The 66,163-nt window shown below is 39.1% G+C and overlaps 5 protein-coding genes and 1 pseudogene across 5 annotated transcripts; 5 read left to right on the forward strand and 1 right to left on the reverse strand.

The window, feature by feature from the left end:
• Positions 1-6,086: 6,086 nt before the first annotated feature.
• On the forward strand, positions 6,087-11,149 carry LOC104452617. Its single transcript, XM_039317414.1, has 4 exons — positions 6,087-8,882; positions 9,484-9,588; positions 9,830-10,588; positions 10,703-11,149. The coding sequence occupies exons 1-4, from the start codon at positions 8,829-8,831 to the stop codon at positions 11,147-11,149; spliced, it is 1,365 nt and encodes a 454-aa protein (XP_039173348.1). The 5' UTR covers positions 6,087-8,828.
• LOC120295825 (disease resistance protein At4g27190-like) lies at positions 6,744-8,120 on the forward strand. Its single transcript, XM_039317413.1, has one exon. The coding sequence runs from the start codon at positions 6,744-6,746 to the stop codon at positions 8,118-8,120; it is 1,377 nt and encodes a 458-aa protein (XP_039173347.1).
• Positions 11,150-13,522: 2,373 nt separating the features above from the next.
• On the reverse strand, positions 13,523-18,030 carry LOC104454912 (annotated as a pseudogene).
• Positions 18,031-29,024: 10,994 nt separating this feature from the next.
• Positions 29,025-34,491, forward strand: LOC104454977 (disease resistance protein At4g27190-like). The gene is made up of 4 exons (XM_039317415.1): positions 29,025-29,811; positions 29,864-30,303; positions 30,415-31,833; positions 33,826-34,491. Exons 1-4 carry the CDS (start codon positions 29,025-29,027, stop codon positions 34,489-34,491), a joined length of 3,312 nt encoding a protein of 1,103 aa, XP_039173349.1.
• A 5,756-nt stretch (positions 34,492-40,247) lies between these two features.
• LOC108960965 lies at positions 40,248-41,972 on the forward strand. The gene is made up of 2 exons (XM_039317297.1): positions 40,248-40,779; positions 40,893-41,972. Exons 1-2 carry the CDS (start codon positions 40,291-40,293, stop codon positions 41,631-41,633), a joined length of 1,230 nt encoding a protein of 409 aa, XP_039173231.1. The 5' UTR covers positions 40,248-40,290; the 3' UTR covers positions 41,634-41,972.
• A 4,360-nt stretch (positions 41,973-46,332) lies between these two features.
• LOC108960967 lies at positions 46,333-47,753 on the forward strand. Its single transcript, XM_039317298.1, has 2 exons — positions 46,333-46,786; positions 47,262-47,753. Exons 1-2 carry the CDS (start codon positions 46,607-46,609, stop codon positions 47,505-47,507), a joined length of 426 nt encoding a protein of 141 aa, XP_039173232.1. The 5' UTR covers positions 46,333-46,606; the 3' UTR covers positions 47,508-47,753.
• Positions 47,754-66,163: the final 18,410 nt, after the last annotated feature.

Raw genomic sequence — 66,163 nt, forward strand, 5'->3', positions numbered from 1 at the left:
CTGCATTCACTCCATCTGAGAAAGCACATGCAAGTACACAGACGGACAACTCAGCAGATTTTCGTCGTATTCTTGATATTCTTCTGGAAATGCGGGGACAAATTTATGCTCTGGACTGTGAGATTCAAACCATAAAGAATGCTGGACAAGCATCTTCGGTTACCCTGGAGGACAAAATGAAAGACCTCGCTCTACAACTTCAAGCCAATGCCAAAGGAGAGGAGGTAGCTCAACTAAGGGAAGACTTGAAGAGGCTAGAAGGCATAGTCCAGTCCATGGGAGATTTCCAGATCGTACGCATTCCCAAGCAGACCTGACTCCTTTCTCACCTTTTTAATGATGACAAAAAGGGGGAGAACCAATTTGAACCAACTTTTAAACTTTGACTTTAAATTTGTTTTTTTGGTTATGTTTGTTTTTGAGTTTGACTTGAGTGAACTTGGGTGAGAACTTGAATTTGACTGAATTGGTCAGTGGATTTTGATGCTTGACTGTTGCATTTATATCAAGCGTTGTTATATGGTATTACTCATGAAAGACTAACCAATTTTCTGTGGATGCAGAGTCTGGTTGTTTTATTAATCTTTATGAGATAGCCATATTGCTTGAGAAATGTTTTTGCAGGTCAAAGTTGTTCAAATCTACAGGAAAGTTTTGTCACCATCAAAAAGGGGGAGATTGTTGGAGAAATCTTTCCAGAATATTTTGAAGCTGACAAAACGTTTCTATCAGCCTAGTCTGGATATTTGCGGACCGACGCTTAAAGTCTCGAAGACTTTATGATCACCGAACTCAAGACTCAAGACTCAAGACTCAAGACTATTCTCACCGACGCCTTTCTAATCCAAAGTGAAAGGAAATCCAAAGCCGAAGTATATGGTTGAGGATTCGATCCTATCCTCTGGAGAAGATCCTTTGGTTGGATAAATATAACGGATTCTTTTATTCGTATCTAGATCGATTGAAGATCCGATGGTCGACGAAATATTCTTGGAATGTTCTATTCTTGGAAACCAAGATCCTGATTGTATGGGCGAATAAGATTGATGGGCTATCGTCAGGTTCCTTTAATAGCTCGAATGATCTTCTTGATTGATTCCGTCCAACGGGTAGATTGGAGGAATTCCTTTGGTAAGTGCCAACAGTTATGATGGCATAAAGGAGTATAAAAGGAAGACGTTCTAGTTGTTTTAGTAACGTGATCCATAGAGAAATTCCAGAGTCTGAAGCTCCTTGATTATTAGTTGATACATTTTGAGCGAAATTGTATACACAGAGAGTGTCTATACTTGGTGATACCTTGAGTGAGTGTGGTAGATCATCTACACCTAGAAATCAAGGAAGATCAACACTGTAACATCTCTTTGTTCATAGTGGAATCCAGCCAATTGGCTGTCAGTGCAGAAGAGTGGATGTAGGCTTGAATCAAGCCGAACCACTATAAACCGCGTGTTCAATTCTCTCTTTCCTTTACTCAGTCTTACGATTAATTATTAATTGTTGCAAATCCTTCAACTGTCTAAATATTATGCAATCATCAATAAAAATCTTTTATATACCTAGTCACCCCCCCTCTAGGTACTCGTACTAGCTATATCAAAAGGTACTCGTGATGACATTTTTCCGAAGTTAGCATTCTATTGCTAGGCCCATTGCGGATTTGTCACTTGCGAGATGCTTGTACAAGGAAAATAATACACTCTTGATGAGAAAAGCATTTTGGCCAAGATAGGCGGTTAACATATAGTACGACAGGAGAAAGCATTATTGCACTAAGTGGGACTCCATTATTGTCCAACTTTCGTAAAGCTCATACGTAAATAACTCGTGAAGTGTCTGGGATTGGAATGCATTATCCCGATCAAAATCTGGACTCCGGCTGCTGGGGACTTGCTGGAGCCAGGCATAACTCTCATAATTTTTAGCTGGTGGGGACTGAAGTCAATTTCAGTACAAAAGAAATGGTGGAATGGGTCCACTTGTTAATCAAGCGCAATCAGATGGAGGCACTTGCTCTTTCGGAGATTCCGTAGATGTTGCGTAAAGATGATCAGATGACTCGTTGAAACACGAATACAAATACATTAAAAAAGATATAACTAGAATCAAATTATTCATTTATTTGGATATTCATGCTATCGACATATGTATGGCGCTCGACATTTTATCATTTACTAATGTGCACATATATTATCACTGACAATGCCCTCTACAATTGTGTTAGTGATTAATGATCACGTGTCTAAATATGACGGATTTTGCACTTGAATCTCAGCTTCTCCTACTTAGAACAACTTCAGAGGCCATGCCCGTCTTTTAGTAGATGAAGCCTTACACGACATATGTAAGCGTGGGCGGACTGCTCGCATCGACAAAAGTACAAAATGGAGCCAAGGTAAGTTAAAGAGTTATCAAGCTTTTGATGAAATATAATATCATATTGATGAAAGATCACGGGATCCTTGATAACAAGTACCCGGAATTTTATCAAATTTCATAGGGAAGTTGAAGAGTTATATATGATGATTGCTGGCCGGCCTTCACCTTAGTTTGCGAAGATGGCGGTCTCTTCAGTCTCAACTTCTATTTCCGATTTTCCTTGGCGTTGATCTGACGGGCAAAGACAGTATATCTAAGACAACAAGATACAGAACATTTATTGACATTTTAGATCGTGGCAAAGTTCTTGACAAGGTATACCTCTTCAGATACAATAAATTCTCCACCCCTCAGCATCATCAATCCTTCCCTCCACATCTTCCTCTTCACTCATATCTCTCAAAGATCCTGTTTGCATCGATCTGGTGGGCCAACACAATTTGATACGATGAGATAATTACTCCCTTAGTTCTGGTTTTTACGCAATATGTTTAAGACATTTAAGACATTTAAGACATTTCTGACATTTAAGAAATTTTTAGTTGGCGACAAAGTTATTGTAGAGAACTCTAGATACTACAATAAGTCCATCACCAAGCAACTTATTACACGTTTCTATCCAGCCTTCTATGGTCACTTGAGGAACAGATCTCATGTCATCCCTTGTCGAGCTCGAATACTGTGCTGTTATTTTTGCGTAAAGTATCTTCCCATATAAACACTAAGAAATTTTCAGTGATAATCATTTTTATGGCATGACAATTTGTTTAGAAGCTAAGTTGTGTCTATAACCGAAAAAACTTATAAAGAAATTTTTTAACCAATGAAGAAAATCAGATTCTCCTGAGGATAGGTAGAGCCTAATTCACCCGACCCCAGTACTCGAAGCATCATGGGAAATTGCCCCGCACTGCGTGTACAGAAGATAATATTGCACTTTGATTTTCCACAATTCAACTCAAGTTCAAATGGTATATTTTCTTGAAAGTCGTGTTAAAATGTTTTTTTGAGTTCTCCATTGGACTTGTTTTGGCAATACTTCTCTACGGACATGGGGAACTCATCAAATTGATTGTTCAAGAGCTTCGAGTTAAGCTAAAGGGTCAAACATTTGTTCATTACCGAGCCTGGGGTCGATCAAGAAGAAGGCATAGTGAAAACTCTTAGATGCCAAATTTGAAGGAGTACGTTTTGTTGTAATTTACAGATCTGGTGGCAGTGTTAAGATGACTTTGCCGGTGTTATCTTTAGCTAGTTACCTGCCAGCTTCAACTCTCATGCAACTTGAAGAGGGTAGTTGCCAATGAAGAGTGCATATCTTGATACAAACAATTTCCAATTCTTATGCAACTTCTGATAGAAGTTAACTGAAGTAAGGACACCACAAGTGATATAACTTTCGAACGACGATTACTTGAGTGATTTTTTTCGATTAATTGAGTGCTATGGCTTATAAAAAATTGTTCACTTGAGTGCCTTGACTTCTAAACTTTTAATGGATCTCCCCCCCAAAAAAAAGGTTCACCATGAGTGTTATGATACGTTGAATTTCTAGCAGTTGTGGTGAACGTCTCTGAAAAAATTATGACACTCTATTGAACATTTTTTAGAAGTCATGGCATTCAAGTAACCAAAAAAAAAATAATAATAACTATAGCACTTAAGTAATAATAATAAATAAATAAAAACTTGGGAACTCAAGTGAATGATTTACGAAAATCATGATATTTGTAATGGCATTTCTCCGATTTAAGGCCATTGTGGACTTATTAAATGCAAGATGCTTTTACAGAAAAATAACACATTTCGACAAGAAAAACATTTCGTCCAAAACCAGTGATCTCCACATGGTACCACCAGAGAAAGCATTATTGCACTTAGCGCCTAGCGGACTCTATTTTACTTTTAATTTTAGCGTCAATATTTTAGGGTTATTTATTAATAGTATATTCACATCGTGCATTCGATCACGATGCATTACGGAGGCAGAGAGAACTCAACTTTTCAGTGAACGTTTCCAATTGAAGAAAATATTTTAATTTTGATCCATTTTGACGAAAACTCTCAAAATCAAAAAGCAAGGAAAAAATTATGCATGCATCTATCTGTCCACTATCTGGACATACATAGCTTCACATTCAAAATTTCACACCAACCTTCGGCATTTCTTCGTTCACTCTCCATTACTCAATTTTCAACAGTTCACACGAACTTTCAAATATATAATAAAGCACAAAACTCAAGAAAAGAAGCCTAGCTTTTATGTTGACAAAGACTAGCTGATCAACTTGGCTTACTTCGAGGGGCGATGAAGGATAGCCACGTAATGAATTATGTAATCAGGTATTACTATTTGGGCATTGAGGGCGTGTTTATACCCGTTTTCTTTCTATGAAGTAGGGGAAATGTACACCAATCAAGCCCTCAAGCCTTTCAATAGATTTGTGTTTACAAGAGACTCGCCTTTGGGTGATTGGTACAGACTCTCAGAAAATGTCATTTCAACTTTAGAAAAGTTCTGTTGAGTGTTGAGGTCATTGGTTCCTTCCTAAGATAAGTTGGTGTGGTAAATAAAGGGGAAATGTCAAAAAAGTCATGGGCGATTCCCCTAAGGGAGTCTAGGAAATGTTGTTGCTAGGTTCAGAAAAATTAGATGATGCGGAAAAGCAAGCATTGCTCGACTATATCGTTTGTCTTTCGCTGGGTGAATAATGATATTGCATCTAATTATTTTTCCGTGTCTTACATAAATACAAACAATGTCTTGTAACAAAATCCCACGGTAAGAAATCAAAAGGCTTCATTTGATGCTTCGCAAGAAGTGCTTTCTTCCAAAAGTTTTAGGAGTGACGTAAAACCTATTACATATTTCAAACAAATATATTAGCTACTCCAATAACTAACTGTAAAAAGTAATGTATTTGTGGTGGAGTAGACTTGCGATGTTAATCTTCAGGTGTCCTCGTGTACAACATATATGTGTATTTAAAACTCAATCGACTCTTCAATAACTCAATTGATTTGGATTTGCAATAGATATTACTCAAGTATGGAAATGATTAATCGGGAAATTGTGATCTTAAGAGTAGGATAATCTTAGGAAATGGTTATATTATTTCATCATAGTTCAGCTCGTGGATTGCCTGAATCAAAACAGATGCATATTTACGAAGTCTCTCTCAATCACTAGAGGTCTATGCTTTGTCCCGTAAAAGTGTACACTTTTTTTTTTCTTTTTTTTTGGCACAAATCAATTCCAATACTTGAAAGAACTTTTTCCAGTGTAAGGCTGCATATGAACTCACTCCCTCTAAGCATAAAGCACTGGTGACAGCTGGACAGCCTGCCCGCACTGTTAGACGGGATGGCCCCTTCCGGAAATTAAAAATTAGTGTCACTGTACATGGGCCTAGGGGTGGGTTTATGTGTGCGTAACATAGTACCGCTGCCTCTATTAAAGCCAGGTGCTGCTCTTTCTGATCGTTGCAACTCTAAATGATCACTTCCTCCCTCTAGATTTCCATCTTCATTTACGCCTATTGCTAGAAGCTGTCTCTCTTCACCTAATCTTTCGTGGCTGTGGATTCATCCTACTGAATCTTTCCAGTTCGGTCATTTCGTTTCGTTTCCGGGTTCCATCAGTTCCGCCTTTCTCGGCATATACAATTTCTCAACTTCCATTTCTCCTACAAGAGAACCACAAAAGTAGAAGTCGAAAAGGGGGAAATGACGGATATTGTTGTGTCGGTAGCTGCCAAAGTGGCAGAGTACCTGGTGGCTCCGGTCGGTCGTCGCTGCGGCTACGTGATATTCACCGACAGCTACGTTGGCCAACTTAGGGAAGAACTTGAGAAGCTCCATGAAGTGAGAGTTGGGGTGCAGCGTTCCGTCAATGATGCTGAAAACAACATGATGGATATAAGACTCGAAGTTAACAGATGGAAGAATGATGCAGAGAACTCTGCCGACGAGGCGCGCGGCGTGCTGAATAACGATAGAAGGGCCAATAAAACTTGCTTCTGCGGGTGCCTTCCCAACCCGAAGGAGCGTTATTGTCTCGGTAGGGACGCGAGGAAGACAGCCCAGGCCATCCAGGCACTCATTCCGCAGGGTAATTTCGAGAGGGTCTACTACGAGAGGGCTCCACCGGGGCATGTACCGAGTGCTTCCGACGTGAATTTGTTGGCCGGTGATGGGGGCGACACTATCACTGATTCGCGAGCTTCCATCTTTCAGGACATATTGAAAGCTCTGGATGATGAGAAGCAAAAGTGATTGGGGTCTACGGGCCTGGCGGTGTGGGGAAAACTACTCTGCTGGAGGAAGTCGAGAAGAAACTCAAGAAAGAGGGAAGACCGTTCCACATGATCGTCAAAGCGAAAGTATCACAGACTCCGGACTTGAATAAAATCCAAGATGATATTGCTTACTTCTTCGGTCTAAAACTGAAGGACGAGCCAAGTGAAGTAGGAAGAAGAGATCTTCTGTGTAAGAGATTACAGAAGGATCCGAGTGAGAAGATTCTCGTAATATTGGACGATCTGTGGAAAGAGCTTGATCTGAGGGAGGTCGGAATTCCTTCGGGAGACGAGAGCAAGGGATGCAAGTTGCTGCTAACATCGAGATTTAAAAATGTTCTGGAGCAAATGAAGCGCAACACCCCCATATTTCATCTTGAAGGTTTAAAGGACAACGAAGCATTCAGGCTATTTGAAAAGACGGTCGGTGACAGGCTCAAAGACGATGAGGAATTGAAAGCAATAGCGCCTAAGGTGGTCAAGAAGCTTGCAGGTTTGCCTCTTCTGATTATCTCGGTTGCGTGTAGCTTGAAAGATAGGGATGTGGACGCATGGAGAATTGCTTTGAAAAAAATAGACCTGTCAAAAATGGAAACTATAGTGAAATTGAGTTACGATCATTTGAAGAGTGAGGACACCAAGACCTTATTCTTGCTTTGCGGTCTTATTGGTGGGACCATTCAAGTCGAAATCCTGCTGGGTTTAGGCATGGGTTTAGGCTTTTTTGAGGAATTCGGGAGGACGATACAAGATTCAAGGGCTGGATTGAATGCTATGCTCAATGAACTCCGCTCCGTTTGTTTGTTGTTGGATGGTGGCGATGAAAAGAACAATGTAACCATACATGATCTTTACAGCGAGGTGGTCACCTCAACTCCATTTGGAGGTCAGAATTCCTTAATGATGAACAGCAATTATGGCTCATGGCCAAAGGAAAAGCTTGAGAAATGTAGGGCAATATGCCAAGTTAATGTAGGTAGAGATAGGCTCGATAAACTAATGAAGTGTCAGTTTGCCGACTTGAAGATACTCATGTTGTCTCAACCACCAATCCGGTACTGGATTCCAGAACACCTACGTGATATGGGAGATCACTTGGGACTACTAGATTTCACATGCATGAAGGAGCTTCGAGTCCTATATCTTTGCTCTATGCGTATCACCAGTTTACATTCCTCAATTAGAATCCTTGGGAACCTCCTGTCTTTATACTTAGAAAGTTGCAATGTGGAGGATGTGGCAATTCTCGGTAATCTCAAAGCATTACAGATTCTCAGCTTCGCAAGGTCCACAATTTCGAGGCTGCCTAAAAAAATCCAAGAACTAACGAATTTGAGATTGTTAAACCTAAGCTACTGCAAGCTTAAGATTATTAAGCCCGATGTCCTAAAATGCTTAATCAACTTAGAAGAGTTACTTATGATGGAAAGCTTTAATCAATAGACGGGCAAAAATGAAAAGCCATTAGAATTGCGTAATGCTGGGCTTGCCGAGTTGAGAAGCATGACAAAGCTAAATTCTCTGGAAATATCGATTCGTGATCCCATCGTACTCTTGGAGGTTGATGACCTACCATTTGAGAACTTGACTAGATTTTGGATCAACATAGGAAATATTGACAGAAGGGAATTTAAAGGTTTGAAAACCATGAAGATCAAATTGGACGCACACGATAGTATTCTTTCAAAAACATGGATCCAAAAAACTCTCCAGAAAACTCAATATTTGTGTTTGGACGGATTGGGAGAGTTCGAGAAAGCTCACAAGTTGTGCATTCAAGGATTTCCGGAATTGAAGCATCTCGACATTCAGAACAGCCCATCAATGAAGTATGTTGCCAGTTCGTCCAATAGTGCTTTTACAATTTTAGAGTCTTTGTTCCTTAACAATCTTATCAATCTGGAGAAGATATGCCATCACCACATCACTGCAGATTGCTTCAGCAAACTAAAAGATGTGATAGTCAATAATTGCAATCGATTGAAATACTTGTGATGTCTTTCACAAACGCAAAATTTTGTACAGTTAGAAAAGATTGAAGTATGGAATTGTGGCTCAGTGCGAGCCATCGCAAGAAAAGACATAGTCTCTACCAATTACAGAGTTGAGTTGCCTTACCTACATCATTTGCATTTGGTTGGCTTACCAAATATGACGACTTTTTGCACAAGAGCTGAGATGACTTCAGAAGGTGCTCCAATTCAGGTAACTTCTCCATTTTCTCCCCATGTCAATTTGTCTTATCGAGAGGGTATAAGTTTTGTTCACATACTACACATTTTCATTCACCTTCAACGATTGGTAGAGGGAAGCCTCTTTCTACGACTGCTTTTTATTTCTTTTCTTTTTTCAATTTTAGATAATTACACTAATTAATTGGGCTCAAGGGTTTCTAATATGACTAGTTTATTACTCATATAACATTTCTAATGAGTAGAAGAAATAGTGTATTGAACGAATGAGCCTTCAAAGAATGAACAAAATAAAATAACTTCAAAATAAATAAAGCAACTTCCAAAGATTAAATTAACGGAAAGCAAACGAAGAGCCACGTAACAAAGAAGTCCACATAATTCATGTCCCAACTTCACGCACATGCCAACATAACCGTGTCAACGTCAGCTATTTTAGGGATATTTTGGGGACATTTCATTCTCCACTTTTTTCAAGCTCGACGGAAGATTTTAATCTTTCGCTCTCCATTCAATCGAGTTTTAAATATTTTTTATTGATTGATTAAGTTTTCAAGGGTTTTAAAGGCAATAATCCCATTCGTACACTTTGGGTCCATTCATATTCTTTCAAGGCTAGGGCTGTGGATGGAGGAGGAGGAGGAGATGAAAGGACAGAGTCAGTAATCACTACTTCAGATTTACAGAATACTTATTCAGATTCCTTCTTCGATGGAAAGGTAAACATCCCTTCTCTTGAGATTTTACCCATAATAGCCATAGATACTCGGTATGCTAGGACAAGTAACAATATCCTTTTGAAGATTCTTATTTGGTTTATTTGTTAAAATGTGTTCACAATTTGTAACTACATTTGTTAGTGAATATTAATTCTTCCATTGCATTAGATTGGTGGTTAGGATTAGGCCAAATTATCAAATTTTTCACTTCCCTGATCCAACACATGACTCTTATGAGCAGATTAGTTTACCAAACTTGGAGCACTTAGGGCTTCACTCGGTGGGATCCTTCAAATGGATATGGCACGATGAACTTTCCAGAAGTTCCTTTTGCAAATTGGCCACCATCACCATTCAAAATTGCTCTGACCTACTCCACATCTTCCCTTCAACAATCATAGGGGGATTGACTAGCCTGCAAAGTGTCAAGGTCTTTAATTGTCCATCCTTGAAATCATTGTTTGATTTTGGGTCCCTAGATTCAAATACAGAACAAACCGTGGTATTGCTCCTTAAATTGGTAAGCATCAACATTGGAAGTTGTCCCTCCTTGGAATCATTGTTTAATTGTGGGTCCCTTGATTCAAATGACAAAGTTGTATTGCTCCCCAAATTGGAGGAAGTAAGTGTGAGTGGAGCAAAAAGGCTGAGTTATCTCTTTTCCAAATATACGGCCACAACTCTGGTGAAACTTCGGAAGCTAAATATTACTAAATGCAAACAGATGAAGCAAGTGATTCTCGAGAAAGAAGCTAGTCGATCAGAGGCAAAAGTGATGAGTTTGTCTTGCTTAAGTGAATTAACACTTAAGGAGCTTGATAACCTAATTAGTTTCGGTTCAGGAAGTTGTTCATATTATTTTTCCTCCTTACAAGATCTAAGAATTGTGGGGTGCTGTAACTTTAGAGTGTTCATCTCGAGTCCCACAAGTGTCAAGACGCAGCTAGGCGGGACAGCCAAAGAAAATGATAAATCGCCACAACCGCTATTCAATGAGATGGTTCGTTCTATCCTTTACTGTGATCATTTGTATTATTGCATTATCATGTTTTATAATGAAGAATGTAATAAATTTGTTCTACTTATCCTCCTTTCTCGCATTATCCTCATGCAGGTTACATTTCCTAATATAACAAGTTTGGAAATTAATGGTCTTCAGTGCAAAGAGTTATGGAACAATCAAATTCCCATTGATTCCTTTCAGAAGTTGGAATCTCTTGAATTGAATAACTGTGACAATCTCCGACATATTGCCACTTCTTATATGTGGAAGAAACTGCAGCGCTGTCTCAAGAAACTAAAAGTATTTTCATGCCGTTCGATCGAGATCATATATGACAGTGATGGGACAGATACAAAGAGTGGTGAATTGAGGAGGCTAGCATTGCGTGATCTTGAAAACTTGAGGTGCATTTGGCAATCCAACAGTCTCCCAAACATCCCATTCCCAAATTTGATAGACATAGAGGCCGTGAGGTGCCCCCGTTTGGAAATGCTTTTCCCTACCTTCACTAGCAAATCGAAGAGCTGGTGGTGGAGTCATGTGAAGATATGGAACTAATTGCTGGCTATGAAAAATGGGAAGAATTGACCAGCACCACAATCACCTTCTCCGAGTTAACTGCTCTTATACTTTTTGAGTTGCCAAAATTCAGGAGCTTCTTACCTGAGAAATACTCTCTGAAGTTCCGGTGCTCCGAGGACTTCCCATCCTTGCATGTCATGAGTATAAAAAGCTGTGGAGCAGAGCCGGACCAAGTCCTTGGTAACTGGGAAGACTACTAACTACAACGACCATTTCGCTGGTTTTCATAAGACCTGAGGTATTCCTTCACTATTTCATTGCTTTGGTTTGGCTCTCTATTCCTGGGACCCACACGCACTGTACATCACATGGCACACTGAGAAGGGACAAAGGACAGAGAGCATTGATCAAAGGCAGGCTCTCGGTGATTTCAATTGAATCCTTTCCTCTCACTTCGCTGCTTGTCGTCACCGCTTCCCGATCACCACTTGTTTCGCTGCCGCGAAGAAGTTCTGTAATGCCGGAGTGCTCAAACTTCAATCATGGTTGCCTGCTTCGATGATTTCATTCCTTGACGTTGCTTCTGTTCTTGCTCATGTCCGATGTCAATCGCTATAGCTAATTGTTCTTCGATCAATGCTCTGTTTTTCGTTGCTATTGCTACTATCTGTGTGCAAATCGACTGTGATTGAGGCTATATAAACGATTTGAACTAGTGCTTCTCCGCTGAAATGTGTACCATCTATTTGATGAAATTGCTGAACTAAATTTGTGTGTATTTTGATTCAGTTCTTGACTAGATTCTTGATCTATTCTAGTCATACAAGTGTATTTGAGTTTTGTTGCTTCATAAGAAAAACCATATGTATTCAATTTCGAATTTGTTTTAAATTTGCTGGAACCTTGTCAATGCATGCTGATTTGCAACTGTTGAGTTGCAGCCCTGAATTGATGCGATTCTGCTCAAGTAAGCTTGTGTTATGGTGACTTTCATGTTCGCTTGGGAAAGAAATTATGTGAATGAATGAAATTCTACTGGAAATCAATCTGTAGATGCTGACTCTGTCTTGATATCCCTGATTTGATCGGTTGTTGATTCCATCTTGAGACTAGTTTGGTTCTGGGATCACATATTTTCATGCTAGGAAAGTAATATGGTGAATCTCATGCCAATTTTGTGAGAATTATAGTCATATGGCTTGTAGGAAGATATGACATCAATTTCATGTCTATTAGTCATCAAATGATCACGATTTGCGATCATGTATGCTCTGTTATAATTCTGAACATGTGCTGGAATCTTTGGAATGAGCATGAATCACATGGATTTTGTCTTTGCTTTAGTTGCCTTTTTGATTGCTTGTGGATAAATGATATCGCGTGTGCATGATTAAATTGATGAGATGTGTGCTTGATATTGCCATGACATTTTTGGCCTTATAACTGATTTAGAGAACTCCGATGTTAATTGAAGTTTAATTGCATGATTCTTGCAATTCCTCTACTAGTACACATATTCTTAAGGTGATATGGTAGATTAAGCCAGATGAGGAAATCTCTCAACAAAGCTGGTCAATGAGGCCCCTAGAAATATTGCATGTATGACACTTGCCACCAAAGTACATGTATTGTCTTCCTCTCCTTCAACGCTCAGCATTCAAGGCTTATTTACAAGAGCTATTGCTTAAATCTAATTGATCCTTTTTTGTGTGTGTTTGTGCCAACATACCGTGCACAACACCAATTGCAACCTATGTCCTTTTTTCTTGGAGTGTTCACTAGTCACTCCTATTTAGAATGATGTTTCAAAGATACGATTTTTGTTTCCCTCCCTCCCCCATATAATTCGCAAAAGCATGTCATTAGCAATACCAGCAACTTGCCCTTGAAATCCATCAGGACCCTGCCCATATGTTCCACCAGGATTAGGTCCCTAGTTCCGATTGTCTCTCCTATAAACAATTCTACAATGGAGGTGCGAGCTCCATCTATTTCCTTGCAGCAAGTCTCTCTGTTGATGATAGTAATTATTTTTAATGACCCTGCTGATTGGAGGTCCCCTGATCTGAAAAAGTAGAATCTTTTCCCTCTAAGAAGTTTATGCTATAAATCTCAAATGGAAAACACTTAGCCAAGAAGAACTTGATGAACCATATGAATTTATCTTAATGTCCACACTATAACATCAACTCATATAAAGCATTTTATACAACAATGGCATCGTGTGTCCTTTCCACAACTTGCTTTAATTAGTAGAGAGTATCCATCTGAATCACAACTTTGTCCTGCTCATAAATGCTCATTCTACTCATATTTCTCAATTTCAGCTGCTCAAAACACTGCGATTTAACTCAAAATCACTTGAAAATTTTGTTATATATCATTACATTTGCACACTCTCAAAATCGAATGCCACTAATTTTACATAGTCAATCATGTTGTGAGAGCATCAGGAAGAGTGGTGGGTGATCCGAGGATTTTGCCACCCACATCGGGAAACGTTTCGAAACTGGCCAAAGGACCAACTTTACCGTCTCTGCTCACATGGATGGGATACTGCATCAGGTGGCCTCTCATTTCCTTGGGATTATGTTGGTCCTCATCCACATAAGCTTTCCAATTCCGTTTGGCTATTTTGTTCACCCTCTTCACGCATTCGGTGCTTTGAGGTTCCCTAAAGCTGTCCTCTAAATCTCCGGGTGCTCGCCCAAAGCGACATCCTATAACCATAAACCTACGCAGCATAAGTTAACATTATTAGTCACAAGCTTAAGGTTTTGATATATGTCGCTACCCTCGCAAGGGTGTCTACCTAGTACCTCCATTTAGATAAGAGGCTAATCCGATGTACTAACCTGGCCATGCGGATGCCTCTTTTTCCCAGCCCTAGTGTGATGCGGTTGATAGGCCCCCATCGCGATTTCAGTGTCTCTTGAGCCATCTAGAGATCTTTGGTTGATATTTGCCGATCCCATGATCACATACTCATCATCTACTATCATCCCTTTGGCATGCACATATATCATGAACCTGCGAATCTTTTGAACCGAAGCCTGCATGGATAGAAACGACAGCATGTTTCAAAGCAGAAAGTCTTTTTACCACTCATTCAAAAACCATAGCTCTTAATGACTATTTTTGTTTTGCTTTTTTTAACAGATAAGTCAAAGGAAGAATCCATGAAAAGAGTATAGACATATACCAAGGCATTATTTTCAGATTGTTGATTCATTGCTTGGGATGAAGACTGTGTAGAGGACAAGGGCTCCCGCTTGCCAAGGCAATAGAAATTTAAGTAATCTGACGGATGGTACTTGTGTGACAACCCGGCTTTTTCGAGAGCCTGGGCTATAATTTTGTACATCATCGTCATGGTTTGTCCCTGTCCACATTATCAATACACAAATGTGAGAGTAGTGAATGTTTATCTCTTGGAGAAAAATACTAAATGACCTGAACAAGGTCGGGTCTCAAATTTTCCCCTTTGAGTAGCTAGGTTTGTTCTGCTTGGATCACTTCCTTTTCTGCTTAACTCTGTTCAATGTGTTATTTAGTTTCAATTTGCTAGAACGTTATATTTATTGATATACCGTTATCGAAATGCAAGTGTCATCGCTATTTCTTTGCTAGATGAAAGAGTTTATCCTTGATCTGACACACTCGCGTAAGAGAATTTCCTACACCGCAGCACTAGTAGGGACACCCTCCGGCCACATCGGTATCACTATATACACACAGAAGCGCTCGTGTTCACTGATCTTACTTGCGATCTTCAATGCCAGCTCCATCGGCACTAGATTGTTTGCACCTGCTTGTCAAAACCAAATCAAGCGTTGTTTCCCATGAAAACTTGAACTCAAGAAATTAGGGCTGAAACAAAACTAGAAAATGGGGAAAAATCTAAATTTAAAAGGTTTGACCTCGAAATATAACATATTGAATCAGAAGTCAATTTTAATGTCTTATACAGTGAGGTCTAGCTCTTATTAGCTGATACACAATCCCCAGAGGAAGCAAAGTCTGAATACTCTTTACAAGAGGTGCTATTGCTCACTAAACTCAAGTCAGTCAGAATGAATAGAAATGTGCATCTTAGACCTGCATTTTTGTATGATGGCCAATGGTAGGAAGAGCCAAGAAAATATTGGTTTTCAATGTAGATGAAGTGTTGCGCCGATCTAATCGCTTTCACATATGCCGTGTGAATACTCTTGTCTACTTTCAAGTTCTTTCCGCATATAAGATTCTAGATTGAAAGAAGCAACATTATCATTGTGGACTTCAATCTATATTCAAAAACACTAAGGATTGTGCATAAGAAAGAAAAGTGACTTTCTAATGTGAGGAAAACTTTTCGAGTTACGTATATAACTTACTTGCTTATCTACTAGCATGGTATTACCAGCTAAAACTTACTTGCTTTGCAGCCTCTTCAACGCTCTTTGGGAATCCCTTTACAGATCCCGAATCAATCGATCTGAAGATCTATACCAACGTAAAATAGAAATGAAAGACGATCATTGCACTTCGTTTTGTTTACGAATGAGGTCCTTAAAAATGGTCATTAACTTTACAGAAAGTTTCCCAACCTGCACGTGCCAATTTTCCGGGTCATCTTCGTCCCTGACTTGTACTTTTTTGTCGCCATCGGGACTTGTCGAGGGACAAAGTATCCATGAAATCCTGTCAAGCCTTAAGAGAGCATTCTCATGCCAATGCCTGACGTTTTTCAGCTTGAACTCGCGCCACTTCGCCACCTTTTTCCATCTCTGTTCGAAATTCTTCAATATGTCATACGCAGCTTGTCCCTCAACTTTGCAATGTAGATCATGCCACGGTTGCCTTAGGACATTGACAGTGGACTACAGTAGTTATCCCAAAAAAGAAGAAGGAAGAAGCAATGATCAAATAATCAGAAAATAACGTTTACTTGTGTTTACAGTGCTGAAGAGAAACATTAGCTTAATTACCGTGAATGTTGGGTTGTGAATGTCATTTTCATGGTCACTATAGAGTCTATGCTCGGGAGTGTCGTATCGGCCATCACATAGGTCCACCCCACCAATGAAAGCTGTTATTTTGCGGTTGTTTCCTGAGGCGTAAGTGTCGAGAACCACACACTTTTGGTGGTGTGTGTACAGGGTCCCCACCACCTGGACTACAAAAGATCCACACACCAACAAATTAAACCAAACATTTTCATAGATTTATGCTGGATTTCAATCGAATGTGCAGCCTCTGCAACACTATCAAATTCCCTATTAGAACTGTCCCAAATGCATGTCACTAGGTCAGAAAACACATGATATGATCTAGGACAGCATGAGACAAATCAATAAACTTCCACGGATTGTCTGAAGAAAAGAGAACCTTTCCCATGAAATTATACCTGATTGGAATAATCAAGTAATGCACAGAGAAAGCAATGCTTTTGGTGCAATCAGACAACGGGATTCTGATTAAGAATCGACCTAAACATCTAAGGATACATACCTATTGCTTGAAAATGCTGAGTTTGGTGCTTGCATAACGAGGAGCAAGCACACAGTGGATGCCAGAATGTCGAAAAAACTTCTTCGTCTCTTCATCATGAGTTTGCATCACACCATCCTGCACAACAACATGGCACATGCCGAGTCTCAATGATAAGAGATCTCGATAAAGAACTATATTTTCCTAAGTCGGACAGATTTTCTGTCACAAAGAGCATGGATTTGAGATTTGGCCAAATGGTGGGTTGCACCATAAATAAGGATGCTTATTCAAGAAAGAGCCATGATTTAACATATTCTCCATTCGCATTTTGTAAAGACTAACTAAAAGGAAGAACTATTAGAGGTCAAGATTTTGATTAGTCCATCCTTTGTGTTGAAAAAATGAAAACTTCTTATTCTGTAAATGTTCATTAAGCCAACAGTAAAAGTAAGAAAATCCTTTACTGACTATGCACCATTCATAAAAGGTTGATCCTTAAATTCAATGCCAGTAGAATAAAAAACGTGCTCGCATGTGGCTCTCATCACCATTGATGCATTGGTTGTAACTTTGAACCACTCTACTGCACTGGCCCAACAAATCAATAGTGATAGAAGCCACAAGCAGACAAATTTTTCTCGACTCGAGAATATTCTTGATCATCCCAAAAAGCACAAGACATTTCCATGTTTCAGCAATGCGTAATTACATGTAAGCTGGTTTAGTATTACTGTCTTCAAGAGGAACTTGTCATGTGAAGTTTTGTCGTCCCAAACAAGCACGACCACTCGGACACCTTCCTCGGACTTGTACTTTAGGAGCTCCCCTAAAGAGAGCTCTCCTCCATTCAGCAATTCCCTTGTGGGCTCTCTCACAAGCCTCACATGATGATAAATGGACCAACCAATGATGTAGATCAAGTGGTGGGCCTCCAAAATTGCATGGCATATGTCCTCCTAGCACCTGCCTTGCTCATAAATCGTCCCATCATCAAGCAAAATCTAAGGCAACTTGCCCTCTGGGACATGAGCATCTTGGTATAGTGTAACATTCCCACCTTTCCTAAGTGGAAAATATGTGTTTGGGACACCAACATAGTTTAGCCCAACCCCAACACCATCCTTGTATAAGGGGTTGTCGCTAACCGGCCTAAATTGGATTGAGATGTGAAGTTCTGGATAAGGCTTGAGGGGGCTCCCGAAGTTGCCGTTAATCATGTCGCCAGATGCAATCTTGGCCAACGGTATCTCCACAACCCCGATGAGCTCGGCCCCAAACACATCATTGTCCTTCACGTGGAACTCCACCTTCACGACCGGGTGCGCCACGGGAATGCAGAACCCCTCGTCCCACAGGGGGTTCTCGCAGTTCTGGATCACCCGAGTTTGGGCAACTGTGGCTCCCGCCAGGCAAACGGACAGATAGGGATCACTCGTGATCATTGAGTTCTTCCCCGAGGAGCGGGCGGGGATGGGCCGCTGCCTGTGTAACGCGGGCACGCAGGGTGGCCCGAGCCTGGAGCAGCACTGCCTTATTCTCTCCGAGGCCAGGTCCATGTTTGGGAGGGATTTGGCCTCCACTATGTAATTGCGGGGAATTAGGGGGTCGATCGAATTCACTGGCTAACAAGGCCCCATCACGTGGCCCTCGACAGAATTCACTTGCTCTCTTCCTTTCTCTCTCTGCATCTAACGATCTGAGTCGATTCCCTTCCGAGATCAGGCTCGGCGCACTCTGTAGTGTGGGGCCAGAACATAAATAGAGCCACCTTCACACATGCAAAAGGAGCTCCACAAATTCTCTCTAGCCCTGGTTGAAGGGACTCGCCTGATTTTTTAGCATTTATAAGTCACTCTCCCTCGGAGATTTCTTTCGAATCCTTGCCTCTCCCTTCGTTGCTGATCGTCACCGCTTCCCGATCGCCAACAGTTCGGTCTGTAATGCCGACGTTCTCAAGCTTTGGTCACGACTGCCTGCTTCGACGATTCCAATCCTGGATGTTGCTTCTCTTATCTCCTTACTCGTATCCGATGTCAATCGCTATAGCTAATCATTCTTCTTTTAACTAAACCACATTTGCTCTGTTTTCCGTTGCTTCTTATACGAAGCAGAGGCTGAGTGCTATTGTTGTCATCTGTGCAAAAATGGCTTTGATTGAGGCCGTATTGATGATTGAACTTGCTGACTGCCTTTGTGATGATTTGGATGCGAATCACCTGTTTGATGAAATTCCTGAACTTAGTCAGTTTGTATTTTGATTCAAGTCTTGACCGAGAATTTCCTTCATTACTAGATTATTTATCGATTTCGGTCATATAAGCGTATATGAGGTCCGTTTCTTCGTTAAAAATCGTAGGTATTCAATTTTGAAGTTGCTTTGGATCTGCTACAACCTGTCAATACATGCTGATTCGTAACTGTTGCAGCCCTGAGCTGATGTCATTTGGTCCTTGATGTTGATGTCATTCCACTCAAGTAAGTATGTGTAGTGAATTTCATGTTCCCTTGAAAGGGATTTATCTCATAAATGAATTAAATTCTACTAGAAATTGATCCTTGTATGGTGAACGTGTCTTGATATCGCTGATTTAGTGTGCATTTGATTCCAATTTGAGGGTAGTTTGGTTATGGGATTGTATATGCCCATGCTAGGAACGCATTATGGTGAATCTCATGCCGATTTGTGAGAATTGGGGTCATCACCAAACTTGAATATGTTAGAATCAAAATATTGCATGCTGACCGTGCTTGCTTTGCGTAAATTTAGTATTAATTTGCTTGATTGATGCCATTTTGATCAAGTAGACTTATATGCGCTTGTAGGAAGATATGGCTTCATTTTCATGTCGATTACTCATCAAAAGATCACAATTTGCTGTCTCATATGCTCTGTTACAATTATGAATGTCTGCTGGAAGTTGTGGAATAAGCATAATTAGATGGATAAGAGATATGGTGTGTGCAAGTTCCTTGTCAATTTCACATGTTCAGATGGCAATTGCATGATTAAATTGATGTCTGTATGCTTGGTATTGCCATGAGGGTCTTGGCCTGATTATTGAATTAGAGAACTCCGATGTTAACTGAACTTTAATTCCATGATTCTTGCGATTTCAAAGCTCGGGACATCTATTAAATAATTTGAAGAATACTGACTTCGTTTAAAGGTGATATGGTAGACTAGCCAGATTTGAGGAAATCTCTCAACAAAACGGGTCACCGAGGCCCCATCAAAATATCGTGTGGACAACACTTGCCACCAGAATTCCAATATTTTCTCCCTCGACATTTGGTTGAGTTCTAATGTGGCAGATGAAGGCATATATCTCTCTGTCCTTTCCTTCCTCGAAGTTCGCTGACCACTGCTATTCAGAATGATGTTTCAAAGATATGTTTCTCATTTCATTGGAATCCTCATGATAGACTGATAGTCATATGCATCAACAGCACTAAAGGAGAAGAACAGAAGATTATTACCAGTAGGGGGAGGGAAGCTTGGTCACCAGCGATAATTCTAGTCACCTATCTGATTGCCAACAGTTCCAAGGACTGAAATGCCACAGTACTCAAACTTCGGTCATAATTGCCTGCTTCGATGATTCCATTCCTTGATGTTGCTTTTGTTATCTCCTTACTCATATCCAAGGTCAATCACTATAGCTAATCATTCTTCATTCAACCAAACTGCATATGCTCTATTTTCCGTTGCTGGAACCTTGTCAATACATGCAGATTCACAGCTGTTGCGGCCCTGGGCTAAAGTCCATTGATCCTTCATTTGATGCTATTCCACTCAAGTAAGCATGTGCAGTGACATAAGATTGTGTTACGGTAAATTTCATGTTTGCTTGGAAAAGATATTATGTCATGGATGAATTAAATTATACTTGAAATTTATCCTTGGATGCTGACCATGTCTTGATATCCCATGATTGGGTGTGAGTTTGATTCCAACTTGAGGCTAGTTTGGTTAGGGGATTGTATATGTTCATGCTAGGAAAGTAATATGGTGAATCTCATCCCAACTTGAGGCTAGTTTGGTCATGGCTTCAATTTCATGTCAATTTGTCATCAAACAATCACGATTTGCAGTCTTGTATGCTCTGTTACAATTCTGATTGCTGCTGGAAGTCGTGGATTAAGCACAGATTAGATGGATTTTGTCTCAACTTGCTTGTCTTTTTTATTGCGCGTGGGCAAGTGATATCACGTGTTCAAGTTCCTTGTCAGTTTCACTTGTTCAGATGGCGCTAGTTGGCTGTTAGTCCCACAAGAATGAAATCAAGGATTGCATATCAAAACAGATATGTATTAACAAAGGGTCTCAATTCCCCAAAAAAGCACAAACTTTAGGTTGACTCTGTTCTGAGTTAAACTTTTTTTTGTCTAGAAAGAATCAACTTCCACTTAAGTCCCAAATTTGATCCCTGTTCAATTGCCATCCAAAATCACTGTTGAAGGTCTAACATGGCAGTCAGTTGTAAATCCATGTCAGCTAACTACTCACCAAAAAGATGCTTTGTTGTTCTTAAAATTTTGGAAAAATCGAAACAATTAGAGGTGGATTCTTCAATTCTGCAGACAAAAGTCTTCAAATTTTGCGTTTGGGAATCTTCAATTTGTCGAATAGACTCACGCTCGAGATAGTTGGTTTGTTGAGCTTTTAATAAACCAATTCTGAACTCTGCTGGTCTCGTGATACAAGGACGGGTGCTCGACTGAAGACATCTTCTGCAGGATCATTCTCAGTGGATCGCCTGCATTCAAGGTATTTGATTGATTTTGATTCTGGTTCTTCTGAATCGAGGATGGGTAGCTATCTTCTTTGATGTCAAAGCTCATTTCAATTCATGGTTTTGCATCTCATGCGTTATTCTTACTGAAAGATGTGAGCTTGATGTCCTGCTGGGGTTGGCAATCATGTGCGGAAGAATTACATCCACATATTGTTCTCATTTTTGCCTATCTGAAAACTCAATGGAATGGTGACTCTCCCACATTGCACTGTTTGTCGCGCATCATTAAGCATTGCTGATGCGGCTATGTGTTTGGCAAACATTTTCGGAATGTATGACAGATGAAGGCTAGAATGATCAGATCCTTCTTCATTCATTTGATCTTATTCATTTTGTACTTTCAGCTCTGTGAGGATGAAAAGTGACTATGCATATTGATTTGAGTCTTCTAAGCCATGGGCAGGGTGTTACTCATCCATCATTCTGCAGTAGATGACCCCTTGAAATTATTGTCCTTAAAAAAGGATAAACTGATTAGGCAAAAATGTCATTTTTGCTCTGGTGATTAACTTCTCCGTTGTTTAGCCAGGACTTCTTATCAGTCTCATCTAACCACTCTCTCCAGATTGTGTAACCTTGCTTCATAAACAATAAATTGAGATGAATTAATGTGTCTATACGTGAAGCTAAGATTTGCACACGAAACTATGTTGCAGTTAGAAGCAGATGCTGCCATGTTAGCTTGGATCCTAGCAGTTGTTCTCATGGCCTAAAGAACCCACATCTTAGTTAAAAAAATTCTACCTGCAGATCAGCTTAGATCCTGACAATTGAATGTAAATACTAAAAGAGAGCATTGAAGAGAAAGAGGGTTTTGATTGTTATTAATGCAAGCTGTCCTCTCGAGGAATTTCGCACTTTTGTTTTTTCATAAACCAACTTCTGTTCTTGAAAAATCTTTTTGCGATGTAAGACTGTACGAACTCACTCACCTCAATTGTAACCTGGGACGCAGTGCTTCGTCCACGATCTCCTGCGAATCTGTGGCTTTCATACCGGGCGGGCCTTATTGTTCCAACCAACTCGACTACATTAATGCCACGCGGGACATGCCGTGGTCCCTCGCCTGGAAGCTGGATCGTTGGCATAGGAGGAGCGGGGTTTATAGCCGATGGCAAGCTAAGTAGCAGGGGACAATCGGGGGTTCCTCAGTGCCAGATAGGCAAGTTACTTTTTGTCCAGCGTGGATGCGCTTTCATGGAGAAAAAGATTGCGAGATGGCTGGATAGTTCTAGCATTTTGGAGGCGGTAGGGCCCAAAAGGCAATATTAGTATAAAGAAATGGTGGAGGGGGTCCACTTATTTTCAATCGAAAATTGCATGGCCAGTTGCGGGCCGGGGATTTTGCTCTTCCGTCCAACAGCACCTTTGGCCATCTCTTCAACAGCTACTTTGAAAATTGCAATTCTGCAAAAAAAATATTCAAAGCTTGCTGAAGGATTCGGTTTCCGACTTCTTGATATTTTACAAGCGTGGTCATAAACTACCAATACTCTGAAGAATTTTGCCAACATACGAATGGATTAATAAATTACCAACTTTTTATCAATATTGTAAGGGATTTAGTAATATCCAAATAAATTAGATTTATCAATGTCAAAATAAATTAAAAAATTATGTATTTTAAAAAAAAAATTAGACATGGTTCATAAGTTTTTAGCGATGTTATTAATTTACTTATGTCAGATTAATTTGTAAGTAACCTCTTAACCTAGTTGGTTAGGATCTCACCCTAAGATCCAAGATCCGGGAGGTAAGGGGCTCAAAGCCCCTAATATTTATCTTGTCATTTATCTTGTCCCTCAAATGGAGGCGACGTCAAGAGTGGCTTTCCTCCTAGCGCCCCGTGAGAATCTGTTAATTTCTTTCGTTGATCAATATACTTCAATTTTTGTCCTAAATAATCTATTTTTCAGTATAGAATTTGCATAGCATGGATATAAATGTAATTTATACCTTTTTAACTATAATTTTTATTATATCCACAATCAATACAAAACAGCCTTTATTGTGCCACTACGATATTTATACATATATGCTAACTATCCGATTATGTCAGGTTATTTAAATTTCGGAGTACATGTGTAAGTATATTTTATATACCATTGTTTAAATTATTTTTGTTATGCGTGACTAACCGAATTAGGAGGGTTGCTTTTTTAAGAATTTTGGCTGCTGTTAGTCGTAAAACTATTTGTATGAATTTGGGACTAAATATTCAATCGTGTCTGGTCATGCACACATTAACATGACACTTTCAAGCTTTTTCAGCAATTCCTTTTTAATTTCTATTTTACTAGGTATCATATACTTGAATAAAAAGATATTCTTTACTTGATTAATATTAGCATTCACATATATGAAGTCGCCCTACCAATTCAATTATATATGTAATTAAAAACCTATGCATTGTCGCAAGATTAATAGATAGATGTCTATTTTATATCAATAAGGTGTTTAGAACTCTCTGAGCATTCAACTAATCTCCATTTGGTGTGATGGCTCTCCATCTCACGCACGTTGGGTAATCACTGGAGACTCACAAAAGTGTGCTCATGGGAGTGGCCACAAGAGAATGTCCAAGTGTAGTGATTTGATCACAAGCTTTGACACGAAAGATAAACACACTTGCCACCTATGAAGCATGGACATGTTTCCCATGCTTCCGTGTCATGTCGGAGTGTGTCGGACATGTCGATATGCTCGGACACGGTCGGACACACAGTCAACATGTGTCAGATTTTCCAACACGCTGTCAACGTTTCTCGACACGTTTCAACACACGTATCCGAAAGACAATGGAGGGTGGAGGCAAGGGAGGGCGAGGGAGCAGAGACGAGGCCACGAGCGACGGCAAGAGACGGCTAGAGAAAGAGCCAAACATAGAGAAAGAAGAGAGAGAAAGCAAACTCCCTTAGAGTCATAATCAAAACATCACAGTGTCATGGCCTAGTGCGCTTGCAAAGAAAACTGATCTTGGGCCTATTTGGCTCGCGGTTTACTGACCAAATCTACGAGAACCTTCATAGATATTTTGATGCGTATTCATAGATCATATTCATTCTCAGGTGTAATTCCACTCCGAGGGCGATATTTCTTTTAGGGAATGAACTTGACTAAAGTAGGGGCAAATCTTTTTCATTAGGGGTCTTATTAGTGATTCCCTCTTTTTGGTCCCCGGCCGACTATTCTCTCCATCGGTGATAACATAATTCGACGTTGAGTTTTGTCATCTGCTGTCACGGTTGCACCTCATGGAGAAATTTACTAGTTTCTTCTTGCTATTCATAATGACTATTTGACATATCGATACAAGAGCATATTTATTTTTCTATATGTCATTTGTAGGTTAGGCTAGACGTTTGTCAATATGTACGTGTGAATTGTATTAAAAAAGTCTCACACCAGATAATTGATGTGGTGTGATTAGTTAATTTATCCGAGTTAATCTATAACTTATTGGCTTAAATTTTTTAGCTCAAAGTAGATATGTTGATAGGTTCAAATTTGGACTCTCTCTTGGCGACCACCCTGAACTCCCAATGTGTGGTGTTTGGTAAATATCTCAAGGAACTCAATGTGCATCAATATTTGGTAAGTATCTTAAGAAAGAAATCTAGTGATCAGTGGTTTTCGAGCAGCCTAGTGTTGTGGTGCAACATTGCATTCTCGATGGCAGTTCGAGATGAAGGTTGGCATTGTTGTAGTTGTTGTGACCTCACACGCAACAAAGTGGAGATTCACATGTGAATCAATGTAGAACATACCTAATATTGAACTCACACCTGAGTGAGTGGGAGATTGTTGAGTTGCACATTTGCATTGTATTAAAAAAGTCTTACATCAGAGAATTGATATAGTAGCTAATATATCATAGTTAACCTAAAACTAGATATATTGAATGGCTCAAACTTAGACTCTCTTTGGCAATGTCCTCAAGTGAAGCTATCAAGCGTCCAACAGTTTTTGAGGTCAGTAGCTTTTTCCAATGGCATGCTTGAAAGGCAATCGGAAGGTTTGAAGGCAATGGTGCGGCTACATTGTGCCTCTTAATAGACTTTGTGAAGGTATCAAAGTACAATAGACAATCAAGGACAGTTGCCTCGTAGAAGGAAGGAAAAATAATACAAATAATTTATGAACTTTGGTCCAATATACAATGTCATCTTTAATTTGTTTAACTTAGTTCATGAACTATTGGTAAATGTTCAGTGTTATCTTTGAACTTCTAATTTATTCAATGTGACTTTTAAACCATTGGTAAATATTTAATATAGTCATTATGTTTGTTCAAACAACAATATGATGACATGGATTATTATATTATATGCTGAGTTGGATTTTTAAAATTAATGAGTCAATATATCCGTCTTTTATCTGTCTACTTTAAAAAGGGAAACAAACAAATTAGGGACTTCAAATATCCCACGTGCAAATTTCTTTTCCTAATTTGAGATAAATATTTTACGTGGATAATCCATATATAATTTGTCTACCATTCATATTTAATGGAATGGAAGTCACGTATTCCATTAACTTGAATTAACGAAAAGATGACATTAAATAATTTGATATAGTTAGGGAATTAGATTGAACATTTATTAGTAACTCAAAGTTCAGGACTACATTGAACATTTACAAAAGTTTAGACATTATATTTAACAAATTAAAAGTTCATAAGTAACATTGCATATTGAATCAAATTTTAAGGACCATTTTTGCTTCATTTTTCCTTATAAGGAAAGTGAAAGTAGGAACGTCCTCTTTGGTTTCTTTGCATCTTGCAAGGTGCTTCTCCTCCGTGAACCACCACTTGCATGCACGACTGACGTACCACGCGTTTTCCAGTTGTCTTGTAGATGTTTCAAACATATTTACCTTATTATTTGAAGAAGAATATCATGTCATCATGAACATAGTACAAGACACTATATATTTTTTTTCATTAAATCTTTACTTATCAAAGGCCGGCAAGTTATTTCTCGATCGATGGGAGAAATGGGCCAAAAAATTGGGAAAATCCAGTTGAATAGAACCCGGTATGTGTTGATCAAATATTGATCCATTTGAAATGACATGGGGTCGAAGTCCCATAGAATGTGGTGGAAGACTAAACAAGGAGCCGTAAAGGGAAGGTGGTGGGGGAGAGAGAGAGAGAGAGAGAGAGAGAGAGAGAGAGAGAGAGAGAGAGAGAGAGAGAGAGATTTCTTTAGTGCAAGATGATTCTTTCATAAATTTTCTTTAGTGCAAGATGATTCTTTCATATTTTTATTTTTCTTTATTTAAAGGTTCCAAAGTGAAGAAAGGATACGATGGTTGAAGGATTTTTTTTTTCTCGTCTTTCAGTTCAAATACTTGGCTTCCATGATAGAGGATTCTTTTTCCCTTCATTTAAAGGTTCCAAAGCGAAGAAATGATGAGATGGTTGAGGAATTTTTTTCTCATCTTTCAGTTCAGATACTTGGCTTCCACAATAGAGGATTCTTTTCTTCAAGCCTAGGGATTCTTCCTCAAATTATTCAAATTATTATTTTCTTCTTCAAAGTCATCATCTCCTTCCAACGCTAAATCCAAACCCCATGTCTCCCACCACGCTGACCTCTTAATGAGCCACTAATTAAACTAATTCCTGCCGGTGAATTTCTCTAACTCAATTTTTTTAGAAGCCATAGCGATAATTGCATACAGACAAATAACCCTACGCTTTGATACTAGTGTTACGACTAATGCCCAAACAAGAACAAATGAAAATGACTTAAGTAAAAAATAAATTGTATAAATAAAACCTGAACACAGCGGATTTACTTTGTCCAATGGTAAAACCTACTTTATGGGGAAAGTTAACAAGATGGTTTCATGATAATTGGCGAAAAATGAATTACGACCGCTCAATTACACTCACTCATAAGTGTTTCTCAATCATGGAGTATCACAAGAATCAGTCACAAGAAATGAGTTTTCTCACACTCTCAGCTCTCTCGGATGATGATTCTCAATAGTCTCTATGTCTCTCACAAGCTTTTATACGTATTAAGCACACTCAACATGCTCAAAGGACCAAACTCACCAATAAAATAGTTATATGCAAAGAAATTATCAGCCCGTATTTGATGACAACATTGATTTCATCATCAATAATGAAAAGAGTTCTTGTGAGAAATTAATGTCCCTTGTTGCATCACCCACACTCCGATTGGCAAGAGCCCAATTTGGACTTCCTAATATGGCCTGAATTGCTTTGCAATTAAATTATGGGTTGAATTTCAAATCAATCGGGATTCACTTTGATTCATAATCAACACATCACAACGTCATGGCCGAGTGCACTTGAGGAGGCAGTTGATCTCAAGCATACTCGGCTTGAGGTTTACCAACCCAATCTACAGGAATATTCATACATATTTTGATGCTTATTCATGAATCATATGTATTCTTAGGGGTAGTTCCTCTCTGAGGCAGGTATTTCTTTCAGTTAATGAGTTTGACTAAGATATAAGTAGGTGCGAATATTTTTCATTAGTGGCCTTGTTAGTAATTCTGGTTTTTTGCGTCCCTGGCCAACTATTTTGTCATCCGGTGACAACATGAGTCAATCTTGAGTTATGTTGTCTACTGTCGCGGTTGCACCTCTTGTAGAATTCTACTTGCAAGGTGCTTTCAGTGGTCCCTTCTCTGAGAACCATCACTTGTGTGCTCGGCCAGGGTACTGTATGTTTTCCGTTAGTTCTTGTAGATGTTTTAAATACATTTATCCTAATTTTAGAAGAAGAATATCGTGTCGTCGGGAACAAAGTATAAGACACTGTATGGTTCGTCACGTCAAATTTTTACTTACCAAAGGCCAGAGTTATTTCTCGAAGGGAGAAATAACCAAAAAAAAAAAAAAAAAAAAAACAAAAGCGACAATCCAGTAGGATAGAACCTGCTTCATATTGACCCGAAATCCGATCTCGCCCATTTGGCGCGTCGGAGTCGTAGAAATCACGATGGAAGATTAAAAGAGCAGTACAAGTGAAGAGAGAGATTGAAAGAAAAAGAGAGGCGGCAGAGATTTCTTTCGTGAAAGATGATTCTTTCATATCTATATTTTCCTGTTTCGAGGATACTTTTTCGCTTTATTTAAAGGTTCCAGGGAGAAGAAATCATGAGACGGGAGGATTCTTTCATTTATTCCCTTCATGTTGAGGATTATTCCTCACATTTCAGTTCAGATACTTGTCTTCTATGACAGAGAATTCTTTTCCTCCAGCATGGGGATCCTTCTTCAAATTATTCTTTCCTTGGCCGAGGAAAAATGAGATGGTCGTCACGACTTTTCTTCGCCAACACCTTCGTATATATTTTGGGAGTTTCACCCCATCTCATTCAGACGTCTGTCGCATTTCCTATCTCGAATTTTCACCGTCCTTCACTGTCTTCTTCCAGCCACTAGCGCTCTCTCTCTCTCTCTCTCTCTCTCTCTCTCTCTCTCTCTCTCGTGTTCATTGTATTCATCCTATTGAACCTTTCCTCTTCTTCAGTCGTTTCGTTTTCGGGTTCCATCACTTCAGCCTTCCTCAGCATATATAAATTCTTAACTTTCATTTCTCTCCAAAGAGGAAGGAAAAAAATCTGAAAGATAGAAATAAAAAAGCGGGAAAATGGCGGATATTGTTCAGTCTATAGCTTCCAAAGTGGCGGAATACCTGGCAGCTCCAATTGGTCGTCGATGCGGCTACCTGATATTCTCCAACAGCTACGTTGGCCAACTGAAGGAAGAACTTGAGAAGCTGGATGACGCGAGGGTTGGGCTGCAGCGCTCGGTCGTTGATGCTGAAAACAACATGAGGGAGATAAAACGCGAAGTTAACAGATGGAAGAATGATGCAGAGACTGTCGCCAACAAGGCGCGCGGCATGCTGGATAACGAGGGAAGAGCCAAGAAAACTTGCTTCTGCGGGTGGCTTCCCAACCCAAAGGAGCGTTATTGTCTCGGCAGGGACGCGAGGAAGACAGCCCAGGCCATCCAGGCACTCATCCCACAAGGTAAATTCGAGAGCGTCTACTATGAGAGTGCTCCGCCGGGGCGTGTCACTGGCACTCCCGATGTGAATTCCTCAGCCGGTGATGGGGGCGACACTATCGCAGATTCGCGAGCTTCCGTCTTTCAGGGCATAATGAAAGCTCTGGATGATGAGAAGCTAAGAGTGATTGGGGTCTACGGGCCTGGCGGCGTGGGGAAGACTACGCTATTGGAGGAAGTCGAGAAGAAACTCAGGAAAGAGAAGGGACCGTTCCACATGATCGTCAAAGCAAAAGTGTCACAGATCCCTGTCTCGAAGAATATCCAAGATGAGATCGCTGACGCCTTGAAACTGGATCTGAAGGACGTGCAAAGCGAACGCGGCCGGGCAAATCGTCTGTTGGAGAGATTACAGCGGGATCCAAGTGAGAAGGTTCTCATAATATTGGATGACCTATGGGGAACTTGATTTGAAAGCGGTTGGAATTCCTTCAAGAGACATTAGCGGGAAATGCAAATTGTTGCTCGCATCAAGATTTGAAGATGTGCTGAAGCAAAAGATGTGTGCCGATGAAACATTTTTTCTTGGAGGCCTAAACAACGACGAAGCTTTCGGGCTATTTGCAAAGACGGTCGGCAACAGGCTCGAAGACGATGAGGATTTGAAAGCAATAGCGGCTCGAGTGGTCAAGAAGCTTGCAGGTTTGCCTCTTTTGATTATCTCCGTTGCAAAAACCTTGAAAGAAAGCCCTGTGTCCGCATGGAGAATCGCACAGATAGAAATAGATGAGTCAACTAAAGAAATACAAGAAACAATAGTGAAGTTGAGTTATGGCCATTTGAAGTGTGAGGACGCGAAGTGCTTATTCTTGCTCTGCGGTCTTATTGGCGGGACCATTCAGGTCGAACTTCTATGGGTATTAGGCATGGGGTTGTGCTTGCTTGAAAAAATTAATGAGACAATACAAAATTCAAGGGATAGATTGAAAAATATTCTGGATAGCCTCCATTCCATTCATTTGTTGCAGGATGGAGGCGATGATAAGAAACATGTGACCATACACGATCTTTACAGCGAGGTGGTCATCTCAGGTGCATATAGTGGGCAGGATTCCTTAATGATTAACAACAATTATGGCTCATGGCCAAAGGAAAAGCTTGAGAAATGTTGGGCATGCTTGGTTAATGTTGGCAGTGATAGGCTTGCTGAACTAATGCTGCGTCAGTTTCCCCACGTGAAGATACTTATGTTGTCGGAACAAAACGATATGGGAGATTGTAGTAGAATTGATTTCACATACATGGAGGAGCTTCGAGTCCTCTATCTTCGCTCCATGCGTATCACCAGTTTACCTTCCTCGATGGAAATCCTCGGGAACCTCCGGTCATTAAGCATAAATTGCTATGTGGGGGATGTGGCAAATCTTGGCAAGCTCAAAGCATTGCGGATTCTTAGCTTCAATGGGTCTATAATTTCTAGACTGCCTAAAGAAATCGGGAAACTAACAAATCTAAGATCGTTGAATCTGAACCACTGCTACTTGCTTAAGATAATCGAGCCTGGAGCCCTAAAAGGCTTAATCAACTTGGAAGAGTTACATATGAAGAATAGCTTTGATGGGTGGATGGGCAAGCATGAAATACCGTCGGAATCGTGTGTTGCTGGGCTTGCTGAGTTGAAAAGCCTGACAAAGCTGGCATCTTTGGAAATATCGATTCCGGATCCCATCATACTCTTAGAGGATGGTGACCTACCATTTGAGAACCTGCACAAATTTTGGATCAAAATAGGATATTTCAGGTTTTGGATCGACAGGGAATATGAAGGTTTGACAGCCATGTCTCTCGATATGGACGGGGTGGAAGGGTGCGATAGTATTCTTTCAAGAAAATGGGTTAAGAAAAATCTGCAGAAGACTCAATGCTTATATTTAAGCCGGTTGAGTGAGTTCAAAGAGAGCCCTCATGAATTGTGCACCCAAGGATTCCGAGAAGTGAAGTATCTCAGCATTACAAAAAGCCCCTTAATCAAGTACATTGCCGATTCATCCAATGCCGATCCATCCAATGGCCTTCCTCTCATTGCTTTTGGGAAGTTAGAGTCTTTTTACCTTCAAAATCTTGTTAATTTGGAGAAGATATGCCATGGACCCATTGCGCCAGAGTGCTTCAACAAATTGAAAGTCATGAGAGTAAATTGGTGCAAACGATTGAAATACTTGTGGCGTCTTTCAGATATGCAAAGACTTGTACAATTGGAAGAGATTTCATTGTGGGAATGTGAATCAATGCAATCCATTGTCACACATGATCCAGGAGAAGATATAGTTTATACCAATAACAAAGTTGAGTTGCCTAATGTACGTCATCTGGGATTGATTAACTTACCAAATATGACAAGCTTTTGTACCAAAGCTGAAATCACATCAAAGGATATTCCAATCCAGGTAATTTTTTTTTTTCACTTTTTCCCTCTATCAATTTGCCCTATTAGGATGAGATGATATTGGTGTTCACTCAATGTTAGTACATATTGCATTTTAACTTTGATTATTCGTACAATTTTATTCGCCTTTTGATTTACAATTGAAAAATCATCTCAAATAGAAGACAGGTCCAATTATAATTAGAGGGAAGCTGCTTTCCACGAGTTATTATTTAAAAAAAAAAATCAATGGTAGATTATTGGATCTATAACTGGGGTTTCTACTATGACTATTTATTATTTATTTAACATTTTTAATGAGTTGAAAAAATAGTAGTGTGCTGAATGAATATAAGCAAGAATGAATCTTGAATGAATAAATAAAATTCAATAATTTCAAAATGAAGAAAGCGACGTCTAGAAATTCAATAAATGGATGGCGAGCGAGAAGCCACATAACAAAGAAAGTCCCCATAATTCATGTCCCGCCTAACATGCAATTTTGTAACTTCCAACATGTCATGCCAAGTTTCCAATGTTGCCATGACAACATGACCGAGCAATTGTGCGGCACTAGCAGCATGATAGTGGTGAAGATATCATCATGAAAATGATTTTGCTTTTCACATAAGAGAAATGATTTTTTTTTTTTTTTTTTTGCTTTTTAGCCTGAGAGTTTCACTCATTTTCTCGTGAAAATAGCTTGATTTGTAACAAACTCACCTTTAATGAGTCTCATTGTGGCGCTTTGTTAGGTTTCATTGCCTCACTTGGAATCCCTGGTAATGGCTGGATTCCTTGCCCCAGAAAAAATACTCTACAGTGAACCCTCAATAAAATACAGCGTTGTGAAATCACTAAGGATAGAAGAGTCTAAATCCACGTCGAGTATTCCAAAGATAGGATACTCAAGCTGCCAAATTTGGAGTCAATGAATATTTGTTGTTGTTATTCATTAAATAATCGGTACGAGTGAACGAAATTCAACAATCTTGAAATGAAGAAAGTGAGATTAAATAAATGGAAGGCGAACCAAGAGCCACGTAACAAAGAAAGTCCACCTAATTGATGTTTCACCTACATGCAAGTTGTAATTGATTTTAACAAGTCATGCCAACCTCACCATGTCAACGTCATTCTGCTTCCGTCATCCCTTTCTTCAGCTACTAAGGGGATATTTCCTTCTCCATTCTTTCAGGCACGACAAAAAATCTACATATTCCGTCCTCTGATCAATTGATTTTTGAATATTTAATTTTGATCAATTAAGTTTTTGACATTCTTAAGAGACATCGAGGCCATTCATGTATTCAATGTCCATTTGTTTCAGTGAAAATTCCTTACTGTTGAAAAATGTTTTCTTGTTAAATCGTTTTTTTTCTAGAAATTGTTTCCCCATATTTGGTTCTACTGAAAACGCAATTTGAAAAGATGTTTTATGATGTTTATTAACAAAGCGCAAAAATTTACAAAGTGAAGATAAGAACTGTTATGGATCCTTAATAGAAACAAGCCCGAATAAGTCATATTTACTTGTTCTTAATGAAAACCAATAAGTTAACAAAAACTTTATGAAAAACTGAACTTTGATATGATTATTTTTTGTCAATTTTGAAGTTCAAAATAGAAAAAACAAAAGAAAAGATAACCAAATTATGGTAGTTGTTTTGAAGATACGTAAATGATTTCAAAAGAAAAGATAAAAAATTATGGTCATAGTTTTCAAGATCAGCTAAAGAAAAGATAAAAATATGATGACAGTTGAGAGAGAGAGAGAGAGTTGTGCGATAGTGTTGCAGAGAGAGTTGTGCAATAGTGCTGCATTTGCAACATGATAGTGGTGAGGATATCCTCATGAAAATGATCCCTTTTCACAGAAGAGAAATTCAGAAATTCATTTTTTTCTGTATAGTCATTTTCATGTATCCATGAGAAGTCTGAAAGCAATTTCCTGAAAATAGCTTTACTTGTAAGAAACTCACCTTTAATGAGTTTCATTGTGGTGCTTCATTAGGTTTCATTGCCTTGCTTGGAATCCCTGGTGATGTTTGGACTCCTTGGCCTAGAAAAGATACTCTATAGTGAACCTTCATTAAAATACAGTAATCTGAAATCGCTAAAGATAAAGGAGTCTACATCCACGTCGATTATTCTAAAGGATTGGATACTGAAGTTGCCGAATTTGGAGTCAATGAAAATTGCGTGCACTCCATCTGTAGAAGTTGTTTTCAACCTAGAGGAGCTAAAAGTCATCAAAGAAGTGGAGATTCTCTCTCGGCTCAGTACATTGGAATTATCTAAGTTGCCGAACCTGCGGCACATGTGGAAACAAGATGTAAAACTACAAGGAATATCGATCCTTCAGAACTTGAAGAAGCTCTTTATCAACAATACGGGACTCTCATTTCTCTTTCCACTGTCTGTGGCTAAATGTCTTAGAGAAATTAGAGACATTAAAGTGGTGGATTGTCCGAATATGAAGGCGGTGATTGTTGATGAAGAAGGAAGAGATGATGGGATAGATGATATTATAGAGTTCCCATTATTGGAGCGACTATCTATAAGCCACTGTCCCACGGAGAAATTCTTCTCATATCCTCATGGACAAAAAGAGTCAATAACCACTACTTCAGATTCACAAGATACTTATTCGGATTCTTTCTTTGATCAAAAGGTATGAATCCTTTCTTTAGAGCTTACGCCCATAATAGTCATAGGCATGCGATTGGTGGGGCAAGTATTAATATTTTTTGAAGATTTTTTATTTGGTTTATTAGTTAAAATGTTTTTATAATTTATAGCTACACTTGTTAGAGTAAGGCCATTGGTGAAAATTCTATCCTCCACCGCATTAGACAGATCGGTATAACATTAGGCCAAATTGTAAAAAATTTCATAGCTATGATCTGATGTACAACTCTTATGAGCAGATAAGTTTACCAAGCTTGGAGAAGTTAAATCTCCACTCGCTAGGATCCTCTCGCCGTGGCTGTGGGCTCGGCCTCGCCATTGTTGGGCGAGGCATATGGCACAGTGAGCTTCCCAAAAGTTCTTCTGAATATTTAGCCAACCTCACCCCGAAACAAGATTTGCAATCACAAGGAAAATCAATATTTCGAATTTGAAGGTGCTCTCTATCAAAAATACAGGGCTATCATTTCTCTTTTCGTGTCTCGTGGCTAAATGTCTTAGGAAATTAGAGAGATTGAAGTGGAGGATTGTCGGAATATGAATGCGGTGATTGTTGATGAAGAAGGAAGAGATGATGGGATAGATGATATTATAGAGTTCCCATTATTGGAGCGACTATCTATAAACCGCTGTCCCACAGAGAAATTCTTCTCATATCCTCATGGAAAAAAAGAGTCAATAACCACTACTTCAAATTCACAAGATACTTATTTGGATTCTTTCTTAGATCAAAAGGTACGAATCCTTTCTTTAGAGCTTACGCCCATAATAGTCATAGGCACGCGATTGGTGGGGCAAGTATTAATATTTTTTCAAGATTTTTTTTATTTGGTTTATTAGTTAAAATGTTTTTATAATTTATAGCTACACTTGTTAGAGTAAGGCCATTGGTGAAAATTCTATCCTCCACCGCATTAGATAGATCGGTATAAGATTAGGCCAAATTGTAAAAATTTTCATAGCTATGATCGATGTACAACTCTTATGAGCAGATAAGTTTACCAAGCTTGGAGAAGTTAATACTCCACTCGCTAGGATCCTCTCGCCGTGGCTATGGGCTCGGCCTCGCCATTGTTGGGCGAGGCATATGGCATAGTGAGCTTCCCAAAGTTCTTCCGACAAATTAGCCAACCCCACCTCGAAACAAGATTTGCAATCACAGGGAACATCAATATTTCGGAATCTGAAAGTGCTCTCTATCAACAATACAAGGCTGTTATTTCTCTTTTCGGTGTCTGTGGCTAAATGTCTTAGGGAAATTAGAGAGATTGAAGTGAAGGATTGTCCGAATATGAATGCGGTGATTGTTGATGAAGAAGGAAGAGATGATGGGATAGATGATATTATAGAGTTCCCATTATTGGAGCAACTATCTATAAGCCATTGTCCCACGGAGAAATTCTTCTCATATCCTCATGGAAAAAAAGAGTCAATAACCACTACTTCAAATTCACAAGATACTTATTTGGATTCCTTCTTTGATCAAAAGGTATGAATCCTTTCTTTAGAGCTTATGCCCATAATAGTCATAGGCACGCGATTGGTGGGGCAAGTATTAATATTTTTTTGAAGATTTTTTTATTTGGTTTATTAGTTAAAATGTTTTTATAATTTATAGCTATACTTGTTAGAGTAAGGCCATTGGTGAAAATTCTATCCTCCATCACATTAGATAGATCGGTATAAGATTAGGCCAAATTGTAAAAATTTTCATAGCTATGATATGATGTACAACTCTTATGAGCAGATAAGTTTACCAAGCTTGGAGAAGTTAGCACTCCACTCGCTAGGATCCTCTCGCCATGGCTATGGGCTCGGCCTCGCCATTGTTGGGCGAGGCATATGGCACAGTGAGCTTCCCAAAAGTTCCTCCGACAAATTAGCCAACCTCACCCCAAAACAAGATTCGCAATCACAAGGAATATCAATATTTCGGAATCTGAAGGTGCTCTCTATCAAAAATACAGGGCTGTCATTTCTCTTTTCGGTGTCTATGGCTAAATGTCTTAGAGAAATTAGAGACATTAAAGTGGTGAATTGTCCAAATATGAAGGCGGTGATTGTTGATGAAGAAGGAAGAGATGATGGGACAGATGATATTATAGAGTTCCCATTATTGGAGCGACTATCTATAAGCCGTTGTCCCACGGAGAAATTCTTCTCATATCCTCATGAAAAAAATGAGTCAATAACCACCACTTCAGATTCACAATATACTTATCTGGATTCCTTCTTTGATCAAAAGGTATGAATCATTTCTTTAGAGCTTACACCCATAATAGTCAGAGGCATGCGATTGGTGGGGCAAGTATTAATATTTTTTTGAAGATTTTTTTTATTTGGTTTATTAGTTAAAATGTTTTTATAATTTATAGCTACACTTGTTAGAGTAAGGCCATTGGTGAAAATTCTAATCCTCCATCGCATTAGATAGATCGGTATAAGATTAGGCCAAATTGTTAAATTTTTCATAGCTATGATCTAATGTACAACTCTTATGAGCAGATAAGTTTACCAAGCTTGGAGAAGTTAAATCTCCACTCGCTAGGATCCTCTCGCCGTGGCTGTGCACTCGGCCTCGCCATTGTTGGGCGAGGCATATGGCACAGTGAGCTTCCCAAAAGTTCTTCCGACAAATTAGCCAACCTCACCCCGAAACAAGATTTGCAATCACAAGGAACATCAATATTTCGGAATCTGAAGTTGCTCTCTATCAAAAATACAGGGCTATCATTTCTCTTTTCAGTGTCTGTGGCTAAATGTCTTAGGGAAATTAGAGAGATTGAAGTGGAGGATTGTCGGAATATGAATGCGGTGATTGTTGATGAAGAAGGAAGAGATGATGGGATAGATGATATTATAGAGTTCCCATTATTGGAGCGACTATCTATAAACCGCTGTCCCACGAGAGAAATTCTTCTCATATCCTCATGGAAAAAGAGTCAATAACCACTACTTCAGATTCACAAGATACTTATTTGGATTCTTTCTTAGATCAAAAGGTACGAATCTTTTCTTTAGAGCTTACGCCCATAACAGTCATAGGCACGCGATTGGTGGGGCAAGTATTAATATTTTTTTGAAGATTTTTTTATTTGGTTTATTAGTTAAAATGTTTTTATAATTTATAGCTACACTTGTTAGAGTAAGGCCATTGGTGAAAATTCTATCCTCCACCGCATTAGATAGATCGGTATAAGATTAGGCCAAATTGTAAAAAATTTCATAGCTATGATCTGATGTACAACTCTTATGAGCAGATAAGTTTACCAAGCTTGGAGAAGTTAATACTCCACTCGCTAGGATCCTCTCGCCGTGGCTATGGGCTCGGCCTCGCCATTGTTGGGCGAGGCATATGGCATAGTGAGCTTCCCAAAAGTTCTTCCGACAAATTAGCCAACCTCACCTCGAAACAAGATTTGCAATCACAGGGAACATCAATATTTCGAATCAAGGTGCTCTCTATCAAAAACACAGGGCTGTTATTTCTCTTTTCGGTGTCTGTGGCTAAATGTCTTAGGGAAATTAGAGAGATTGAAGTGGAGGATTGTCCGAATATGAATGCGGTGATTGTTGATGAAGAAGGAAGAGATGATGGGATAGATGATATAATAGAGTTCCCATTATTGGAGCAACTATCTATAAGCCGTTGTCCCACAGAGAAATTCTTCTCATATCCTCATGGAAAAAAAGAGTCAATAACCACTACTTCAGATTCACAAGATACTTATTCGGATTCCTTCTTCGATCAAAAGGTATGAATCATTTCTTTAGAGCTTATGCCCATAATAGTCATAGGCACGCGATTGGTGGGGGCAAGTATTAATATTTTTTTGAAGATTTTTTTATTTGGTTTATTAGTTAAAATGTTTTTTATAATTTATAGCTATACTTGTTATAGTAAGGCCATTGGTGAAAACTCTATCCTCCATCACATTAGATAGATCGGTATAAGATTAGGCCAAATTGTAAAAACTTTCATAGCTATGATGTACAACTCTTATGAGCAGATAAGTTTACCAAGCTTGGAGAAGTTAGTACTCCACTTGCTAGGATCCTCTCGCCATGGCTGTGGGCTCAGCCTCGCCATTGTTGGGCGAGGCATATGGCACAATGAGCTTCCCAAAAGTTCCTCCGACAAATTAGCCAACCTCACCCCGAAACAAGATTCGCAATCACAAGGAATATCAATATTTCGGAATCTGAAGGTGCTCTCTATCAAAAATACAAGGCTGTCATTTCTCTTTTCGGTGTCTATGGCTAAATGTCTTAGAGAAATTAGAGAGATTGAAGTGGAGGATTGTCCGAATATGAATGCGGTGATTGTTGATGAAGAAGGAAGAGATGATGGGATAGATGATATTATAGAGTTCCCATTATTGGAGCGACTATCTATAAGCCGTTGTCCCACAAAGAAATTCTTCTCATATCCTCATGGAAAGAAAGAGTCAATAACCACTACTTCATATTCACAAGATATTTATTCTGATTCCTTCTTTGATCAACAGGTATGAATCCTTTTTTTTGAGATTACACCCATAATAGTCACAGGCATGCGATTTGTGGGGGCAAGTAATAATATTTCTTTGAAGATTTTTTTATTTGGTTTATTAGTTAAAATGTTTTTGTAATTTATAGCTATACTTGTTAGAGTAAGGCCATTGGTGAAAATTCTATCCTCCATCACATTAGATAGATCGGTATAAGATTAGGCCAAATTGTAAAAATTTTCATAGCTATGATATGATGTACAACTCTTATGAGCAGATAAGTTTACCAAGCTTGGAGAAGTTAGTACTCCACTCGCTAGGATCCTCTTGCCATGGCTGTGGGCTCGGCCTCGCCATTGTTGGGCGAGGCATATGGCACAGTGAGCTTCCCAAAAGTTCCTCCGACAAATTAGCCAACCTCACCCCGAAACAAGATTTGCAATCACAAGGAATATCAATATTTCGGAATTTGGAGGTGCTCTCTATCAACAATACAAGGCTGTCATTTCTCTTTTCGGTGTCTATGGCTAAATGTCTTAGAGAAATTAGAGACATTAAAGTGGTGAATTGTCCAAATATGAAGGTGGTGATTGTTGATGAAGAAGGAAGAGATGATGGGACAGATGATATTATAGAGTTCCCATTATTGGAGCGACTATCTATAAGCCGTTGTCCCACGGAGAAATTCTTCTCATATCCTCATAAAAAAAATGAGTCAATAACCACTACTTCAGATTCACAATATACTTATCCGGATTCCTTCTTTGATCAAAAGGTATGAATCATTTCTTTAGAGCTTACACCCATAATAGTCATAGGCACGCGATTGGTGGGGCAAGTATTAATATTTTTTTGAAGATTTTTTTTATTTGGTTTATTAGTTAAAATGTTTTTATAATTTATAGCTACACTTGTTAGAGTAAGGCCGTTGGTGAAAATTCTAATCCTCCATCGCATTAGATAGATCGGTATAAGATTAGGCCAAATTGTTAAATTTTTCATAGCTATGATCTGATGCATAACTCTTATGAGCAGATAAGTTTACCAAGCTTGGAGGTGTTAGAGTTTGAGTCGGTAGGAACGTTAAAAAGGATATGGCGCAGTGAACTTCCCAAAAGTTTCTTCAACAAATTAGCCAAGCTCACCCTTGGAAAGTGCTTCAACCTACTTGATGTCTTCCCTTCGACAATCATAGGGAGATTGCAAAACCTCGAAAGTGTCGAAGTTTCAAAGTGTCCCTCCTTGGAATCCTTGGTTCATATACGGAACAGACAATTGTATTGCTCCCCAAATTGGAAATGGTCGAGGTTCATAGATGCCACTCCCTGGAATCTTTGTTCGATTGCGGATCCCTTGATTCAAATATGGGAAAGAAAATTGTATTGCTCCCCAAATTAGAAGAAGTGTTAGTGAGTGGAGCAGCAAGGCTGAGACACATGGTGATGAGTGACTCCCATACGGTTTTGGGTTTTCCTAGTCTAGAAACGGTCAATGTTCTAAAGTGCTCCGAGCTAAGATATCTCTTCCCCAATTATACGGCCACAACTCTAGAGAAACTCGATGCCATAGCAATTGTCGAATGTGAACAAATGAAGGAAGCGGTTCCCAAGGGAGAAGGTGGTCTATCCAAGGCAGAAGTGATGAGTTTCCCTTCCTTAACTGGTTTATATATTTGGCGGTGCCCTAACTTTAGAGCATTCATTTGGAGTCCTACAAGTGTTGAGAGGCAGCTAGGCGAGATGATCAAAGAAAATGATGAATCACTCCAACCGTTGTTCAATGATATGGTTTGCTCTATACCTTATTGTGATCGCCTTTAATCTTGCATTATCATGTTTTAGAATGAACAATGTAATAATTTGTCCTACTTATCCTATTTTCTCACATTATCGTCGTGCAGGTTAGATTTCCCAATTTAGAAAAGCTATACATTAGAGGCGTCCAGTGCAAAGAGTTATGGAACAATCAAATTTCTGATGATTCTTTTTGCAAATTGGAATCTCTTATATTGAAGGATTGTGACAATCTCCATCATATTGCCCTATCCCATATGTGGAAGAGGCTGCAGGACTGTCTGGAAACCTTAGAAGTGAAATCATGCTGTTTAATTGAGATCATATACGAAAGTGATGGGACAGTGGCGAAAAGCAGTAATTTGAGGACACTGGATTTGCGTGATTTAGACAACTTGCGGCACATTTGGCGGTACGACAATCTACCAAACATCCCATTCCCAAATTTGAGATACATAAAGGTTGTAAGGTGCTCCCGTTTGGATATGCTTTTCGCCACCTTCACGGCGAAATTTCTCGGGCAAATCGAAAAGCTGGTGGTAGGGTCATGTGAAGATATGGAACTAATTGTTGACCATGAAGAATGTGAAGAAGTGACTAGTAACACAATCACCTTCTTTGGGTTAACTACTCTTAGACTTTACAATTTGCCGAAATTCAAGAGCTTCTTACCAAAGAAATATTCTATGGAATTCCCATCCTTGGATGACTCGAGTAGAATAGAGCTGGACCAAGGCAACCGAAGTGCGGAGGAAAGTGAGGGGGAAACTGAGCGGTTAGATCGCGAAATTGAGAAGGCAAACTGCGAAAGTGAGGTGGAAAGTGAGGGGCAAAGTGAGGGAGAATAATTAGTTTTATGAAGTGAGCCACAAAAGTTTGTGAATGTTGCAACGGATGGTGTCTGGCAAAACAAAATGGACGTGACTGGTAATGTGAGATTTTGTTTTTTTCTTCCGTATTCTCTTCTACACTTCCCTCGAAGTGCGTGATTGTTTTCTTGGCTATTCATTTATTTGGTTTGTGTCCTGGGCTACAGTGACGAGTGACTAGTCATTGGACCATAAATTGTGGGGTTATGTTGTATAAATCCTAATCAAGTGCATTATCGTGTTTATAAATTTTCCCGTGATATTAGAAAATGTATGTGCTATTATATTAAGCAATCGAAGTTGTGATGAATTACCTCACGACAACCGTTGTAGGGGGAAGAAGGAGATCGAGGAGATTGCAATCTGGGAAAGCCCATGTTCCTCCTCTCATCTCTCTCTCTCTCTCTCTCTCTCTCTCTCTCTCTAACAATTGATAAAGGCTGAGACTATTTGAGTTTGAGGGACGGTATTATGATTTCAAGTTCGACGAAGGTTGAATGTGAGTTGAAATCAGTGATAACGAGGATTCCTTTGAGTGGGTTGAGTATTTGAATCTTCATGATTCTTATCAAGGTAAACTTCGCTCTGTTTCTCCTGGAGGTAAGGACCGAGTGCTTGATACCGCCGGCATGAAATTTGGTCGAGTTTGGGACTATCCTGATGAACTCATTCAGGTGCCCTTTATTGAAACGCCTACCATACATTTGATTGAATTCTTGAACAATACTAGCATGCGTATTTCGCAAGTATTCTTGCATCGTGATGATTATCTGGCAATGGCAGTGCTTAAACTGAGAGTTCTCTAGGTCATATGACAAATTATTTTCATTGATGTTGGTTGAACTCTCCCGGTTGTGCTCAATGCTTCCATGACTGAGAATTTGAACAAGCCGCGTTGGCTTAATTTACTCAGAACTATGTTTTCCTTATCAATCTATGATTTCCTATATGGCTATTCTAATATTCATGACACTTACCATCTTTGAATTGGAAATTGTGAAATCCTTCTTTGAAATGTGCATCGTTACTGTGTACTTCAGTGAATTCTGTGCGGACTTCATCCTTTGCTTGATCTCGCTTGTAATCAATTTCATGTGCCGGATGATTATGTGACATCCCGAAATTTGACCCGTTTTCGATAAAGTGAAATGTGCGTATCGTCGGCGTGCCTTTGGTCCTTTTTTCTCTCAACATCACTCACGAGTTAGCTAACTTATTGGGTGAAGCCGTTAAGAGATATAACCGCATGTAAAATCTCTAAAAGCTACCTAATTGGTTAGATTGGATTAAAATCGTGTCCGATCGATTTTAATCATGAAATTTAATTCGGTTTGGGAATCGAATATTCGGACGTGTCACACCATTCATTTTAGGGCCAGTCTCATCGTCCGTCAAATTATTGATGAGTTCGAAATTTCGATAAAGAAATTATCGGAGGAAAAATCGAAGGCCGGAAGAAAATTAAAAAAAAAAAAAAAAAAATGAGAAAATGAAAATAATAGAAATAAGAAAATTGAATTTTCTTATTAAAGTATTATTTTCTTTCCCTTTTTCTTCTCTCTCTCTTTTTCTCTCTCTCTTCTCTCTCCTCTCCCCCTCCCCTTTCGTGCGGATGCCCCCTCCCCACCGCTCACTTTTCTCTCCCTTATCTCTTCCCTCTCTCTCCTCTCTCTTCTCTCCCACTTTTTCCCCACGTGACCGACTCCTTCTCCCTCTCTTCTCTCTTATTCGTGCAAACCAGAAACGGAGGAAGGACAGCAGCTCGCCGCGACCGCCGCCCGCTCGCCGCTCGTCCCGCCGTCGCGCCGCCGCACCCGCGCCGCACCCGTGCGCCCGCGCCCGCGCGCTCGCGCCGTCCGCTGTCCGCCGCTCGCCGTCCGCTCCTCACTCCGTGCGATCCAGCTCGGCCCAGCTCTGTTTCTTCTCTGTTCCGCACCGACCAGCCCACCTCCGGCCACCGCCCAACCCCACCGGACCACCCCCGCGACTCCCTCGCCCTCCGCCGGTCTTCCCCCGCCGCCCTAGCCACCGGAACGGCTCCGTTCAGCCGCGACCAGCATACCCACGAAGTGGGTATCCAGCTCTTTCGGGCTCGTTTTGGGCCGTTTCCCGGCCCCGAACCCGAGCCGTGCTTTGGGAACAATCGTTCCTCGCGTCGCCGCCGTCGGATTGATCCGATTTGCGCGCGATTTGGTGAGTAATCTCACTAATCTAGGATTAGTTGGCTAATTATGCTTAAGGTTAGTTTAGTTTTAATTAATTATGTTTAGGTTGTTAGATTAGAATAAATTAGCAATTATTAGTTAATTGTGATGTGATTTAGATAAATTGATTACGCAATTAGCAAGTAGACGTGGTCTACTAATTATTGGAAGTGTCTCGAATTTTCGGACCCCTAATCGGGCTTCAATTTGGCGATTCGGGTCTAAGTGGGATTTTTGGCATTTTAATATTAATTTTCGGAATTAAATTAAATAATTATTTATTTTCCGAAAATTTAAGGAAGATGGTCCAGAACCGGAAAATTATGCTGATGATCGTGGTGAAGTCCGTTTATTTAATCAGGCTTTAATTTGAGCTAAGTTGAATTTTAATGTTAATTGTTTAATTTTCGAAATTATTATTTAATTATTTATTTTTCGGAAATTAAGGTTGAGATGGCCAGTGACCGGAATATTATGCTGATGATCGTGGTGTAGCCCGTTTATTTAAATTGGCTTTATTTTGAGCTAAATGGAATTTTTAATAATTAATAATTAATTTTCGAAATTAATTAATTATTTATTTATTTATTTTTCGGAAATTAAGATTTTGTTGGCTGACGATCGAAATCTCGTGCCGATCGTCGTGGCGTAGTCCGTTTATTTATTTGAGCTTCACATTATATGGAATTGAATAAATTATGATATTTTAAGGATTTACCCTAATTTGATTGGAATCGATTGAGATTGAATTATTGATTGGTGAATGCCCAAGTATGTTATTCAGCATTTATAATGCTTTGTTGAGTTGTAAAGTGAGTAGAATTGTGAGAGTGATTTGAATATACTCTTGGCTAAGATTCATCAGGTATGTCAATACTGTGTGAAAATTGAGTGAGTTGATGAGTATGTGGGGATTCATCCCAAGATTGACCAGTGTCAGCATTCAATTAGAATTTGACTGTGAGAGGTTGTGAGTTAAACCTTGGAAGCCGCCGAAGTATGGCTATGCTAGTTGGGCCGAGATTTGCCACCGAATTTGGAGTCGGTCGCGCCTGAGAAGGCCGTAATATGCCACCCGATACGGGTCGTGCCTGAGAAGGCCGTAATATGCCACTCGATACGGGTCGCGCCTGATAAGGCCGTAATCCGCCACCTGATAAAGGCCGCGCCCATTGGGCCGTAATTTGTTACCTAAAGATAGGTCGATTAACCAATGATTCGATACGTTGTCGTGAATTGACTGATTGAGTGGAAATGATCTTGAATGATCCGACTGACATGTAATCGACTAGGTCGATTGATCTTTGCGTTAATCTGGTATTGCGAAATGATTGATTGAATGAAATTGATCGTGAGTGGTCTTGTTGGCTTGTAATCGACTAAGTCGATTTGATCGATGCTTCGATCCGTGATATGATTGCTTGAATGCCTATTGTAAATTGCACTGACTTGCAGGTGGGATCTGATGCTAAGGTACGTCTTCTGACCTATGCGTGTTTAGGCAGTCTTTAGTATAATAGTTTACTAATCGGGCTTAGTGGGGTAGAACTCGCTGAGACATAGTCTCATCCTAGTTTGGGGAAAACATTTCAGGATCCCGACGAGGAGCCGAGGAGAAGGAATTTGTGAATGAGAACTCGCAAGTGAAATTGAGGAAGAGAATGATCGAGTGAAGAGGAATCGGAGGAGGATCAGGATGATCTCGAGTATGACTTAGACGAGGATTGAAATCCCATATCTTTGTGAACCCTTTTGTATATGTGTAGATAGAGTGAGACTTTGAAGTTGCGAATAGTTTGTGAAGTGTTCTGTCTAATGCCATGTATAAAGGTTTGGTTATAAATTTCAATATGAAAAATATGGCCCTGCTTTTCTATCCCATCATTTTATTGTCTCGGGGATTTTAATCGCTTCCGCATGTGCTTAAAAATGAAAAGGTCGGCGATACATTGTCCTGGATATCGCATTATAAAATCGACCAAGTGAGACGGATGTGTGCGTGCACGAGGATCGGGCATGACAGATTATGCCTTGCATTTCTTGATCCATTCGTGATACCCAACCCCTTCGCACTGCCAATGATATTCGGTTCATTTTTTTGGCGAATGCATGGGCCTCTACCTCTTTGATTTTCTTCGTTTCAAGACTCAAGTTCATTCCTCGATGTCATTTGCTTGTATCTTTTCTGTAAATGGCGTGAGAGTCCCTGTCATAATTGACATTTGATGGCTGACTGCATAATGAGTTGTTCATGCCATGATTGAATGCTTTGCTCGATTCATTGTCCACATTGCCAATTTGTATACAAGTTCAGTTGTTGCCGAATGAGTCTCAACCATGAGAATTGTTCCCGTGTTTATGATGTTGTGTTTCAGTTTTTGCAGCATGATTTCTTTGGAAATGTGGTCTTTAGTATTTGGTCCTAACAGTTTTATTTTTGGTGTAAAATCAGAATTGTTCCCAAGTTATTCAAGTCATTTTATCAATATATGTTGGATTCATGTTAACCCCATGTTGATTTCTTATAGAGTTCAATATGTTTTTTGCGTCCCATGTGGGCAAGGAGTGGATTTGATAGATCTTGGTTTCATATGAGAGTTAATTCGGTAGCACATGATGGTACATTGACGGGCAGATGATTTCTTGTCATTTTTTTAGTCACTAGAGTCTCTATCTAAATCATGATCATGCATGTCATTCTACTACTCGTATTTCTGAATTTTCAGTAGTTCAAATTACCTCAATACCATGAGCCACATTGCTTTAGAATTGAATGTGACTAATTTACATATCCGATCATGTTGTAATCGTATCAGGAAGAGTGGTGGGCAATCTGAGGATTTTGCCGCCCACCTGAGGAAATGTTTCGAAACTGGCCAAAGGACTGACTTTACCCTCTTTGCTCAGATGGATCGGACATTGCATCAGGTGGCCTCTCATTTCCTTGGGACTATGTTGGCCCTCATCCACATAAGCCCTCCAGTTCCGTTTGGCTATTTTGTTCGCTCTCTTCATGCGTTCAGTGCTTTGTGGCTCCTAGGAGCTGTCCTCTAAATCTCCCAAGTACTCCACCCAAAGCGACATCATATTACCATAAGCCTGCACAGCATCATTAAAACATTATTAGTCACAAGCTTAAGTTTTTGATAAATGTCGATGCACTCACTGGGTGTTCAGCTAGCACCTGCTATTAAATTGCTGTAACCACATGGAAATATGACATACTTGAACTTCATACACAACTCCATAGTTGTGCCCTTTGAATCCAAAATCAGTGGTATTAGCTAATGCGCAATTCTCAGTGGGACCCACATGCACTCTACATCACGCGGCCCTCCGCAGAATTCTCTACCTCTCTTCCTGTCTCTCTACATCTAATGAACTGAGTCGCTTTCCCTTTCAGCTCAGGCTTGGCGCGCTCTGCAGCAGGGGGCAAAACAGAAACAGAGTACCTTCCAACACGGAAAAGGAGCTCAGCAAATTCTCTCTAGCCCTCGGTTATTCCTTTGATCTTCATTCCCTCTTCATTGTCCTCTCTGTCACCCTCCATCCACCAACAGCCGCTGCCACCTCCATTGCTGGCCACCACAGGACATGTCACGCTGAGAAGGGGCAAGAACAAACAGCGATGATTAAAGGAACTGGGTGATTTTTGAGCATTTATAAGGCTGACAAGAACAGAGGGCGAGTTTAAATTGACACCGTAGACTGATGCTTCAACGAGGATTATCACTGTAGACAAATGATGTGGACAAACATGAAGAGATTGTTCAGATGGAGCATGTTCTTTTTATTGAAGGCAACGGGAAAGATAAAGCTGGATTTTTGATTTGGATCCCTCTTCCTTGGTGGCTCTTATACCATGGAAATATTTCTATGATTTGCAAGCGAGAGGGAGAGAGAGAATAAAATACTGCACCTTTACTCAATAGCCAAATAAAAGAGTATATAGTAGCTCCACTTATAAAGATTGAGAGACATTAACAAAGCTCTGATTACCTTATTTGTGACCACCTGCTAATTGCCGACTAATATTCATAATTGTACTTCAACACAAATCACAATTGGAGCAAATACTTGACAGTGTTTTTGCATGTTTTTCCAAGATGTTACTGCGTCACTTTCAAAGAAGTATACAAAACTGCACAAAGAGGGAATACGGAATTCATACTTCAAGTGGAGAGTTGTGGCAGCCTAGGCTTTTTTTGCAGTCTACCGGTCTCGTCTTTTATCACTTTGTCACAGCTTCTAGTTCTACTGGTCTAAATTCATGGGGAAAAACGTTCGGCCTCTGGGATGTCAGCACGATGGTATTTGACTGTGTTGTCACTATCAACTTACGCCTTCTTTTGATGTGTAATACAATTAAATTATGGCATCATATAGCTGTCAGTAGGTTGTCAATGGGTCCTGAACGGAAGGAAATTTTGTTAATACAATTACAGATATGTTTCTTAATACTGTAAAATGAAGTTTTTAGACCGTTCGAGTTTCTCCATTATTGTCAGAATCACAAGCATACGATCTTTAGGATTCTCCCTTCCAAAAGTCGTACCCATCCCTAAACGGAAGGAAAGGGAGGGATATGATGATAACAGACTTCTGGACTCCTTCCAGACGCCAAGAGTATCGCACGTTCCAGAGCAGTAGGAAAGCAGCTTACATTAATTATGTTAGTGCATTTATGGGCTAGTTCTAGCCCAACCGCAAAGTCCTAAATGCTTTTCTGGAAACGTTTTCTTATATCTTCCTGTTCATTGTTTCTTGTCAAAGCTTGCTTCACAAAGGAGGCTCACCTTTTATTCCCAGACACGCTGCTCATTTCTTGCATTGCGACTGCTTATATGGCAGCAATAAGGAGTTCCTTTGCCTGTTCATTAATTCTCTGGTCGCTTTTTCTCTGGTTGAGTGGGAGATGTGTTAACAGTTAGGTTATTTTAGGTGCTACTCTGGGAGCCATCGCTGGTTGCATCCCGAAGTTGTTTGAGGATGACAAACTGACCATGCCTCTGTCGAAAAAGCCAGGTGGTTTCCTAGCAATTGCTAAAAGTGTGATTGTTGAAAGCACCTCATTAGTTGAAGAAGGAACATTTTCTCAGATTTTTATAACTGATTCCAACCGTGTCCTATGATCCCCTTCCAGCACAGAAGTAATTATGGACTCGGCTCGGTCCTTGCATAAGTACCAGCGGCTCTGTACTTGATCATTCCATCTTTTGCAGGGGAAAGGCAGAGGATATCTGTTGGAGCAGTATCCTATTCTATTATGTAAGCAAAAGCCGTTGCAAGAATCGCATATAATCACCTTAACGATGGACCAAATATCTCACGAGGAGCTGATGAACTTGGCCAAGTTTCTGAGACACTTTGACTGCTGGGATTCGTCCAACCGTTCTTTATCACCATCGTCATCATCATCATTCTCGAAAACCAGCTATATCCCACGCTTTTTCAGCGAGAGCCCAGGAAAGTATGGTGGGTCTCGCAGGACTATATCTATTCCTTTCTCCTTTGAACAGCGGCTCTGTACATGCTTTTTCAGCAAGGCTTCCCAGGCTTGAATTCTGGATATCTAATCTGGTAAAGCTGGTCTTCGCTTGTGTCATTTAATGTCTGACGTGTATGGGATCTTCAAGCCTGAGAAGCCTTCCTTTAATGTCCTCGATTGCTGGTAGCAGAATGTTTATCCGGTTTGCACTGTCCACAGAGACAACAACAGCAAAAATCATTCCCTCTAAACCTCGTGGTTCTTCGTCGGAGCAGCAAAATGAGGAACTTCCTGACAAAACCATCCAGGAATGTCACTCCCAGGGACACTCGAGTTGTGCAAATGCTTTAGAGCAACCTGAAATTTATTATGAAAAAACACATTTAAGGTCAAAACTTTCTGCATTCATGATTGAAGATACTGAACAAAGGTGGAGAAACTGAACTGATGATCTTCATCCATCTTTTTGCTACAGTTCAAGTAGTTTTCCCAAAATTGGAGTCATGAGTGATCTTTTTCACCTTTTCAATTCTTCTCTCCCAAGAGTAAAAGCCTCAGAGATTTCAATACCCGGAGACCAGTGATGTCAACTAGATTGCTGCAATCAGTAAAGTTTAGCTCCTTCAAATCAGTAGACTTCAGATGAAAGGCGTAAATTTGAAATTGATTAACCTCAACACAGGATAGTTCTCGGGGATGATGGCCACGACTGCGCCGAGTCGTTGACCACCTCCAGATGGCCCAGCACTATCTCCTCCCCTCACTCGAGGCCTTCTTCGTTGAGCCGGAGCGCGTGTTCACGGTAGAGGTGATCCACGATGCCGTGGGGGGGGGGTGGGTGTTGGCGCCGTGGGAGCTGAGGAAGACATCGCAGAGGAAGCGAGATGAGAACATAGCGTCGTCGTCTTCGGGATCATCCATCAGCCTCGTCGTCTTCGGCTTCTTGATCGGCCTTATGTAGGAGTTGCCGGTCTTTTGACAGAGGTGGTCGATGCAGAGATTGGGGCGCCACTTAACAATGAGCAATGAGCAACGAGCACCTTGCTGACGGATTTGTGTTCCCTTTGAAAAAGCGATTTTCACAGCATGGGAAATGTGCTGTCCTAAATTTTAATTGACAAATCATGGCATTCTCATTAGTTAGAGGAAAAATTATCCAAAAAAATTAAAATCTATGATAGGGCGATCAATTCAATTTTAAATCTATAAATCAATTTTAAATCTATGTATTAATTTAGTATTAAGCAGTCATAAATATTTCGATTGTGTCAATTTAATCCTAAATTTTTTTAAAATTATGAATGTAGTCCTTTCGGAAAATTTTGGCTGGAAATTTCTAATGTGGCATTCTACTCAGTGCTAGCCATCCTACATGAAAGGCTGGTATTAATGTGGAAAATTGTGTTTAATTAAAAAAAAAACCAAATTTTATTTTTATTTTTCTTTTATTTTATTTTCTTTCTTTTTATTTTATTGTTTCTTCGTAAGGTCCGCAAGTCCACTGGTCATTGGCCAAGGACCAACAGCCCCGCCACCCTGTAAAGGGAAAAAAAAAAGATAGTAAAGAAAATTAAAAATTTTAAGAAATAAAAAAAAAAATCAAGTATTCATGATAGATAGTTTATGCCATGACATAGCAACATGTGTCCTCGATACGTGACCAAAATTATCACCACAAGGATGTTCATATCTACTCCGGTTAAATGTAGGATCGCAAGTTTGTCAATTTAGCCAGATTTGGTTTCAATTTCAATCCTTTATACTAAAATTAATTAGACCTTGAGGCCGCACGCCTTGCACGTGCTGGTGTCGGAGAACGTCAGCACCACCCTGCACCGATGGTTGCGGCATGCCAACGTCTTCTTCTTCCTTGGGTCGCAGCCCACGAACCTCTCTTGCCTCTGCAAGATGACCTATCTGATCTTGATCTGCACATGATTTGCTCGTTTGCATTTAAAAAATGTGTGATTCAGGATCGAAAAATTATTGAAGAAATCTTTCTTTCCGTATAAATTTATAATGGATTAGCCACCAAAATCACAAACTCGATTGCTTCATGATCCGATGGAAGCAATCGAAGTGATGAATTACCTCATGACAACCGTCGCAGGTGGAAGAAGGAGATCAAGGAGATTGCAATCTAGGAAAGCCCATGTTCCTCCTCCTATCTCTCTCTCTCTCTCTCTCTCTCTCTCTCTCTCTCTCTCTCTCTCTCTCTGACATTGATTGAGGCTGAAACCATTTGAGTTTGAGGGATAGTATCATGATTTCGAGTTTGACGAAGGTTGAATGTGAGTTGGAATCGGACATAATGAGGATTTCTTTGACTGGGTTGAGTATTTGAATCATCATGATTCTTATCAAGGTAAACTTCGCATGCTCTGTCTCTGCTGGAGGTGGGGATCGAGTGCTTGATTCTGCAGGCGTGAAATCCGGTTGAGTCCGAGATTGTCCTGATGAACTCATACACGTTTCATTGATTCGGTGATTGTTTTGGATGCACACCTTTTCCTTATCATTGCATTTAGGTGCCCCTACCGAAACGCTTACCCCATGTTTGATTGAATTCCTGAACGGTATTAGCATGTGTATTTTGCAAGCATTCTCGCATCGTGATATTTATCTAGCAATGGCGTGCTTAAACTGAGAGTTCTCCAGTTTATATGACATTATTTTCCTTGATGTTGGTTGAACTTCTAAAGTTGTGCTCATTGCTCCCACGACTGAGAATTTGAACATGTCGTGTCAGCTTAATTTACTAGAAATTATGTTATCTATATCAATCTACGATGTTTGTATGTGGCTATTCTAACATTCGAGACAATTACCATCCTTGTACTGGAAATAGTGAAATCCTTCTTTGAAATGTGCATCATGTGTTGTGTACTTCAGTAAATTCCTGTACGAACTTCATCCTTTGCTTGATCTTGAAAGTAATTGGTTTTGTATGCTAGGATGATTATGCCTTGCATTTCTGGATCCGTTCATTGATAACTCAATACCTTCTGTATGTCAATAATATTTGATTCATTTTTTTTAGGCGAACGCATGGCCTCTACCTGTTTGATTTTCTTCGTTAACTAAAGATTCTGAAGTCCATTCCTTGATGTCAAAACTGATATTCGATGGCTGAGTGCATAGTGAGCTTTTTATGCCATGACCGAATGCTTTGCTTGATTCTTTGTCCATTTTGCAATTTGTATACAAGTTCAGTTGTTGCTGAATGAGTCTCAACTATGAGAATTGACCGTAGAATGCGGCTCAATGATGTTTGACTGTGTTTATGGGTAGACAGGCATGCGGCATGCTGGAAACGACAAAAAGAGCTAAGAAAACTTGCTTCCGCGGGTGGCTTCCCAACTTGAAGGCACATTATCGTCTCGCGGGTAGGGGAGGAGGACGGCCAAGGCCATCCGCACACTCGAATCGTAGAATAAAATAATGATCTATTTCTTCTAAAGATAATTTTCTAGTTTCGCGCACTTGAATCATGGAAAACATTGTTCCCTAATTTAGAAGACTTTTTTCCTTTCATGGAAAACATTTTTCTAAGGGTTTTTGTGAAATAAACGCTGGAAAATCCGAAAAACGTTTTCCTAAAGATTATTTTCATGAAATAAACAGAGCTTAAATACGTTGTCGATTTCAATACAAGTCTGGATTCCTTATTCAATTTTTCACCTATACTTTCAATTTGCCTGGGATTTCAGTTTCCTGCATTTCGACTCGAGTTCATTTATTGTTTCAGAAAAAAAAAATTTCATGTAATTTCCAGAAAACAAATACCAAGTGTAGAAAACAGAGGTAAGAGATGCAAAGGAAATCTCAGTGATTGAGGCTGGCTTTCTCTTAGTAACGAATAAGACTCAAACGGCTGACTTTTAAATTTTCAAGTCTGATTCCAAGGGAAGAAGGGAACTCTGGAGTCAATTTCACTTGCATAGCTCTTTTGCATCAAAGGGATTGAGTCGACTAAAACGTTTTATTGACATCCAAATTTTTATTGACGTTCTAAATATCCATTTATTTCGAAAAAAATATAAAAATTTATAAAAAGATAAAAGAGGAAAATTAAAAAAAGAATAATGAATAAAAATGGATCAAATAAAATGAATGAATGATGAAAAATGAAGTCGTGTGGGCCGGCGTGTCTAGCCCACTTGGTTATTTTCAGCTCACCCCTTAACCGGGCTTGGCATTCAGAAGGGAAGAACTTATGTGAGTGTCTCAATTTCAATTCAAACATGGGTTTGACCCATTTTCCTTCTTTTCTTTGGCCCACCAGAGCCTAAATATGAAGCCCAGCCCATCACTCTTTCTTCTTGCGCGCGCACGCGCTCGTGATAAGAGCGTCTGTGACGCAAGGAGGAGAGAAGGTACGGTGACGGTCACCGAAGAAATGCCCGTGAGCGAGTGATGAGAAAGAACCTATGAATCTTAATCGATATACTCCCTGCTCAACCCTGCGAAAGCGAGATATATTCGTGCGAGATAATGGAACTTGTCGCGTCGTGTTTTGGTTGGAAAATAGTGTCAAAGCTGAATCAAAAACCTGCTCTCGTAGCTGCACAACATGTATTCGACAAAATGCTCGAATGATGCACCGAAATCCATGTTATCGGATTGACGTTAAAAATTTAGTTCGAGGCTTGATCACGCATATGTTGTTGACGCACGTCTGCTTTCTTCGTCTTTTGCTATGTTTTTGCTTGATTTCACGGCCCACCTTTTGATATTCGTTAATGGCCATGCAAAACCGAACTTGGTTCGGCTGTGGCCGGCGATAGGCAGACGGCGACGGCCGGAGATGTAATCTGGTGATGGTGTGCAGTGGTGTGAGCTCCGGTGTACGTAGATGGCATCTAGTTTTACGGGTTCAAATAATGGAGAAGAAGATGAAGGTTGGGAGTGAAAAAATGGCTTCGGGGAATAAAGGGGAAGAAGAAGTGCAATAGAAAAGGACTTAATAAGGAAAAAAGACAAAAGAGAAAAAAAAAAAAAATAAAAATCCAATAAAAATTATAAAAATTCAAAATATATGAAAAAATTCGCTTTCTAAATACGATTGGTCCGAATTCGGTGTACGGTCAGGTCACCAGGTCGGATCGGATTTACAGGCTGAACCCCTTCTCTGAATAAGAAGAATTTCAGAAAAAAAAAATTAAAAAATCAGAAAAAATAAATAAATAATTTAGAAAATTATAAAATAACAAAAAAATTAGAATTTTAGAAAATAATTAAAAATTTTAAAAATCTGAAAATTCATTAAAAAATAAAATATTCGAAAGAACATTTAAAAATTTGAAAATTCAGAAAAATCATAAAAATTTTGTAAATCCTAGAAAATCCAAAAGATTCAAAAATTGGAAAATTTCTAAAAAGAATGGAACAAAAAATATGGTTCTTTGTTTTGCATTAGTTTTTATTTTAGTTTTTAGGAACAATATCAGGATACCTATATGGTTTCCTTTGCGATTATAAATGATTGCACATTTCAATATTTTGAGTGTTACTTTTCTGTTCTAGAATGATTAAGGCAAATCTTAGATTTTCTTTGGATATGCTGCTATGGCGTAATCAAGTAGATACTAAAAGGGCATTAGTTTTAGGCTAACATAATCAAATTCCCAAATCTAGAATATCTAGTTGCAAAGAATAAAATATCCTCTTGTATTTTACTTGATTTTTAGCCGATCTAAAAGGTTAGTAGAAACTCTTTTGTCAAAATTTATTTAGGCATAATTGATTTTAAATTTAAATGTCTGATGTCGTGCGGAGTATAAACTTAGGAGAGCACAAGTTAATGGAAGGTTGTCGGCCCATAGTGGATAATACCCCTAAACACAACTCTCTCTCCCCCAAGCGATTAGGTCACAACACCTTCCACTAAGAACAAAATGACACAATCTAGAACGATAATCATTGATGTATCGCACGTAACAATAATCACCAATGCACCATTTTGATACTAGCAAGATCTTCTAAAAGCAATTTTGCGTAGATAGCAAATTGACTGAATAAGAAGGAAGCAACTAGAATGACATCAGCTGGAGCTTGAATTCATGGAAACGAGGGGCGATGGCAATGATCTGCATCCGGTGTGCCTAAAGGTCTCTCTGGCAGAGACATTGCTAGACAGAGACAAAAAGTGTGACTAGAAATCTCTGTCTATTCCAAGCTCAACGTCAAGGTAGAGCGAGCGCTCCTTTCTTTGGTCAAATCAACAGCGACATCCTTGCAGGGTGGCAGAGGAGGAGGGGAGAGAGAAGGCCAGGTTATGGGAAAAAGTTGAAATGTTGCGGTGATGGGGCTGATGGGTCTGGGCTGCGGATCAAATCAATGAGTTTGCTCTTGTGGGCCGTGCCAATTGGACCAACTTGGCCTTTTTATTTATTATTTATTTTTATATTTTTATTATTCCCTTTTTTTGTTCTTTTTACTACCATTCATTGTTTTTATGCTCTTTTTTTTTTTTTTTAACAAAAATGTATGCTTAATTTGTCGACTAAAATTTAGGTGTTGACAATTTCGAAAATATTTACCTAATATTTGAAGAAGAATATCATGCCATCCCAAACAAACTACAAGACAATGTATGTGTTGATGTGTCAAAATTTAACTTACCAAAGGCAAGAGTAATTTCTAGATCGATAGAAGAAATGGGCCAAAAAATATGGGATAATCCAATTGAATAGAATTAGGTATGTGTTGATGAAATATTGATTAATCTATAATGACTTAATTTATGACTCAGATTCATATGGACCCAATTCTGATCTCGCCCATTTGGCGAGTTGAAGTCCCAAAAATCACAATGGAACATTAAACAACGATTGGTACAAGGCAAGAGAAAGAGATGCTTTTTATAGTGGAAGATGTTTCTTTCGCGTGTTATTTTTCTTGTTTGAGGATTCTTTTTCAATTTATTTAAAGTTCTCGAAGTGAAGAAATGATTAAAGATGGCAAATAGTCGAGGAAAAAAGCAAAAGAAATGAATCAATATGTTAAGAATAACATAGGTTTAAACCAATCTTTATAAAGTTTCAACAAAAAAACTGACCACGTGACTAGTCAAGTGGCCCAAGACTTGATTTGCAAGTCAAATGTCCCAAGTTTGATTTCACAATCTATTATCCATTTTAGGATAATTATGCGAATAGCTTGGCGGAATTAATTTGACCAATATCTTATAGCAACACATTCACCTATTTGGGGCCAAAGATTGTTGTGGCTTGGAGAAACTTCAAATAGAATGTCCAGCAAAAACATTTGAGTCACCGTTGATGCCCTCGGATGAAGGGCTGTGACTCCACTTCGACGAATTTCCATTTCCACCATGACATCAAGAGAATTTCCTTCACGCACAATAGCATAATTAACAATAATCTTTTTCGACAATAACAATAATAATAGACAATTTTGTGTCAATAATAATAGACAATTTTGTGTCCACAATGGAAAAAAAAAAAAAAAGGCAAATTTATGGTAGAGTAGTTGGCATTGAGCATTTGACCCTTGAAATTTCATTTGCTTCCAATTATTTACACACAAAAATCCTTTTCTTGTCTTGAATAAGTATGGACTTTATTTGGTATTTCAACGCTCGAAATTACAATCGATGCGAATCTGCAACAATCAAATCATAACAATGAATTAAATGTTGATGATAAGCTTCTATAGAGGATGATAGTGTGAGACAACCGATTAAAACGCGTATTTTATAGGTAGTGTGGCTTGAAGGTAATTTTAGTACAAAGAAATGATGAAGTGCCTCACTTGTTTTTAATTAGCAGGGCATAGGACTTGGGGGACTTCCCCCCCACCACCTCCAAAAAAAAAAAAACTAAGTTTGGGTTCTTTGAGGTCAAGGCTCAAGCATTGTTGTAGATGGATTTTCAAATGTTGATTATTTAAATGTTGTAGATGATCAGATGACACGCTGTACAACCTGTGCATTGAGGACAGGCCAAGAGATGCAAACGATAGACATTTCCACATTCTAGTAACTCAACATTTTCGCCTACTGTCTTTAATAATCCACCCATTAGTAGTGAAGGTGGATTTTGATGGCACAGTTGACGTTGATGGAGCAAGCACGTCATGTTCCACCGTGGAAAGATTAGGAAAACACAAGACTTTGGCGTTCCACCACTATAAAAGGTCAACATTGTTTGCCTCAGTTTTTCAAATCTAGCTCATGTCATCTTTGCTGAAAAATCCATTCACCTCACCAGCAACTGACACCGAAGTGCTTGAGGCCTGCCCTTTTTCTGGCGGGCCTCTTGTGGCCTGAGCATGGGTCCTAATTGGTACGGCCCATTAGCCGTCCTAACTAAGATATTTTTATTTGGGCTCATGTACACTAGGAAGAACCTTGGAATATTTTTAGATAGCTGAGGATCCTTCGCTCAAAAGTGTTGCCGACACCTTCGTAGATGTTTTTGGAGCTTCAATTAAGATTACTTGGATTAAGTATGTAAGGTTGAAAAGGATCAGACAAGCACATGCACCAGACAAGGACAAGCCAGAAAGGTTGTCCCCTTTCTTGAGACGGGCTTACATCTCACTTCTATCGGTCGCTGCAGCTTGGCTATGCCCTTCTTAACTCTTATTTGGACTTTTCTAGACTAAACAACGTGTGAAAATAGAGACAGGACGGTACGGTGGAGCTGGGTCCCTGGACGTTAGGTTTGACATAATAACAAGCTTTAAATTGTCATGTGACCCTTCAAACATCATACTCTCATCTGCAGAAGAGGTCGACATAACATAACACGAAGCTTTAATAACTGTGAAATTGCGGAGTGACCGATGATGGGCAAAGAGTAACTTAACTCTAGTCGGGTTAAACTCTTAGTCCTATCGTCTTAGTCCTATCGTCCTCCTCCTCATCTGCATTTTAGAGAGAGAGAGAGAGAGCATAAGAGCATAAGAGCATAATCAAATCGAGGCATTTATTTATTTTTTTGTAGATTCCATAGATGTTGTAGATAATTAAATGACACTATAAAGCTTGTGCACATCAACAATGGGCCAAGAGAAGCAGGCAATAGTCATTCCTTTATTCTTGTAACTCAACGTTGGCTTATGGTCTCTAATAATCCATTCGCTAGTACTAAAGGTGGACTCTAACGATATAATTGAAGCCGATGGAGTGAGCACGTCGCCATCCGCCGTGGAAAGAATAGGAAAAACACAACGGTTTGGCCTTCCACCATAGCAAAAGGTCCACATTGTCTTCCTCAACTTTTTCAATGAAGTTGTTGTCATCTTTGCTGAGATATTCGTTCACCTCACCAGCAACTAACACCAAAGTGCCCAAGGAATACCCCCTTTCGGCCCAGAAGCAAGGGTCCTAACTGGCTTGACTCGCTGACCATCCTAATTGAGATCCGATTAGGGTTCATGTACATTCGAATGAACCCTACCATTCTTTTCAAAGCTGGGGATCCTACGATAAAAGCATTGTTGACACCTTCGTAGATATTCTTGGAGTTTTAGCTCTTCTCATTCAAACATCTGTCACATTTCCCAAATCGTAATGACAGTTTAGAAAATGCATTTTATATCATGGGCTCTACTGAACCCGTCATTTGAGGAAGAAGGTGCTCATTTTGCATTTCCCTCTATTTCCTCCCACTTTTTGGAGGAAAATGTCTTGTGGATCCACAAGAAAATCTTTCCCTAACATTCTCTTCGTATTTCTCGGGTCTTTATTTCCTCCCCTCCTTTCACCAATTCTTAAAACCCACTTCATTCTATGGAGTGGCCCGATTCTGTTTTATGTGAATCTTACTCTCAAAAGAAAAAACGAATATTATGGCTAATATATTAAAATTTTTAACTGGGTCCACAGTCAATAAAATATTAGCTCCCATTGCAACACTGCGATAATTATACGTGCACGATGATTATCTGATTATATTGAGTTATTTAAAATTTAAACTTATATTTATAAATATGTTTTCTCATCAATTAAAACTGTTTTTGTTTTAGGGGGACCGATCAAATTAACAGGCCGCTTTTTTAAGAATTTCTATTGCTGTTTTTCGTAAAATAATTTATACGAATTTGGGACCAGGTATTTAATCATATATGGTTGTGGACACATTAACTTGAAGCTGGAAAGGACAATGTGTAGAAAGAGAGAGGACAATACGGTGGTGGCGTGAGGTTGACGTAACAAGAAGCTCTGACAATTGCAAGGTTACCCACGATGTACAGGCCGTACGTCTCATCTGCAGCTTGCGGTTGACATTAACACGAAGCTTTTAACAATTGCCAAGCGACCGTAGATGACCGAAATGCAACTTTTAACTCCACCCTGGTTAATCCTTACGCTGACTTTGTTCTGTCATCCATCTCCAAGTCGTCCTCCTCTGCGTTTGAGAGAGAGAGAGAGAGAGAGAGCAGAAGCATCAGAGCAACGATGGCGGACGTGTCAGGGAGGGAGAGACACATAAGAGGGTCATTACGTGGAGGTCAATAGCAAGGATAGGTCAAAGAGAGATAGAGAGGCAGTCAGGCTCAACCATGGAATAGCGAGAGATCCATATAGTCCATGGAATAGGCTGACATTATTGAGCGCCTGCAACACTAATACAGAGCTAATGATTCATATAATTTACATACAGATACACTTTATATTCATTGAATCCGTTAACGAGGTGTGATCAATCAATAAAATTGGATTCTTTTAGAACTCTTAAGGTGAATTTCTAATATAAAATGATGATTATTATTAGTAATTTCTATACAAAAAATGAGAAAGGCATCTTCCATGAACCTTCCGTTTCTCTTGATAGAGTTACGTATGTAGTTATAACCCAAGATTAATACATATGTGTTTCTTAGAGATCAATGGAATGTCTAGGACTCTTTAAGCATATGATGAAACTCCATCAGGTACAACGATCCTTCCATTTCACACAAATTGGATAATTAGAGGAAACACGCAATTTTTTTTTTCGGTAATCGAGGATCCGCTGGGCCTGACTCGTTTACGCTCGCCAACCCACGGCCCATACAATGCCCGAATAGTACATTGGACCAAATGTCAATACCTTGGGAAAAGCCCATGGGGCCACACCACGCCCTTTTCTTTTTTTCTTTTTTATGGCCCGCCACTTAAGACGCTAGCAACTGCGGGTTTTGAACTCTCAACCGCGAATGCAGAGAAACTCTCAACCAACACAGCCACCTACCGGTGGGTGGAAACACATAATTTTTTATATTACATTTTTTTAAAATCTATTAGTCGCCACACTTAGATTTTTCTTCTCAGATTCCATTTGAAGTTGATTTTGGCAGCTTAACGGTCTAAATTTGGGAGCTAAGCCACCCTTCCTTTTTTCTTTTTAATTCCTGGGAAGTTTTGGTGAATATTTCTTCTATACTAGAAACTATCACTAATTTAAATTTTAACCTTAATCTCACACTATACATGTTTATACATTTGAAAAAAGAATTAAGATGTTAGGAATGCAAAACTAGTTCCATGAAAGTTTACATTCAAATGATGAGGCGTGATCAATTAAAATTTAAGAATAGAAATTTTGGGTCACGGGCTTAACTTTTAAGATTAATAGGGAAATTGAGCACGACTCTCATAGATCTTATCTTCATTACAATTTGTCAAATAAAGTGGGCATTGTCGAAGACGCAACACCCGCCAGCTCTCGTTATCAATGAATCCTCTTGGAAGGCTTGGTGAAGTTGAGGGAATTGAATGCCTCACAAGGGCACCTTATCTATCGTGCTTGAAGAATGTACAATCTTTGGAGCTGTCTTAATTAGAAAGAGTTGTTGACGTTCAAGATTTGGGGAAATCGGGATCTTTGTTGCACCTGTCAGTTTTTTACTGCGATTCAATTGAAAGATTACGCAACCTACGCAAGTTGAAGAATCTAAGGTGTGTCGAACTGAAAGGTTGTCCTTAGCTAAGAGCCATGGAAGGCCTCAGTAATTTCGAGTCTTTGATGTGCCTGGACACCACAGGTTGTAGATCCCTAGAAATGTGTTGCCCATTGTGCCGAGATCGACCAAGATAGAGACTGAATTGTAACAACTGCAGTATGTGTCGCAGTTGTGGTAGAACTTGCAATATTTTAATTAATCTTTGTCACGGACTCCACTCTTTCATCTTAGGCATCATCTTCTACAGCAAATGCACGCATTAAAAACTCAGTTGGGCTATTAATAACTCAACGGATTCGAATTTGCAAGTAATTTCACTTAAGTATTGAATGATGAATTGGCAAATTTTTGTCTTGTATCCTCAAAATTCAGATATTTAAAATTAAATTAGATTTTTTGGTATAGCAAATTGAATGTCACGGCTTCATATCAAATGTATACCTCTTAAATTAGAATTTTTATTACATCCGCGGTCAATGGAAGAACAACTTCCGTTGTGGCAATACACTATTTATAGGTGCATGCGGACTATTTGACCATATCAAGCTATTTCGATTTTCGATTATATGGGTAAGTATATTTTACCATCGATAAAAAAAATTTTAATTCGGGGGTGATTGATTGAAGTAATAGGTTGCTAGTTTTTTTAAGAGTATTTGTTACCGTTTTTCGTAAAATAATTTATACAAATTTGGGACTAGATATATAATCGTTATATGGTGACCATATTGACATGATGAACTTAATATTAGTGTTCATATTTAAGAAGTCTGAATGACACATAGGACGGTACCGAAGTCTAATGTTAGCTTTCACATTTATGAAGTCGAACTACCATTTGGAGCATTACGTTGATATAACAAAATTCTTGATAATTGCTATGTTCAGATATTGAAAATCGAATTAAATCGTGAACTACCAACACTAAAGCAAATGCATATTAATAAAGGGTACCAACTACTAGAAGTAAATGTTCACTTGTGTATGGAGTCACTCACCTTGATAGTACCGCCAATACTATCAAGTTTTTGAGCTCAAGCCATGTTTTTCACTGACATTATAGCCCGCCATTCACTTAGGCCCATCAATCTACAATAAGATGAAATAGAGATGAGTTGTGAATGATTTGCACGGAGAAACAAAGTGGACGAACAAGACGTCTTTATCCGATGCACGGTGCATGGAGACGTATCATAGAGCGGTAGGAGTTTTATTTATTTATTTATTTATTTTTGCTAATTAATATCTTGTAATTTGTTCCTATGCCACCTGCTTTTGGTATAGCATTTGAATATCACAGCTAAATATAGAATATATATACTTTTTTACCTAGAATGTTCTTTTTGGCCTGCAATCGATAGAAGAACATCTTCCATAGTGGCACTACACTATTTATAAGTGCATGTTGACCATTTGATTATATCAGACTATTTAAAATTTAAATTATAAGGGTAAGGGTGTTTTACCATCGATTGAAACCATTTGTTTTGGGTGATCAAATTGAATTAGGAGGCTGCTATTTTTTTTCTTTTGAGAATATTTGATGCTTTTATTTGTCAAATAATTGGTAAGAATTTGCAACTTGATACATAATCATTATATTGTGCCCACTTAATGTGATGAAGTTAATTTTAGCATTCATATGTAGGAAGTTTGAATGACAAATAGAACAATACAATGGAGTTGTATCCCCCGCCAATTCACTAAGGCCTCATGTTAGCTTTCACGTTTATGAAGATGTACGGCCATCCGCATCGGGAGGTTGACATAACACGAAAGTTAATAATTACTATGCTCGGGTATTCAAAATTGAATTAAATTGTGAACTACCGACATCAAAGTAGGTATGTATTTATAAGGGGTCTCAACTACTAGAGGGCAGCATTCACTTTTATATGAAATTACTCACCTTGATAGTACCTTGGACGTAGGTGGTCAGGCCCGAAGGCAATTTTCGTACAAAAGAAATGGTGGAGTGGGCCCCTTTGTCTTTGATTGCGGAGTGCAGGACATTGGAGTTCCCAAAATAGAGAAATTGGTTTCCTTGTGACCATTGGCAATTTTCAGTTGGCAACGTCCATGAATGTTGACCAACAAATTAAAGTCAAATAGAGATAATAATTTAATGGGATAAAGAAACGATTTCTATATTTTGGTTCAATATGCAATATAATATATGAACTTTAAGTTTGTTTACGTGGTCCTTAAATTTCAACTAAATATGCAATATTGTTCCCGAAATTTTAATTTATTTAATGTTTTTCTTAGATTTTTGTATATGTTCAATTTAACCTAAAATGTATGAAAATATTTAATACTATATTTTTATTAATTAAAGTTTAGGGATAATATTAAACATGTTTCACTAAATTGAACTTGCACTAAAAGTTTATAGACTACATTGAACATATTAAAAGTTTAGGGACGAGATTACACATTACATTAAAGTTCATAAATCGAATTGAACATATTTAAAGTTTATGGACCATATTGCAAATTAAGCCAAATTTCGAGAATTATTTGTGTCATTTACCCTACTTTAACCATCGGTATCTGCTATAACATTATTTAGAAAAAGAAAATTCCTAGAACAAACATTATTATATTATGAATTTAGTTAAAATTACATCACCCTATTTTATCAAGATAAATTATGAATAAATCAAAGATATATGATTTCAAGGAAATACAAAAAAATTAATAATTTAAGACTGGCCACGATAGAGATGGATTGGATGTCTTCTGGAGCTATCAACCAGAAGGTACAACTTATGAAAATTGATTCCTCATTAGGTATCTCATCAGTTTGATGGTTGATCATAATTTGGACATCTCCACATTCCCATCTTCTCTAAGAAGTTTGTTTCAAGATATTGTTGTCTACGTGTGGAACAAATGTCAAAATTAGGTGGGAAGAAAGATACTCTCCCCAATTTCTACAACGTAGAGTTTGATGATGTGAAGCTTCAAACCAAATGATCTAAGGAAGAGTAAGTTATAGATTGGTTTTGATGAAGCAAAGCAGAGGAAAGTGGCCCCAATCGAGGTGGTGCCTTATGAAAGCTTTTAAACTTTTCTAGTGTTTATTGCTATTGAGTGTTAAGCCACAAGGTTTAAATTTACTGCAATATGGCCTCTTAGTTACGCTGTGTGGTTACCTGAGTTCCATATTTTCCAGAAGTTTACAAGTATTTATTTGAGGGGATGTCACCCTGTTTTCCAAAGCAACAATCATGTAGTATAGACAGTTTCCGGGTATGATAATAAGACGATCACCAAACAACTTATTATGCACTTTTATCCAGCTTTATATGGTAACTCGAGGAACTGATCTAGCGTCGTACCTTGTCGAGCCCAAAGTCAATGCTGTAATTCTATACAAAAGCGTCGTATCATGCACGCTTGAAAAATTTCAGAATTAATGATTTGTATAGAGTATGAGAATTTATATAGGAGTATCCACAATTTTGTGTTCAATATTCGAAAAAGTTCCAAAGAAAATCTTTACCGAATGTATAAAATCTAATACTCCTAAGGATGGGTAGAGCTTAATATAGCCAACCCCAATACTCAAGGCACTATGGAAAATTGCACTACAATGCGTGGCCAGGAGTTATTATCGCACGATGACTTTCCACAGTTTGAGTCGACATTTTGAGGGAAGAAGGAACACATTTTGTGTTTCCCTTTATTTTCTCCAACTTTAGAGAAAAGTACTAAAAAAGTCCTAAATATATTACATTGATACCAATTCGATTATAAATCTTTCAATTGGATCAATTTAGTCATAAATATTTTCCCATTGATATTAATTCAGTCCACCCGACCAATTTAGACTTGAAATTGCTAACATAGATGCCGGTCATATTATATGGCACGACTAGCACTAATGTGGACATTTTAAAATATTTTAAATATTTTTTCGATTTTAAATTATTATTATTTTTTCCTTTTTTTCTATTCTTTCTCTTTTGCCTTGTGGCCGACACTAGCTACCACTAAACTCTAGCAAGGGTGTCGCGACTCTCACCGAATTTGGCGAGGGCACGACCCTCCTAGCCTAGGCGAAGGTCACCATTGCCCAAGTTGTGACAGTCAAGTTCTCACAAGACTCAGCAAGGGCTCCCTCACCCAAGTGGCGAGGTTTCAGCCCCCATTAGATCCGACTAGGGCTGCTGTCATTCAAGTTGCAAGAGTCGTGCCCTTGCCAGATCCGGTGAGCTGCGACACTCTCATTGGCCCTCGTTGTGGCCAATCGTCGGCGATGGCCGGTATCGGCCAAAGGGCAAAGAAGAAAGAATAGAAAAAATAAGAAAATAATTTAAAAATAATTTAGTAATTGGAAATAATATTTAAAAATGTTCACGTTAATGCTGGTCATGTTACGTAAAATGACTAACATCCACATAAGTAATTTTCTATTTAAATTGACCAAATGGATTGAATTGATACTGATGCGAAAATGTTTAAAATTAAATTGGTCAAATTAAAATATTTAGGATTAAATTGATACTAATGTAATAGGTTTATAATTTTTTTAACTCTCCCCCACCTTTTTTGGAGGAAAATATCTTGGGAGCCCACGAGAATATCTTTCTCTGATGAAGTAAATCAAAATATAGTTGTATCCACGTTAACGTGATAAGTTAATAGTAGCGTGCATATGTACGGTATGGTGGAGGTGGGTCCCTCGGCTACGAAGGGATGCCTCATATAAACTTTCACGTGTATCACATCGTGCGCGAAAAAGCAACTTTAACTCCATCACGATTGGCGATTAACACTTGGTTCTTCTTTTCTTCTTCTTCGGTTCAGCACCACGTCTGTCCTCATCCTCCTCTGCATTTTGGCGAGGGAGAGAGACCAGGGGCTTTTGGAACAACAGTGAAACTTTCTTTAAG

This window comes from Eucalyptus grandis, chromosome 7 (genome assembly GCF_016545825.1).
Source record: "Eucalyptus grandis isolate ANBG69807.140 chromosome 7, ASM1654582v1, whole genome shotgun sequence".
NCBI lineage: Eukaryota > Viridiplantae > Streptophyta > Magnoliopsida > Myrtales > Myrtaceae > Eucalyptus > Eucalyptus grandis.

Bases quoted from the DNA above. Each gene is read 5' to 3' on its own strand.
- LOC120295825 (XM_039317413.1), top strand. From the start codon at position 6,744: ATGATCGTCAAAGCGAAAGTATCACAGACTCCGGACTTGAATAAAATC.
- LOC104452617 (XM_039317414.1), top strand. From the start codon at position 8,829: ATGACGACTTTTTGCACAAGAGCTGAGATGACTTCAGAAGGTGCTCCA. The intron at 9,589-9,829 runs GTAAACATCCCT...TCTTATGAGCAG, and splicing joins ATTCCTTCTTCGATGGAAAG to ATTAGTTTACCAAACTTGGA. The intron at 10,589-10,702 runs GTTCGTTCTATC...ATCCTCATGCAG, and splicing joins AACCGCTATTCAATGAGATG to GTTACATTTCCTAATATAAC.
- LOC104454977 (XM_039317415.1), top strand. From the start codon at position 29,025: ATGGCGGATATTGTTCAGTCTATAGCTTCCAAAGTGGCGGAATACCTG. The intron at 29,812-29,863 runs GTGAGAAGGTTC...TTGATTTGAAAG, and splicing joins GAGATTACAGCGGGATCCAA to CGGTTGGAATTCCTTCAAGA. The intron at 30,304-30,414 runs GTATTAGGCATG...CATTTGTTGCAG, and splicing joins TTCAGGTCGAACTTCTATGG to GATGGAGGCGATGATAAGAA.
- LOC108960965 (XM_039317297.1), top strand. From the start codon at position 40,291: ATGGTCGAGGTTCATAGATGCCACTCCCTGGAATCTTTGTTCGATTGC. The intron at 40,780-40,892 runs GTTTGCTCTATA...ATCGTCGTGCAG, and splicing joins AACCGTTGTTCAATGATATG to GTTAGATTTCCCAATTTAGA.
- LOC108960967 (XM_039317298.1), top strand. From the start codon at position 46,607: ATGAGCCACATTGCTTTAGAATTGAATGTGACTAATTTACATATCCGA. The intron at 46,787-47,261 runs GTGGCCTCTCAT...TTTCCCTTTCAG, and splicing joins TGGATCGGACATTGCATCAG to CTCAGGCTTGGCGCGCTCTG.